Consider the following 72089-nt stretch of genomic DNA (forward strand, 5'->3'; position numbering starts at 1 on the left):
TGTTAGTCAAAGGTGGATTGATGAGATAGAAGAAACTTTTATGTTATGTGAATGTCCCGAGCACTTAAAGGTAATTTACGCGGTTCATCAAATGAAAGGAAGTGGTTATGAATGGTGGAATTTCATAGTTAAGTCACATGGGCGAGATGTGGCAACAAGTTTTTCGTGGGATAAGTTTCGTGAAATGTTTATGACTCAATTTGCTCCACCCGCCGAAGTTAGTAGGTTGAAATCCGAATTCATGAATATTGAGCATGGAAGTAAATCGGTGACCTAGTTTAATGCCGAGTTTAATGATAAGTCCCAGTTTTGCCCGGACTTTGTTTCAAGTCCTAAGTTGATGATGGATCACTATCACGAGAAGTTAAACCCCGAAATAAGTGAGTTTATCGATAAGAGCACGTATAAGACCTTAGCCGAAATGATGAATAGGGCTCTTGTGAGGGAACATGAACTTAGGAAGAAAGCCGCGTTTAAGCGAAAGTTAGATCAAGATTCAAAGTCAACGCAAAGTATGAGCCCGAAGAAGGGCAAGTTTAGTTCCGAATCTCCTCACAAATCAAAAGGGGGTTTCATGTCGGGAGAGAGTGGTAGTAAAGAAGTGAAGTCATGTAATAGATGTGGTAAGTGTAGTGACCCAAAATTTTCTGAACCTTTCTATGATTATATGTTTAATGAAAACTATATTTGCATGATTAAATGTTTCCAACATGTTAAGCAATCAAACTTGTTAAGACTTGGTTAACTGAAACGAAAATTATGTAAATGTCTGATCACCCAGTTTGACCGATGATTCACGAACGCTATAAGTTGTATATGACATGATGATACATAAATGAATAAATATATATATGTTTAACATGATATAAGGATAATCAAGTATCTCAGTAAAAATAGTAACAATGAGTTATATACTTGAAAAGGAGACTATTGACGTAAGAAACTCGAAACGATACATATAACGATTATCGTTATAACCACGTCTTACTAAACATATATGAATCATATTAAGGTATTGTTACACTATATCTAACATGATAAAATGATAATTAAATATATCATTAAGTGTAACAACAATGAACTACATAAGTAAAAACAACACTACTAACTTAAGGATTCCGAAACGGGACATATACGTAACGATTATCGTTGTAACGATATTTTAAAGTATATATATCATATTAAGATATATTCATATATCATGTTAACATGATAATATAACAATTTAACATCTCATTTGATATAAGAAACAATGGATTAATAACATTAAATGAGATCGTTAACTTAAAGGTTTCAAAACAAAACTTACATGTAACGACTATCGATGGATAAACGAATTAATTAAAATGTATATACATGTAATGTATTTAAATGTATTTGATCACTTTTGAAAGACTTCAAGACATATATCAAAGTACTTCCAGTTAACAAAAATACTTACAATTACATTCTAATTCATTTTCATCAATAATTCTACTCGTATGCACTCGTATTCGTACTCGTAGAATACGTAGCTTCTAGATGTATTTACTATTGGTATATACACTCCAATAATCAGCTCTTAGCAGCCCTTGTGAGTCACCTAACACATGTGGGAACTATCATTTGGCAACTAGCATGAAATATCTCATAAAATTACAAAAGTATGGTAAATCATTCATGACTTTTTACAAGTAAACAAAATTACATATCCTTTATATCTAATCCATATACCAATGACCAAAAACACCTACAAACACTTTCATTCTTCAGTTTTCTTCATCTAATTAATCTCTCTCAAGTTCTATCTTCAAGTTCTAAGTGTTCTTCATAAATTCCAAAAGTTCTAGTTTCATAAAATCAAGAATACTTCCAAGATTGCAAGTTTACTTCCAAGTTTTCTAAATCTATTCCAAGTAATCATCCAAGATCAAGAAACCTTTGTTACTTACAGTAGGTTATCTTTTTAATTCAAGGTAATACTCATATTCAAACTTTGATTAAATTTCTATAACTATAACAATCTTATTTCGAGTAGAAATCTTGCTTGAAATCTTACTTAAAACAAAATTGGTAAAAACTACTCATTTTAGCTACGTGAAAATTTGTAACAAATCTATTCCAACCATAGCTTAATCAACTTATATTGTATATTATGTAATCTTGAGATACCATAGACACGTATACAATGTTCCGACCTATCATGTCGACACATCTATATATATATTTCGGAACAACCATAGACACTCTATATATGAATGTTGGAGTTAGCTATACAGGATTGAGGTTGATTTTAAAATATGTATATAGTTTGAGTTGTGATCAATACTGAAATATGTATATACTGGGTCGTGGATTGATTCAAGATTTATATTAAATTATTCATGTACGATCAATTGTGGACTTCTAACATCGGACCGCTAACTGGACAATTTAAATCATCAACACGTAATAAAGAAAATATTGTGAATATATTTCGATCATATTTTGATATATGTATATATTGTTATAGGTTCGTGAATCAACCCGTGGCCAAGTCAAATTCTCAACGAAGTGTTAATTCGTGAAAGTGAGTTATAGTCCCACTTTTAAATATCTAATATTTTGGGATGAGAATACATGCAGTTTTATAAATGCTTTTCGAAATAGACACAAGTAATTGAAACAACATTCTATGTTGAATTTATCGAACCAAATATTCCCCTTTTTAGCTTAGTAACCTATGAATTGGTGTTCTGACACCAATTGACGCGAATCCTAAAGATAGATCTATTTGGCTCAACGAGCCTCACTCGATACGGGGTGCTTTAGTACTTCGATTTATCATTCCGATGAGAGTTCTGGAATGATGGGGATATTCTTATATGCATCTAGTTAATGTCGGTTACCAGGTGTTCAACATATGAATGATTTTTATCTCTATGCAAGATGCGAAATGCCTGCTATGAGTTGGTTGTTATAAAAAATGAAATCTTGTGGTCTATTATTATTATGATTTGATAAATGTAGAAATTAAACCTATAACTCACCAACATTTTTTGTTGACGTTTAAAACATGTTTATTCTCAGGTGATTATTAAGAGCTTCCGCTATCGCATACTAAAATAAGGACAAGATTTGGAGTCCATGCTTGTATGATATTGTGTAAAAACTGCATTCAAGAAACTTGTTTCGATGTAACATATTTGTATTGTAAACCATTATGTAATGGTCGTGTGTAAACAGGATATTTTAGATTATCAATATTTGGTAATCTACGTAAAGTTTTTTTTTACCTTTATTGATAAATTAAAGGTTATGGTTTGTTTTAAAAATGAATGCAGTCTTTGAAAAACGTCTCATATAGAGGTCAATACCTCGCAACGAAATCAATTAATATGGAACGTTTTTAATCAATAAGAACGGGACATTTCAGTTGGTATCCTAGCGTTGGTCTTAGAGAACCAGAAATTTGCATTAGTGTGTGTCTAACCGAGTTTGTTAGAATGCATTAGTGAGTCTGGACTTCGACCGTGTTTACTTGAAAAATGATTGCTTAACAAAATTTGTTGGAAACTATATATTTTTAAACATGTGAATATTATGTGATATATTAATCTCTTAACGTGTTTAATATTATGTGATAGATGTCTACCTCTAATGCAAGTCACATTGACTCACCTAATAATAATGAAGAGTCAAATGTAATTTGGAATGATTCGTGGACTGATTCACAAGTTCCCGAAGAGGAACCGGAAGAAGAGTCGGAACCGGAAGAAGAATCGGAACCGGAAGAAGAGGAACCGGAGGAGGAGGAACCGGAAGAAGAAATAGAACCGGTGGGGGAAATAATAAAACGGTTAAGTAAAAGAAAATCCTCAACCAATCGGCCAAAGTTAATTATGGTCAATGGTGTTTCCGCCAAGGAAGCAAAGTATTGGGAGGATTACCAATTCTCCGATGAATCGGATCCCGATGAGGATTCCGATGATGTTATAGAAATTACCCTAACACAATTTAAAAAGGCAAAAGAGAACAATAAGGGAAAGGGCATAAAAATAGAGAAATCTGATTCCAAACCCGATAAACTTTATATGTATCGTCAACACTCGTATTTCTTAAGTTGTGACAATAACCCGGGAACCTCTAAACCACCAGGTTTTTCTAAACCAATGTGAAAATCGACGGCTCGTATTAGAGGAACATCATATATCCCTAGAAACTTAGCAAAACGAACCAAAACCGAAGGAGAAGAAACGAGCAAGTCGGAATAAGATAATTGTATTCATGCGGTGTAATATATGTAATATAGTGTGCTTATGCTTTACGATATTTGTAAAAATTGCTTGTATTAATAAGTATCTTTTATGAATTTAACTCTTGTCTATTTTATAGTATAAAAACACAAAATGGATAGACAACCTAATATTTTAGAAGACTTACCCGTAGACATGATTGATGAAATCCTGTCTAGAGTCGGTCAGAATTCCTCGGCACAACTATTTATGGCAAAATCAGTTTGTAAGACATTCGAAGAACGTTCCAAGAATGCCTTGTTTTATAAAAGGCTTTCGTTTGAAAGATGGGGGATATCACATTGGGAAATCCATAAGTTACGATGTGTTTACTTTGACGCATATATTGCGGGGAACCCAAATGCTATTTTACGCAACGGGTTAAGAAATTATTTTGACTCAATATATCCGAATATAGGACTTCGTGATTTAGAAAGAGCGGCTAACATGTAACATAAAGAAGCATGTTATGCTTACGGGTTAGTAATGTTCGCTTCTCACCAAAGTGAGAAAAAGAACATCGGGCTACAAATATTAAACAAAACATTCCCACAAGTGACGGAGTCGGTAATTGGGGTAAGAAATGAGGTTTTTAGGTTATTACGAGACTGTTGGTCATTACGTAACCTTCATCCTTTTGACGACATTACAACATGTTGTCTTACTATCGGTCACAACGGTTATGTTCCACAAAACCAAGGATGGGAAGTGGTATTAGTAAAACCAGAATGCATGACTTGTTTCTGGACGTATGAACTACGTGTCTTTATTGCCTTTGCTAAACGCCTTATATATTAACTAGAATTATCTTCGCAACTACTTTGTATCAAAGTTTTTATGTGCTATATTTCATGCTATATGTAAAATAGCGGTATTGTAAGTTTGCAAGTTATTGTATAAAAGTTTGAATATGAAATATATTTTTTTTTGTTTATGATTAGTTTTTCATATAGAATTGTAGTAGTTGAAATGGTATGTTAGCTACTAAGTATGAACTTAACGGGTAGGTACTACCCGAATTAAAGAGTATAAAATGCTAATAAAGAGCTTTTATAAATAAGTTCATATTATGCTATGAAATACTATTGACTACTCTTGATATTCTATATGATTAACTCGTTTCTTTTGGCTATTTTTGAAGGAAATGGCACCAACTACTCGACATACCGTGAGTATGAACGAAGAGGAGTTTCGTACCTTCCTTGCTGCAAACATAGCCGCAGTACAGGCTGCGATGCATAACAACAACAATAACACTGAAACTAGCAACGGAACAAACGCCACAAGAACTCGTGTCGGATGTTCCTACAAAGAATTCACTGCCTGCAAACCGCTGGAATTCGATGGAACCGAGGGTCCAATCGGATTAAAACGATGGACTGAAAAGGTCGAATCGGTATTTGCTATAAGTAAGTGTGCTGAAGATGACAAAGTGAAATACGCTACGCATACATTCACAGGTGCTGCGTTAACATGGTGGAACACCTACCTCGAGCAGGTGGGACAAGATGCTGCGAACGCACTACCGTGGTCAGCATTCAAGCACTTAGTAAACGAGAAGTACCGTCCCAGGAACGAGGTCAATAAACTCAAAGCGGAGCTTAGAGGGTTACAAACGCAAGGTTTCGACATTACCTCATACGAACAAAGATTTACAGAATTGTGCTTATTGTGTCCAAGAGCGTTCGAGGATGAAGAAGAAAAGATCGACGCATTTGTGAAAGGGTTACCAGAAAGAATCCAAGAAGATGTGAGTTCAAACGAACCTGCCTCCATACAAAAGGCAAGTCGAATGGCTCACAAGCTCGTAAACCAGATTGAAGGGAGAATGAAAAAGCAAGCGACCGAAGAGGTCAAAACGAAATAACTCAAGAGAAAGTGGGAAGAAACCAGTGACAAGGGTCACGAATACAACAACAACAACAATAACTATCGTATCAATAACCAACCCCAAAGTCACAACAACAAACGCACCTTTTTTCGCAAAAATAACCACAACAAAAACCATCTCAACACCAACAACTACAACAATCGTCCCAACAACAATATCAACCACAATCAAAATCAGAAAGTTCCATGCTATAGGTGTGAAAGATATCACCCGAGTAATTACTGCGACATAGTATGCACCAAGTGTAATAAGAAGGGTCATATCGCGAAGAATTGTAAAGGTTACGGACCAGCGCCTATAGGAATTGATACCGCCGACATTACTTGTTTTAGATGCGGGAAGAAGGGCTACTACAAAACTACGTGCCCAAATCGGGAAAATAATAGTGGGCAAAACCGTAGTAGAGTTTTCAACATCAACGCGACAGAAGCGCTGGAAGACCCGGAGCTTGTTACGGGTACGTTTCTTATTGACGATAAACCTGCTTATGTTTCATTTGATTCGGGTGCGGATAAAAGCTATATGAGTAGAGAATTTTGTGCCAAATTAGGTGGTCTATTAACGCCCTTAGATAATAAATTTTTACTCAAATTAGCAAACGGTAAATTAATGTCAGCAGATAAAATATGTCAGAATCGTGAAATTAAACTGGTTGGTGAAACGTTTAAGATTAATTTGATACCAGTAGTGTTAGGGAGTGTTGATGTAATAATTGGCATGGATTGGATGTAAAAGGAGAGAGCAGAGGTTGTATGTTACAAGAATGCGATTCGCATTGTACGAGAAAAAGGAAAACCCTTAATGGTGTACGGAGAAAAGGGCAACGCGAAGTTAAATCTTATTAGTAACCTGAAGGCAGAAAAACTAATAAGAAAAGGTTGCTATTCCATTTTGGCACATGTCAAGAAGGTGCAAACCGAAGAAAAGAACATCAATGATGTTCCCGTCGTAAAAGAATTTCCCGACGTATTTCCGAAAGAATTACCGGGACTACCTCCACATTGATCCGTTGAATTTCAAATAGATCTTGTACCAGGAGCTGCACCGATAGCTCGTGCTCCATACAGACTCGCACCCAGCGAAATGAAGGAACTTTAAAGCCAACTACAAGAACTTTTGGAGAGTGGTTTCATTCGACCAAGCACATCACCATGGGGAGCACCGGTGTTATTTGTCAAGAAGAAGGATGGTTCGTTCAGATTGTGTATTGACTACATAGAGTTGAACAAACTCACCATCAAGAACCGTTATCCACTACAGAGAATCGACGACTTATTTGATCAACTACAAGGCTCGTCGGTTTATTCAAAGATTGATTTACATTTCGGGTATCATCAAATGCGGGTGAAGGAAGACGATATTCCGAAGACTGCTTTCAGAACACGTTACGGTCATTACGAGTTTATGGTTATGCCGTTTAGGTTGACTAACGCACCAGCTGTGTTCATGGACCTCATGAACCGAGTGTGTGGACCATACCTTGACAAGTTTGTCATTGTTTTCATTGATGACATACTTATTTACTCAAAGAATGACCAAGAACACGGTGAACATTTGAGAAAGGTGTTAGAAGTATTGAGGAAAGAAGAATTGTACGCTAAGTTTTCAAAGTGTGCATTTTGGTTGGAAGAAGTTCAATTCCTCGGTCACATAGTGAACAAAGAAGGTATTAAGGTGGATCCGGAAAAGATTGAAACTGTTGAAAAGTAGGAAACCCCGAAAACTCCGAAGCATATACGCCAATTTTTAGGATTGGCCGGTTACTACAGAAGATTCATCCAAGATTTTTCCAAAATAGCAAAACCCTTGACTGCATTAACGCATAAAGGGAAGAAATTTGAATGGAAGGATGAACAAGAGAAAGCGTTTCAATTGTTGAAGAAAAAGCTAACTACGGCACCTATATTGTCATTGCCAGAAGGGAATGATGAATATGTGGTTTATTGTGACGCTTCAAAGCAAGGTCTTGGTTGTGTATTGATGCAACGAACGAAGGTAATTGCTTATGCATCTAGACAGTTGAAGATTCACGAGCAAAATTATACGACGCATGACTTGGAATTGGGCGCGATTATTTTTGCATTAAAGACTTGGAGGCACTACTTATATGGGGTCAAAAGTATTATATATACCGATCACAAGAGTCTCCAACATATATTTAATCAAAAGCAACTGAATATGAGACAGCGCAGGTGGATTGAATTGTTGAATGATTACGATTTTGAACTTCGATATCACCAGGGAAAGGCGAATGTGGTAGCTGACGCTCTAAGTAGAAAGGACAGAGAACCTATACGGGTAAAAGCTATGAATATAATTATTCGTACTAACCTTACTACTCAAATAAAAGAGGCACAACAGGGAGTTGTAAAGGAAGGGAACTTGAAAAGTGAAATACCCAAAGGATCGGAGAAACATCTTAATATTCATGAAGACGGAACTCGGTATAGGGCTGAAAGAATTTGGGTACCAAAGTTTGGAGATGTTAGAGAAATGGTACTTAAGGAGGCACATAAAACCAGATATTCAATACATCCCGGAGCGGGAAAGATGTATAAGGATCTCAAGAAACAATTCTGGTGGCCGGGTATGAAAGCCGATATTGCAAGATACGTGGGAGAATGTTTGACGTGTTCCAAGGTCAAAGCTAAACATCAGAAACCATCGGGTCTACTTCAGCAACCTGAAATCCCAGAATGGAAATGGGAAAATATTACCATGGATTTCATTACTAAATTGCCAAGGACTGCAAGTGGTTATGATACTATTTGGGTAATAGTCAATCGTCTCACCAAGTCAGCACATTTTCTGCCAATGAGAGAAGATGACAAAATGGAGAAGTTGGCGCGATTATATTTGAAAGAAGTCGTTTCCAGACATGGAATACCCGTCTCTATTATCTCGGATAGGGATGGCAGATTTGTTTCAAGGTTCTGGCAAACGTTGCAACAAGCATTAGGGACTCGTCTAGACATGAGTACCGCCTGTCATCCACAAACTGATGGGCAAAGTGAAAGGACGATACAGACCTTGGAAGACATGCTACGAGCATGTGTTATTGATTTTGGAAACAGTTGGGATCGACATCTACCGTTAGCAGAGTTTTCCTACAATAACAGTTACCATTCGAGTATTGAGATGGCGCCGTTTGAAGCACTTCAGGGTAGAAAGTGCAGGTCTCCGATTTGTTGGAATGAAGTGGGGGTTAGACAGATTACGGGTCCAGGAATTATTCAAGAAACTACCGAGAAAATCATTCAAATTCAGCAACGATTGAAAACCGCCCAAAGTCCACAAAAGAGCTACGCGGATCTTAAAAGAAAAGATATAGAATTTGAAATTGGAGAAATGGTCATGCTTAAAGTTGCACCTTGGAAAGGCGTTGTTCGATTTGGTAAACGCGGGAAACTAAATCCAAGGTACATTGGGCCATTCAAGATTATTGATCGTGTCGGACCAGTAGCTTATCGACTTGAGCTACCCCAACAACTCGCGACTGTACATAACACTTTCCACATCTCGAATTTGAAGAAATTTTTTGCTAAAGAAGATCTCACTATTCCGTTAGACGAAATCAAAATCAACGAAAAACTTCAATTCATTGAAGAACCCGTCGAAATAATGGATAGTGAGGTTAAAAGACTCAAGCAAAATAAAATAAAAATCGTTAAGGTTCGATGGAATGCTCATAGAGGACCCGAGTTCACCTGGGAACGTGAAGATCAGATGAGAAAGAAATACCCGCACTTATTTCCAGAAGATGAGCCAACACCTTCAATCGCTTAAAATTTCGGGACAAAATTTATTTAACGGGTAGGTACTGTAGTGACCCGAAATTTTCCGAACCTTTCTATGATTATATGTTTAATGAAAACTATATTTGCATGATTAAATGTTTCCAACATTTTAAGCAATCAAACTTGTTAAGACTTGGTTAACTGAAACGGAAATTAGGTAAATGTCTGATCACCCAGTTTGACCGATGATTCACGAACGCTATAAGTTGTATATGATATGATGATACATAAATGAATAAATATATATGTTTAACATGATATAAGGATAATCAAGTATCTCAGTAAAATTAGTAACAATGAGTTATATACTTGAAAAGGAGACTATTGACGTAAGAAACTCGAAACGATACATATAACGATTATCGTTATAACCACGTCTTACTAAACATATATGAATCATATTAAGGTATTGTTACACTATATCTAACATGATAAAATGATAATTAAATATATCATTAAGTGTAATAACAATGAACTACATAAGTAAAAACAACACTACTAACTTAAGGATTCCGAAACGAGACATATACGTAACGATTATCGTTGTAACGATATTTTAAAGTATATATATCATATTAAGATATATTCATATATCATGTTAACATGATAATATAACAATTTAATATCTCATTTGATATAAGAAACAATGGATTAATAACATTAAATGAGATCGTTAACTTAAAGGTTTCAAAACAAAACTTACATGTAACGACTATCGATGGCTAAACGAATTAATTAAAATGTATATACATGTAATGTATTTAAATGTATTTGATCACTTTTGAAAGACTTCAAGACATATATCAAAGTACTTCCAGTTAACAAAAATACTTACAATTACATTCTAATTCATTTTCATCAACAATTCTACTCGTATGCACCCGTATTCGTACTCGTAGAATACGTAGCTTCTAGATGTATTTACTATTGGTATATACACTCCAATAATCAGCTCTTAGCAGCCCTTGTGAGTCACCTAAAACATGTGGGAACCATCATTTGTCAACTAGCATGAAATATCTCATAAAATTACAAAAGTATGGTAAATCATTCATGACTTTTTACAAGTAAACAAAATTACATATCCTTTATATCTAATCCATATACCAATGACCAAAAACACCTACAAACACTTTCATTCTTCAGTTTTCTTCATCTAATTAATCTCTCTCAAGTTCTATCTTCAAGTTCTAAGTGTTCTTCATAAATTCCAAAAGTTCTAGTTTCATAAAATCTAGAATACTTCCAAGATTGCAAGTTTACTTCCAAGTTTTCTAAATCCATTACAAGTAATCATCCAAGATCAAGAAACCTTTGTTACTTATAGTAGGTTATCTTTTTAATTCAAGTAATACTCATATTCAAACTTTGATTAAATTTCTATAACTATAACAATCTTATTTCGAGTAGAAATCTTACTTGAACTTGTTTTCGTGCCATGATTCTGCTTCAAGAACTTCAAGCCATCCAAGGATCCTTGAAGCTAGATCCATTTTTCTCTTTTCTAGTAGATTTATCCAAGGAACTTGAGGTAGTAATGATGTTCTTAACATCATTCAATTCATACATAAAAAGCTGTCTTATTCAACGTTATAAACTTGTAATCACTAGAACATAGTTTAGTTAATTCTAAACTTGTTCGCAAATAAAGTTAATCCTTCTAAATCAACTTTTAAAATCAACTAAACACATGTTCTATATCTATATGATATGCTAACTTAATGATTTGAAACTTGGAAACACGATAAACACCATAAAACCGGATATACGCCGTCGTAGTTACAACCGGGGGCTGTTTTGGTTTGGATAATTAAAAACTATGGAAAACTTTGATTTAAAAGCTATACTTCTGGAAAAATTATTTTTATTATGAACATGAAACTATATCCAAAAATCATGGTTAAACTCAAAGTGAAAGTATGTTTTTCAAAATGGTCATCAAGATGTCGTTCTTTCGACGGAAATGACTACCTCTTTCAAAAACGACTTGTAATTTGTATTTCTGACTATAAACTCATACTTTTTATGTTTAGTTTCATAAATTTAAGTTCAATACGAAACCGTGGCCGCTTGAATCACTCAAAACGGATTAGAAATGAAGAAATGACGCATAAAACAAAATTGGTAAAAACTACTCATTTTAGCTACGTGAAAATTTGTAACAAATCTATTCCAACCATAGCTTAATCAACTTATATTGTATATTATGTAATCTTGATATACCATAGACACGTATACAATGTTTCAACCTATCATGTCGACACATCTATATATATATATATATATTTCGGAACAACCATAGACACTCTATATGTGAATGTTGGAGTTAGCTATACAGGGTTGAGGTTGATTCCAAAATATATATATAGTTTGAGTTGTGATCAATACTGAGATATGTATACACTGAGTCGTGGATTGATTCAAGATTTATATTAAATTATTCATGTACGATCAATTGTGGACTTCTAACATCGGACCGCTAACTGGACAACTTAAATCATCAACACGTAATAAAGAAAATATTGTGGATATATTTCGATCATATTTTGATATATGTATATATTGTTATAGGTTCGTGAATCAACCCGTGGCCAAGTCAAATTCTCAACCAAGTGTTAATTGGTGAAAGTGAGTTATAGTCCCACTTTTAAAAATCTAATATTTTGGGATGAGAATACATGCAGTTTTATAAATGCTTTTCGAAATAGACACAAGTAATCGAAACTACATTCTATGTTGAATTTATCAAACCGAATATTCCCCTTTTTACCTTGGTAACCTATGAATTGGTGTTCTGACACCAATTGACGTGAATCCTAAAGATAGATCTATTTGGCTCAGCGAGCCTCACTCAATACGGGGTGCTTTAGTACTTCGATTTATCATTCCGATGAGAGTTCCGGAATGATGGGGATATTCTTATATGCATCTAGTTAATGTCGGTTACCAGGTGTTCGACATATGAATGATTTTTATCTCTATGCAAGATGCGAAATGCCTGCTATGAGTTGGTTGTTATAAAAAATAAAATCTTGTGGTCTATTGTTATTATGATTTGATAAATGTAGAAATTAAACCTATAACTCACCAACATTTTTTGTTGACGTTTAAAGCATGTTTATTCTCAGGTGATTATTAAGAGCTTCCGCTATCGCATACTAAAATAAGGACAAGATTTGGAGTCCATGCTTGTATGATATTGTGTAAAAACTGCATTCAAGAAACTTGTTTCGATGTAATATATTTGTATTGTAAACCATTATGTAATGGTCATGTGTAAACAGGATATTTTAGATTATCAATATTTGGTAATCTATGTAAAGTTTTTTTTTTTTTTTTTACCTTTATTGATAAATTAAAGGTTATGGTTTGTTTTAAAAATGAATGCAGTCTTTGAAAAACGTCTCATATAGAGGTCAATACCTCGCAACGAAATCAATTAATATGGAACGTTTTTAATCAATAAAAATGGGACATTTCAGTAAGAATCATGCGGGTGAGTGTAAAGCGGGTACTACCGATTGTTATTCATGTGGAAAGCCGGGTCATAGAGCCGCCGAGTGTCCTAAGAAGGGAAAACAATGTTACTATTGTTTTGAAAAGGGCCATTTTCAAGCCGAGTGTCCGGAGTATAAGAAAGATTTGGCAAGTGGTAGTGTTAAGAAAGAGATTAAAACGGAACCAAAGACTAGTGATAGCCGACCAAGAGCCCGAGCTCATCATATTACCGCACTCGAAGCGAAGGAGTCCCAAAATGTGGTGTCAGGTACCTTTATTGTAAATTCTTTACCTGCGCATATTTTGTTTGATTCCGGTGCTACGCGGTCGTTTGTTTCTTATTCTTTTTGTAAATATTTTGACATGACCCCAAGTATGTTAGAGCATCCTTTAGAGGTTGAGATAGCGGATAATAAAACCGTTATGGTGTATAGTATCATTAAGGGATGTGAAATTATTTTGGATGATGAGAAATTTGTTATAGATTTAATACCCATGCATATGGGAGAATTTCAAGTAATTGTGGGTATGGATTGGTTAGATGACAATGAAGGGATAATTTTGTGTCGTAAGAAAATTGTGTTAGTTCAATCACCAAGTGGGAAAGTTATATGGATTTATGGGGAACGGGCTAGGCGTGCTATTCCTATATGCACGTATGCTAGAGCTAAAAGATTTTTGTCCCATGGGTGTTGTGCGTTTTTGGCACATGTGGTTGATAATTCGAAGGAGGTTGTTGAAATAAGTGATGTACCGATAGTTAATGAGTTTCCATATGTGTTTCCGAATGAGTTGCCCCGGTGTACCTCCCGAACGAGAGGTAGAGTTTAGAATAGATTTGATTCCCGGAGCCACGCCAATTGCCAAAGCTCCTTATCGATTAGCCCCGTCAGAAATGAGAGAAATGATGACTCAACTACAAGATTTGATAGATAAAGGTTTTATACGTCCTAGTAGTTCACCTTGGGGAGCTCCGGTTTTGTTTGTGAAAAAGAAGGATGGGACAATGAGAATGTGTATAGATTATCGGGAATTGAACAAGGTCACTATTAAGAGTAAATATCCATTACCGAGAATAGATGATTTGTTTGATCAATTACAAGGTGCATGTTTCTTTTCAAAGATAGATCTAAGGTCGGGTTATCATCAATTAAAGGTGAGGGAAGAAGATATCCCTAAAACGGCTTTTCGTACGAGGTATGGTCATTATGAATTCGTGGTTATGCCTTTTGGGTTAACTAATGCTCCGGCTGCATTTATGGATTTGATGAATAGGGTTTGTCGGCCGATGCTCGATAGGTTTGTTATTGTATTTATTGATGATATTTTGGTGTATTCTAAAAGGGAAGAGGAGCATGCGGTACATTTACGACTAGTATTAGAAACTTTAAGAAGAGAAAGGTTGTTTGCTAAGTTCTCTAAATGCGAGTTTTGGCTTCGCGAAGTTCAATTTTTGGGACATGTCATTAATAAGAAGGTTATTTGTGTCGATCCGACGAAGATTGAGGCGATAATGAGATGGGAACCACCTACGAATCCCACCGAGGTTAGAAGTTTTCTAGGTTTAGTGGTGTATTATCGACGGTTTATACAAGATTTTTCTAGCATAGCCACCCCACTCACAAAGTTGACCCGTAAAGATGTGCCATGGAGATGGGAAGAAAAGCAAGAACAAGCGTTTCAACTCCTTAAGGAGAAACTTGTTCAAGCTCCTATACTAGTTTTACCGGAAGGGAATGAGAATATGAAGGTTTATTGCGATGCTTCTAAGAAAGGTTTAGGGTGTGTGCTAATGCAAAATGGGAAAGTCATAGCTTATGCTTCCCGACAATTGAAGGTACATGAAAAACGTTATCCCACCCATGATTTAGAATTAACGGCCGTGGTTTTTGCTTTGAAAATTTGGCGTCATTATCTATATGGGGTTAAGTTCTCTATTTATACCGATCATAAGAACTTAAAGTATTTATTCGATCAAAGAGATTTAAATGATAGGCAAAGGAGAGGGCTCGACTTGGTGAAAGATTATGATTGTGAAATTTTGTATCACCCCAGGAAGACTAATGTGGTGGCGGATGCTCTTAGTAGGAAGTCGAGTCACCAACCGATTAAGATAACGAGTTTGGCTATGGTAATATCACCACAAATATTTGATAGTATCCGAGTAGCACAAGGTGAAGCATTATCCCCCGAAAACGTGAGAAAAGAAAGGATCAAGGGGCAAGTTAATGATTTTACGATAGATTCTCGTGGTCTAAGGCTTAGATATGGAAGAATTTGGGTACCTTTACAAAGTGATGTTAGAAGTGAGCTCCTTGACTTAGCTCACAAATCTAAGTATTCGATTCACCCCGGTGCTACGAAAATGTATAGAGATCTAAGGAAAGACTATTGGTGGCCGGGAATGAAGAGGGATATAGTTAAGTATGTGCATAAATGTCTTACTTGTCTTCAAGTGAAAGCCGATCATCAAATGCCTTACGGTAAGTTGCAACCATTAGAAGTACCGGTTTGGAAATGGGAACATATTACAATGGATTTAGTGACTAAGTTGCCTAAGACCCCTCGACAACACGACGCCATTTGGGTTATTGTTGATAGATTAACTAAGAGTGCGTTATTTTTGGCAATAAGAGAAGCTTCATCGTCGGAAGCAATGTCTAAATTGTATATGAAAGAGGTTGTTGCAAGGCATGGAGTGCCGGTTTCCATTGTTTCGCACTGTGACACTCGATTCACCTCACGATATTGGAGAAAGTTTCAAGAAGAGATGGGCACAAAATTGCATGTGAGTACCGCGTTTCACCCGCAAACGGATGGTCAAAGTGAGCGAACTATACAAACTCTTGAGGATATGTTAAGGGCGTGCGTCATTGATTTTGGTGGTAGTTGGGATACTCACCTACCTTTAGTTGAATTTTTGTACAATAATAGTTATCATTCTACAATCGGAATGGCGCCTTATGAGATGTTGTATGGAAGGAGGTGTAGAACCCCGATATGTTGGGGTGAAGTGGGTCAAAGGGAATTAGGAAGCACGGAAATAGTACAACAAACCACCGAAATGATAGATCAAATTCGTGAACGAATGAAAGCGGCACAAGATCGACAAAAGTCCTATGTAGATAAAAGGAGGAAGCCGATAGAATTTCAAGTAGGTGATAAGGTAATGCTAAAAGTTTCCCCATGGAAGGGTATTATACGTTTTAGAAAAAGGGTAAATTTGGGTCCAAGGTTTGTGGGACCATTTGAGATAGTGGCAAAAGTCGGGAAGGTAGCCTATCGTTTGGCCTTGCCCGATGAATTGAGTAATATCCACGACACGTTTCACATATCACAATTGAGGAAGTGTTTAGCGGATGAATCCACTTATGTTCCATTGAGTGAAATTGAGGTTGATGATAAGTTAAGATATGCGGAAAAGCCAATAAAGATTTTGGATCAAAAGGTTAAGCAATTGAGAAATAAGTCGGTAATGTTATTGAAAGTATTATGGCAATTTAGAAAGGGTTCCGAATGTACGTGGGAACCCGAAGAATGGCTTATGAAGTATTATCCATCATTGCATCAAGAATGGTTCGCGAGGGCGCGAACAATCCAAGGGGGGAGAGTTGTAACACCCCAATTATTTAAGGTATTATTTTATGTAAATTGTTTATTTTATTTATAAATGGTATGATTTAGTAAAATAAATGGTTAATAGTTAATGGTTGTTAGTTAAGTTGGAAGGGTAAAGATGAAAAGTTAGAATTAAGGACCTCCCTCATTATAGTTTTGGTGGGGAGGGTAGAAAGTGCAATTTGAGCATAGTTGATTTAATAAAAGAAGAAAAGAAATGCTGGAAACTCACATTCAGTTACAAAAAAATAAAATACAGTGTGTGTGTGTGTGTGCTAGTGTCGACCCAAACAAGGAGGAAGAAAAAAAAGCTTCAAGTGAAGAAATTGTGTACATGCAAGTGAAATTTTGTGAAATCTAAGGCACTCTAATCATTCTAGCAAGTTTTATTTCTTCAATTTCATCTTCTTTGTGCACAATTAGGGTTCTTGAATCCCTAAAGGCAAGGTATGAATGTTTATGACTATGTACTACTAAAATTTGGTGTTTTTGATGAATCTCTAGCTTAAATGTTGTTGTTTGTTGAAATTGTGCACACTTGAATGATCTAGAACGGATTTGTTAGTGATTTTGGAAGTAAGTTCATGTATGAACTTGCATTTTGTGTGTGTGATATGAATATGGTGAATTTGATGATGTTCTAGCCTAGAATCAAGTTATGCACACTAGGTGTTTGATGAAATGTCTCAATGAAATGTTTATGTGTCTTAGTTGAAATTTGTGAAGAAGAAAGTTTATACATGAATTGATGATTTAGGGTTGGTAGTAATAGAAATGGATTTATGCACATTTGATGTTTAATGGAATATTTGAAAGAATTGCATGTTATGATTATAAGAGATGAACTAGAGATTTGTATGATTAAGGAAATGATGTTGGCTTGATGATGTTGTTATATTGGAAAAGGTAAGTTAAAATGCTATGTATGTAAGTGTTTATGTGTATATTGTAGTAAATAGGGGGTTAAGTCAATGTATAAGAGTATAAAGGTGTGAAAGTTTATGAAAGTTGTAATTTTGTTGAATTATGATATTGATGAGATTAGCTCATGTATAGGTGCTAATCAAAGCAAGGGAGTTTCAAGTGATCAAGGAACTTCATTAAATCAAGGTGAGTTTATAGGGGATAAAATGGGCGGGTCAAGAGTGGCTTAGTGTTCTCGGATTGCATCCGTGCAAGAGAGCAACGACTAAGTGCACTAGTTGAATAGCTTAAATAGAATTATTAGGTTCACCTAATAATTGTATATATGGTTGATGCTTAGCTTAGGCAAGATTATTACATTGCTAGTAATCTTGTCTATGGATGGTTTAGCTTAGACACTTTGGGTGTCTATGTGCATATGTATTATTGAAATGAGATTAAAGTAGCTTAGGCATAAGAGTATGCCTATGGTTAGCTTAGACATGATTACTAGGGTCGGCCTAGTAAGTTATGTCTATGGTAAGTAAGAGTCGGATCCGAAAGTAAATAAGCAACCGTTAGGTTGAAAGACAAGTAATGTGATTGTTATGCCCAATGTTTTATGCTACATTATTCGCCTATAACTCACTAAGTGTAAAAGCTTACCCCCGTGTTGTTTTATGTTTTTAGGAACTAAAAGTCATCGAGAAGGTAAAGAACCCATTTGAGGGTAGCGGAGCATTGGTATTAGAGTAAGTGGTAATGCAAGTCTCTTTTTGAATCAAGCTCTATTGGTACCGCTTATCAACACCAAGTTTTATGTATTTGATATTTATGCTTCCGTCAAATTTTGGGACCTAATGATGTAATTGAAATGTGTAAACGCGTTTTCTTGACTTAAAGGATGTTCGCAGTGTCGAATGATGTTAGAAACTGGTTTCATCAAGTTTAAATATGCTTTATGATGATTTGGTGTGTTTTGAGTTAATGACTTGGTAAAAATGTGGTTTTAGTTATTAAGTTGCAGGATAGTCCCAGCTCCCGTGTAACGTCGCGCCGCGACAAATGGTGCCGCGCCGCGGCATTGGTCTTGTTTTGGTAACAGAATGAAGGTTAAGAAGTGTCAGAATTTCCTTTATGAGTCGCGCCGCGACAAAAGGAGCCGCGCTACGGCATATGCCTTTGTCTGGGCAGGCACTTAACTTTAAAAAAAAAAAAAAAAAAAAAAATTCTATCGTTTTAATGGCGTTAAATTTAGTTCTCTTTGAGTTACTCTTGGGTGGTCTACTCCGTATAACTTAATTCTCAATGTATAATTCAAAGTTCATGAATAAATACTAATACAAAATTAAAATAAGAAAACAATATTAAAAAGAAATATTTAATTTTAGAATTAATTCATCTAAGTTTGCAAATTTATATATCGTAAGCTTAAACATATTCTAAATCGCAATATAAAAATGTTGATAAGTAGTTTATCATGTATTATATACATATCCATCTATATATTCTAATAAATCTCTAAAATGATGACATTATCATTAAGCTAAATTACCTTTTATGATGATGTCATAATTATATATTAATTTAATTAAAAAAAATAATACAAAATCTTTTATAAAAGGAAATATTAATCTCTCCTAAATTGTATTTTTATTTCCCTAAAAAAATTTAAAATACATTTATTATTAATAATAATAATAATTATTATTAAAAATATAAATATAAATATTCAACTTTGAGCGAACTTTATGTTTGTAAAATCAACGACAAGTTTCTTAGTCGAAATCCGTGGTTCCACGGGGCAATAAATTAAATGACTTTAACATTTACATTCACTTAATACCTAAAACATATCATTAAACTGTTTTGTTTAAACAAACTCGCGTTTTCACGGGTCATTTCACTAGTATACATATACATATATAAATGTTGTTATATTAACCTAATCAATAATCTAATGTTGATAAAAAGTTTCTAAATTTAGAAGAACTTGAAGGTATGCAAATTGAGGATCGAATGGTTATGACTTAATAAGTTGCGCATTACTTGGAACTCCTCTCTCATCCCTTAAATTTCTGAATTGAATTCGAATGTTGTTGCATCATCAGGGGTGTTAACGTAGGAATCAAGTAGCAATTAAAACTGAAATTGAATTGAATTTTAATGCGTGGTGCATGAATGTAGCAGAATTTGAAAGATAGAAAGAAAAATGCCGCCCCAAAATGTGTCCCAAGATACGATTATTTGCTATGCTCCATTGATGATCACAACTCAAGGGATATGGCAAGGAGACAATCCATTAAATTACTCACTCCCTCTTTTCCTTTTACAACTAATTCTCGTCGTTGTTACAACACGTATCCTCGTTTTCCTCTTGAAACCCTTTCGCCAGCCTCGAGTTATTTCTGAAATTCTTGTAAGTTGTTATGTATTACATTGCATATTGTTCAATTATTATTATAATATTCAATGTAATGTAAATGTAATGTATGTGATAAGATTTACATGATTTATGAATTAACATACGTACAGGGAGGCGTGATATTAGGTCCATCAGTGATGGGAAGAAGTAGAGTGTTTGCAAATGTAGTTTTTCCTTTAAGAAGCGTAACTGTTCTTGAAACTATGGCAAATCTCGGCCTTCTCTACTTTCTGTTTCTAGTTGGAGTTGAAATGGACATCGCAGTGATTCGTCGTACTGGCAGAAAAGCAATCTTTATTGCAGTTGCTGGAATGATCCTCCCTTTTCTTATTGGCATCTCTTTCTCCTTCCTCTTACATCAAAGAACACAATTTGTTAAACAAGGCACTTTTATTTTGTTCCTTGGAGTTGCTCTCTCTGTAACTGCATTTCCGGTGCTTGCCCGAGTCCTCGCTGAACTCAAACTAATTAATACCGAGATTGGTAGGATCGCCATGTCATCAGCCCTCGTGAACGATATGTGTGCTTGGATTCTATTAGCCCTTGCTATTGCCTTAGCTGAAAATGAGAAGGTTAATCTGGCTACTCTATGGGTTGTTTTATCAAGTGCTGGGTTTATTGTTTTCTGTGTTTTTGTTGTTCGTCCAATGATTTCTTGGGTCATTAGAAAGACCCCGGAAGGTGAAACTGTTAGTGATTTCTACATTGGTATGATATTGACTGGAGTTATGATCTCAGGGTTCATAACAGACGCGATTGGGACCCACTCTGTGTTTGGTGCCTTCATTTTTGGGTTGGTCATTCCAAATGGACCTTTAGGGGTTACGCTTATTGAAAAGTTGGAAGATTTTGTATCCGGGATTTTGTTGCCTCTATTTTTTGCAATCAGCGGGCTTAAAACGTCAATTGGAGCGATCGATGGTGTTGACACATGGGGTATTTTGGCGCTTGTGATAATACTTGCGTGTGCCGGGAAAGTGGCAGGAACGTTGCTGGTGGCTCTACTATATCAGATCCCATTCTATGATGGAGTTGCACTTGGATTACTTATGAACACCAAAGGCCTTGTTGAGATGATTGTCCTCAATGTTGGCAAGGATTCCAAGGTATTTAATTAACTACTCCGTAATTAATTCATTCATTTTTCTCTCCATTAATTAATTTTCGTTTTAAGTATTATTAAGGGTTCTTTCTTTCAACACAAACAAACAAATGTATACTTAATTGTGTATCTATGTTATGTAGGTGCTAGATGACAAATCTTTTGCAATTATGGTGGTGGTGGCATTAGTTATGACTGCTATAATCACTCCCGCCGTGACAGCATTTTACAAACCGGCAAGAAGATTTGCACCATACAAACGGAGAAGTATTCTTAAAACAAAATCGGATAGCGATTTGAGAACTTTAGTTTGCATCCACACACCGAGAAATGTGACGACTATTATTAATCTTCTTGAAGCTTCCAATCCAACCAACAAGTCTCCACTCAGTGTTTATGCGTTACACCTAGTGGAGCTCACGGGTAGGGCCTCCGCCATGCTCATTGTGCACAACAGTCGAAAATCAGGCCGACCGGCAGCCAACAGAACACAAGCCCAATCTGATCACATCATCAATGCTTTTGAAAACTTTGAGCAACAAACAGAGTACGTTTCGGTTCAACCAGTAACCGCAATCTCTCCTTACTCGACGATGCATGAGGATATTTGTAGCGTTGCAGAGGACAAACGTGTAGCTTTTATTATCCTTCCTTTTCATAAGCAACAGACGGTGGACGGCGGGATGGAAGCTACTAACCCTGCTTATCGAGTAATCAATCAAAATGTTTTAGCCAACTCACCTTGTTCGGTTGGTATTTTGGTGGACCGAGGGTTTGGTGGGACCACCAGAGTAGCTGGGAATCAGATTGCCCACCACATTGCGGTTGTATTCATTGGTGGGCCAGATGACCGTGAAGCTTTAGCATTTGCTTGGCGAATGTCGAGTCATCCAGGGAACACTTTAACTGTCATGCGTTTCATTGCTGGACAACAACAACAGAGCGGCTCTTCCTCTGCGCAAAATGACCCGGGGGTTTTAACGGTTGTAACAGACAGTGATAGAGAGAAACAAAAAGATGACGAGTTTATCAACAAGTTTAAGACAATGATTGCGAATGAAAAATCGATTGTTTACAATGAAACATTCGTCAACAATGGGGAGGAAACGATGGCAGCGATTCGATCGGTTGATGAGGTACATGATTTATTTATAGTAGGAAGAGGTCAAGGGATGTCACCGTTGACTGCAGGGTTGACTGACTGGAGTGAATGCCCCGAGTTGGGAGCAATCGGTGATTTGTTAGCGTCATCTGACTTTGCATCAAGTGTGTCCGTATTGGTGATTCAACATTATGTTGGTTCTGATTTAGACGATGATGATGATGATGATTTCGTTGCTGCATCACCCGACAGTCCAAGAAACCACAATCAACCTCGTACCCCAAAGACAAACCAACGGCCACCACCATCGCCCAGAGGGTCTCATATGTATGATTCATAACCTTAAATTATTTACGTTACTACTACTTATATATACTACGAGTATATTATATATACGGAGTATTATTATTGTTGTAAATTACTGTAGTAACTAGTTGTCTGAATAACTTTTTTCCCTGCTCCCAGAGGTTGTTGATATTGCTATAGTTAAATAATTAGTGTAGTGACTTCTAAATTACCAAAACAAATACGAAGAGGAAACCCTACAAAATTAAGAAGGTTGGAATGATAATTACAGTACAATTCTTTAGTCTAGCCGTACCCTACAAAATTTTAAAGGAAGGATTCTTTCACACAAAAAAAAAGGCTCTCAAAACCTTAAATTTCATATTTGATCACATGCCATACAAAACTCAGAGAGAATGATCAAAAGCAAAAGCAGATTATTTTTAACATCATGTGTCGCGAGTTTAGCTTTATGTACAAACAATTGTAGCGTGTTTGAAACTTGATGAAACAGAGTACCCCAGACAAGGAATGAAGGCTACAGCCTAGAGGTCTCCAAATGTGTTCTCTTTACTAAAGGAAGCCATCTTCGTCTTTCTTTTCTTTATATATGGCAGACATGATTGCCCCTGCAACCAAATAAAACACCAAGTACAATTTAATAATCTAATACAGAGTGTAAAGACATAGTAATAATTTTGGTTTCCAAGAACCAGTTGTAGAGTAGATAATTTTGGTGGTAGCGCGTTGTCATCAAATATGAAAATAGCCTTTTCTGCACTAACCTTAATCCTTTTGCGAATTACAAATATAAATTGGCCTACTGTCAAGTCAGCTGGAACAAGGTACCTACAAGCAATTATACAAACTAGTGTAGAGGTCCGCATGTCACGGCGGATATTTGTAGGCGTTTGTACATAATTCCGACGTGTCGAAACGATAACTACAAACCACACATCAATAAGACAAATGAAAGGCGTAAAAATTTGTACTCAAGGGCAACGGAAGGGACAATCTCGGACAACTTGAAATCGGTAAACTGATAAAACATATAACAGCAGCAGATAGATATGCAGTGAGTTAAACACAAACATGCAATAAAAATTTCTTAAATTATCGCAAAATAAAAACCTTGAGCAACCAACTACAGATTCAAAAGTATAAATGGAGAAAATCATGGTCAAAAAATGGTGTCGCGAAAACACAATCTTAAAAACCTTATATCAACCTTTCAATTTCTTTTAGAAATATACACAAACTCAGATAATGTTAACTTCTAGTACGACGATCATGGTGTTAGAAACTTATGATTCTACCCAAGTATACAGCTTCATGCCCTAAAAGATTTGTCATCTGAACAATAATCAGAAGACCACAAAGACACAGAAACTAAAGTTTAGTCCTCACAACTTATTTCAAAATACATTCCAAATAACATAAAATACATTATGTCATGCTTAAAGATTACTTATACAGTTGAGAACTTCCGCAGACAGCTGCTACATTCCAAACATTTCAAAAAAAACAACATGATAATATATTAACAATGCATACTCCCCATATAAACATGATTTCATACATACTTATCAGCCATATGATAAAAAATAAAAAAAAAAAAAAAAAAAAAAAAAAAAAAATAATAAACAAAAACAGTTTCAGAAGGTAAACAAACATTTGCCTACTTGCTATTTGCTCAGCAGCACGATATCAAACCCAAATAATCACTACCCGTTTGTTGACCAACCGCATGCATCACCAATATTGTTACCTCTTCTACTATGTCTTTTTCTAGTAGATGAAAACTGAAAAAATTACATTACATAAAACCGACAAAACAAACAACATCGTAACACCAATGGGAACCAAATGCATTAACATAGCTGTTAACAAACTAACGCCTACAAAACAGGATACCAAATTATTTTGCATTCATGAGCATAGATTGACACAAAACTTATGTTCGACTGATGTTCGTCTCTCAAATTATTTTTTGACACAAAACAGGATACCAAATTTGACACAAAATAGGATACCAAAACACTACAACAAATGCGTTAATTGTTCACGCATTTTTCTTCACACTTCAAGCAAGCGTGTTAATAAAATTAGGATTGCTCACAGTTTTGAGTGTGAATAATTATACACACATCTACAGGTGTGAAAATACATTTTCTTATAAAAGAGTATCATATATCATATTTATAAATGTGAATAAAAAATTTCACGCGTATAAGCGTGAACCAACTTTTTTCACAATTACAAGTGTTGAATGATCAATATTTTGTTCACTTTTTTAAATGTGTAGACGTGTATATTTAACTCACATTCTGAAACATGAGGAATGATATACAAATCTTTACACTTTTAGTTGTGAAGTAAGAATCTATAAGTCCTCACACTTGCAAGTGTGAGGTAATATGGAGTAATAATGTGTACAAGCTTTAAAACTTCACACGCTTTCAGAATATAAACAGCTCAATTACAATTATTTTTCATCAAGCCGATCAATTACGTTTATCCAAATATAATTGGCCCCCCAAATCTCAAGGGTTTATACGAATATAAATTCCACTGCTTTACAAATTGTATTTTTGCAGCTTATATCGCTATAGATCACAAGTTACAATGAGATTATCTTGTATCAAAGCCTAACTTGCATTGATTTCCTTTATCAAACATTCGATTGATGAACTGCTAAAGAGTTCGCGTCACAGGTAAATCAATCAATTTGTTCGTCGTTTTTATGATTAAAATATACAAACTTATAACATCGATCATGAAACTTGTTGAGTAATATTAGTGTCAAGCATCTGGAGGTCAGACTCCTTGCTAATCGCCTTGCTGAAGTAAGAAATTCAAGCATTTATATTTATCATGATTGTGATAGTTTGTGTCTTTAGTAGTTTTATAATTGACTTCATTAATACATTTTGGTTCGCTTAGTGACTCTAATTGAACACCAATGTAGCAGTTACATAATTGAGAGACTTAGAGCAGTATTTTTTTTTTTTTTTTTTGTTTTTTTTTTTTTGGTTTATTTTTATAGATGCTAATTAAGAATATATGTGTTGCCCCGGTAAATTCTCCATGTTAGAGTTAGTTTGTGCATTTTTTTTAATATAACACACTTTGATATACCATGGTTTCACTCCTTATGATTTTTTCCTAGTCACAGTCCATTCCAGTTTTCACTTCCATTTAAGTGACATATTACCATTATGATGTGTGTGTTGAGAAAGCACGTACGTTCTATAGTTTGTGTCATTGCATTTCCTTCTCATAACCCACTTACTAAAAATTCCAGAAAACGTCTACCTAAAAGCAAACTATCGATAATTAACGTAACGCTAGGGCTCTCCACTCTTTATCTCTACGTTTAACCCGCAACCCAATGCCCCAATTTTCTAAAAAGATAAGCAGTATATTTATATCGACATGTTAGAATTGAGGAGTAACGTACACCTATTCCCTGAAACAAAAATACTAACCCGAATCCTATCAGGGTACTTCTCTCTAATTCTAGCAGCCTCTGTACACCTATTCCCTGAAACAAAAATCAACGTTTCTCTTGTAGATCAATTGTTCCTTAACTTAAACTCAAACCCGCATATAAATTTAATTACAATCATAACTGGAAATTCATAAACAACAAAAGAAATAGATACCAAAATCATGTTCTTGCTTGAATAAACTCTTTGCCATCTCACTGTACTTAATACAAACCTAAAATTTAATTTAAAAAATAAGCACCCAATGAATATGTAATTATCAAAAATATATGCATCAACTTGATTATCAGGTCTCACCCACATTCACACATACGATCAACAATGAGTTCAAAGTTCTGTTATGTGTTGTTATTTTCACATAACAACCAAACGAAAGATAAACATAACAACTTTAAAAAAAAAAAATCAGAAGTTGAGCCGTTTAATATAAACTACACACACAAACTAATCAAAAACCTAAACCGAAAAATATTTTCCTCAAAATCACCGAGCAACAAAAGTAACTACGAGATCACAATTAATTCAAATAAATAAAAGTGAAGAATTTAGTTAAAACCCTGACCTTTTCAAGAATCCGCAACGGAAATTCGATCAATTTTGGAGGATATGTGTTTTGATGATCAACTCTCCGGTGTGTTACTGTTTATGTTTTCTACGGGGTATATCAAAATGGAATGTACAGGGGATCTTTTTAGTCATAATTAGACCTTGCTTTATATTATTTTGACATAGTAGTCCTTGAAGATTCCCCGTATGGTAAATAATCAATCAAGGTTTTGATTATTTTGACATAATAGTCCCCATTAGAAACGTGATTGGTTGCTCTTGTTTAAACAAAATTGCATATCCAATCCCTATTGCTTTATTTTTCCATCACCGGTCTAAAATCACAAAATTCGTTACGCGTTTAATCCATTCTTAGGAGGTGTTTGTATTTGCGATTTGAAAATTGATTATGCGTTTTAAATAATCATAATCACATAATCAGCTGTATGAAAACGTGATTTGATTTATTAGTGTTTGAGTTTGATTATGTTGTTTGATATCGCACTAATCAGATAATCAATTTATGAGTGTTTGGTAAAATCATATTATCAAGTAAAATTACGAAGAGGGGCATTGCTAAAAATATAAATATATAATTAGATAATAAATAATATTATAATAATACATAATATAATACATGAACTAATACATAATCATAGTCAAAACTAATAATAATAATAATAATAATAATAATAATAATAATAATAATAATAATAATAATAAGGGAAGAGCTAATAAATGCCCTAAGGGCAATTGATAAAGCTTTTAAGATTCCTATCCCAACCATATTACCAAATTACGTGGATGTTGTTTTTCATGCTCTTCCATTTATACCCTTCTTTAATATTAACAAATAAAATTAATTCATTTTTATGATTAGTCTGTAACAGAAAAGTGGCGGTCCCTATTTTTATGGACGACCTCAATTAACATCATATTTTAAATTTTTGACTATCTTAATTAATTTGGAACAATCGCCAATTTTTCCCTCCTTTTCTAAAACAGTGATTAAAAAATACATATATCCAATGAGTCCCATTGCTTACTACTGCATCTCGTTAATATTTGAGGACATCATCATCGATTAACCAATAATAGGTAATATTAATATTTAATTCGTTTAATTGTTTTTACATATTAACTATATACTTCGTCTTATAAAAGATTAATGATTATTAATTTATTTTGCTTTTTACATAAACACATTAGATATGATTGATTTGAACGAAATACCTTTGGAGGAAAGCCCACTGGATATCGAAAAGGATGGATGCAATATTGAAGAAGAGGGTGAATGCAAAAGTCTAGATTTAGATGAGCCATTCGTCGGTCAATGTTTTTTAAGTGAAGAAGAGGCTTTTGTTTTTTACCAAAACTATGCTAAAAGGAATGGATTTGCTATTCGTAAAGGGAGGTTTGTGAACAAGAATGGAGAAAAATCAAGAAGAGATTTCTTTTGTCATCGTGAAGGAAAACCGAAAGTTAAAATGGTAGATTACTCAAAACAACAAAGAAATCGTGGTAGTACGGTTTGTGAATGCAAAGCCCATATGCGCATATCATTGAGAAGAAATAATGATATTTTTCCAAAAGAGTGGCAAGTCACTAAATTCGTTTTGGAGCATAATCATGATTTATTGTCTCCTCAAGAGGTTCGATTTCTTTCTTCTTATCGTAGTATTACATCGGATGATGAGAAACGTATACTCCTGTTAAAGGAAGGAGGGTTGTCTATTAGATAAATTATGCGAGTGATGGAGCTTGAAAAAAGTGTAAGGCACGGAGAACTTGATTTTCTAACGAAAGATGTTAGTAATTTAATAATCAAAAATCATAAGCTACACTCAAATAATGATGCAAGAGAGCTTTTGGAGTATTGTAAAAATGCAAAAACTGAAAATTCTAACTTTCAACATGCATTTAAACTAGATGCTGATAATAGACTAGAGCACATTTTTTGGTCTCATGCTCATTGTTTTGATATGTATCAAGAATACGGAGACGTTGTAGTATTCGATACTACATACAAAGTCAATTCGTATGACATGCCTTTTGGCATATTTGTGGGTGTTGACAATCATGGAAGAACCATCTTATTTGGTTGTGCACTTCTACGAGACGAGACGACCACTACATTTGAATGGTTGTTCAAGGTACAATCCCTTACAACTATTTTTTAAAAGTAACATTGTTTTTTGTTATTATATGATGATTATTTCAGCATGATCAGATGACTCAAATGGCCATGAGAGTACATACTGAAAATTTTGTATCCTTTCTAGCAACACATTATCATAAGTTTAGAAATATTTAATTTTTACATTACGTACTTTTTATATAGTATCATAGGTTTTGAATGTTCTTTTATTATATAAATGAATTCCTCCTAATAGCTTATTTATAATTTTCAGAACTTCTGTATACTTATGAGAAGGTCACCACAAACAATTTTGACTGATCAAGATCAATGGATGACGAATGCAATTGCAAAAGAAATACCTTCGGCTAAGCATGCATTTTGTATATGGCATATCACTACAAAATTTAGTAGTTGGTTTATGTCGGTGTTAAGAAGTGAGTATTCAAGTTGGTGTTCAGAATTTTATACTTTATATAAGTTAGACACGGTCGAAGAATTCGAGCAACACTGGCCACTGGTTATTGAAAAATATAATCTTTCCAACAATAAGCATGTTGTCGGCTTGTATAAGATAAAGTCATTTTGGGTACCCGCTTATCTTCGATAATTCTTTTTTGGTGGTATGACAACTACTGGGAGATCCGAAAGTATTAATGCGTTTATAAAAAAATTTATATCATCGCGTACATGTCTAAGTGACTTTATTAAACAAGTAAGTATTCACCTTTACTTGAATATTTTCCTTTTAACTTATTTTTTTACTCATGATTGGTTCTTGTTATACATATTTTTTAGGTTGATCTTGCAGTTGAAGATGTTCACCAAAAACAAATACATGATACTATGCTGCAAAAATATAGGGGGTCGTATTTAAGATCACTTTCACAATTGGAAGAACAAGGTTACCGTTTTTTAACTCCATTTTCTTTTAAAAAGTTTCAAGAACAGTTTGGACTCGTAATGAAATATTCAGTTGAAAGAAATCAATATTCAAGTCATGAAGAAAACACGGTAAACTTTATTGTCAAACACCACACAGCGACAAAATTGCATAATGTGATTTGGGATGGTCAGGTGGCTAAGTGCACATGCAAAAACTTTGAATTTGTTGGCATACTTTGTCGTCACATTTTAAGTGTCTTTATCCACGAGGGTTGCTTTGAAGTTCTTTCTAATTATTGGCATCCACGCTGGAGACGAAAAGATACTCAAGGTGATGAAATATGTTCATTACCTCAAGAAGTTGTTGTTGATTCAAACACTACTTGCAATGATGAAGCTCTAGTTGATGTGATTGACTTGGTTCAATGCCCAATTAAATCAAAAACCAAAGGACGACCCAAACAAAAAAGGATGAAAAGTGGAAAGGAATTGGCAAAGCAAAGACGTTGTGGGTTTTGTAGGGGTTTTGGTCACAATATTAACACATGCAAGGAAAGACAAGTTGATGATTTGAACAATGCAAGTTCACAACATTCTAACAAGAAAAAGAGAATTGATTCAAATTGTGAAGATGTAAACCCAATATTATCTAAGAAATGTTAGGAGTGTAATTGCATCGTTGAGATTCATATTTTGCTTGGATTTTATGATTGTGTCATTTATATTTCTTTCCACTTGTTATTGCTATGGTTTGAAATAATGGATTTAAGTCTTCAAGTTTTTTAGTGTGCAAGTGTTACTTTTTGAAATTCTAATTTTTTTTTTCTAATGGTTGCTGTACAGAAGGTAAGCCGTGAGGCAATCAACTTGGCTACCATGTTTAGTGCATTATGACTCAAGTGTTGTACAAAGCTGATCATCTACTTCATCATAATAAATGCATGGATATAAACAAGTACTACTAGACATCATTAATAGCCTGCAATATCAATTGAGATAGAAAATTAAAATTTGATGTTAATTGAGGTCGTCCATAAAAATAGGGACCGCCACTTTTCGGTTACGACTAATCGTAAAAATGAAATAATTTTATTTGTTAATAGTAATGAAGGGTATAAATGGAAGAGCATGAAAAACAACATCCACGTAATTTGGTAATATGGTTGGGATAGGAATCTTAAAGGCTTTATCAATTGCCCTTAGGGCATTTATTAGCTTTTCCCTAATAATAATAATAATAATAATAATAATAATAATAATAATAATAATAATAATACAAATATAATAATACAAATATAATAATATTACATGAATAATATTAACCATATCATATAATTTCAATCAAAATTATTAACCTATGGTCTATTTTTTGTTGTAAATATAAACAACCAAAAAAAATAAAAAGTAAAAAACAAAAATAAAGCAAAGATGCTGACAAAATCATATTGTATTAATTTTTACACCGCATTAGCTAATAAACATATATTATTAAGGTTGATACACAAGATGCAGGACACTTGAATTGTCGCCATCTTACGTAGGTTGGAACTAAAAGACGTTAGATTATTTGTAGGAGTATAATGTTATAATGAAGCGATGGCAATTTCAATTAATATCACGTTTTGGCTGCAGTATGTCTTCCTTTACTTTTTGATTTCCACGTTTTGGCTCCAACAAAACGTAGAAAATCAAGTTTTGCTATTAGTTACCTAGGGATGAGATCGGTTCCGGAACCGTACCGAAATCGGTTAGTATCGGAACCGAAATTGGGTAAATGGGGAACCGAAACCGTACCGAAATTTCAATACGGTACCGGTTTCAGTACCGGTGCGGGACCGGTATTTTTCGGTTTTTTACCCACTTAGTACCGCATTTTTTTTACAATGGTTTAGTTAATACGAGTGACATGGTATGATGTATGTACATATACATTACTTTCGCATTACATATAGTAACATGGGATGACAAGTGGCAAACCCGAGTTTTAAACTCCGGTTTTACTAGTTTTGTAAAAAAAATTGAAATTCCTAATTTTGTAAACACCTTTCCAAAAACTACCATTTAAAAAAAAAAAAAAATCTAGTGTAGAGTATTCGTTAAAAAACAATGATATATATATATATATATTGTTATATACTGTTTTGATTATCGCAGCAAACCTTTATTTTATTAATCAATATACAGAGGTATACAATTGTTCAACAATATGTTCCTAGTAGCTATTGTCAAAAGTTCAGCACATATTACAGTGAATAAACAGAATCACGAACTATTAATAGAGACTCGACAATAGGAACTCGAGATTAATATCAATCAACTCATTAGCCAATTCCTGTTCTCAAATGCAATTTTTCGAAATACCTTTTACGTTCTGCATATAATAAAAGAAATGGTTCATAGATATTTTCGGTATTGACATTCGGTTTCCCGTTAAAATACCGGTACCGTACCGTACCGTACCGTACCGGAACCGAAATAAGCAAAAACCAAGAACCGGAACCGATACCGAATCTGATCGTTCCTTATTTGTCACGATTATTTATGTTTAACTACGCAAAATTAACTATGTGTGAGTGAAAAAGGAGATACTTTGATGTGGTTTTATGTTTTACAGGTAAGAAAGATGTTGGTGCGAAATATGGTACAAAACAGCGGTTTAAAGTGGACTATGGACAAGATTTGAGAGCTTAAAAAGTGAGCAGAAAATTTGTACTAGCGTAAAATACGCCAGGTCTCAGGTCCACGCAGATCAGAAGTCCATTTCAGGCGTAAAAATACGCCCAGAAGAATTTGTATTGGCGTAAAATACGCCAGATATGGCGTAAAATACGCCAGGCCAGAAAAGTTGGTGCCGGGAAATACGAAAATTAGCTTTGTGATTAAGTTTTCTAACCCCTATTTAAGGAGAGCTCTAGGGTTACGAAACTAACCTTTTTCCCATCAGTTTTTGCAGCAGAGAACATTCCCAAACACTCAAAAACACCATCTAATCACCATTATTCAAGGATTCAAGTCAAGATCGAGGTGCTGTTCATCATGCAATCATCAAGAAACTCATTGATCATCATCACCAACATGCTTGGCTAGTTTTCTAATCTTTATCCTTTCTATGAACAATTGAATCATGTATGATTTCATTCAAGATTATGTGATTTGTGATGCTTAATACTTTTGGATTATGATGTTATGAATCAAGTTGATTGTTGATTAATGCAAGTTCTATATTTTGTTATTGCAAGTTAAAATATTGTGATTTAACATTGTGTTCTTGATCCAACTTAGTGTTAATTAGATTAGGGATAAAGACACTTTGTCTAGATTGCATAGTTTAATTCCAAGATAATAGAATTAATGAACTCAAGAAGTCTTGTCTATGAGATTTGATCAACAATTGATAAACATAATGCTTGTTTGAATGAATGCATGCTAAATTGGGATTGTGAAAGGATAAAGGCTTTACTCTCATTGTTTACACTTCAATCTTTTCAACTGCACTTTAGCTTAAGTTTAAGTTTTAAGTAGTAATTAATCTAAGTAGTCTTTAGTTAAATCAACAACTCAATCTGGAAATTGCTTGCTTGTTAACCATAACTTTCCGTGGAACGAGTCCTGCTTACCCTAGCTAAGTTAGAGTGATTAGGCTATTTTTGGTCGACCCGTCGACATCGATCAAATTTTGGCGCCGCTGCCGGGGAAGTGTGCGCTTGATTTGCAAGCTCTTATTTTATTGCTTTTGTGTTAATTAGAAAAACCATAAAAATTATAAAACCAATAAAAATCCAAAAATAGTGTTTTGTTTATTTTTGTTTTTGTCAGTTTTACGCTCGGTGTTCTTGTTTTTGTTGAAGTGCAGGTTAGTGTATGCAAACTCGGAGTTCGGGAGATCAAAATCTTAAGCCTTTAGACCCGGAAATCGAGAAATCCGTAAAAGCTAATCGAAAAGCTACAAGAATCTTAAAGGGCTCGACAGTGGCTTCTGTAGTGACCCGAACTTTTTCATGTTTATATATATATATATTAAATGAAATTGTTATTTACATGATTAAGTGTTTCCAACATGTTAAGCAATCAAACTTGTTAAGACTTGATTAATTGAAATAGGTTTCATATAGACATTTGACCACCCAAGTGACCGGTGATTCACGAACGTTAAAACTTGTAAAAACTATATGATGACATATATATGATTATATATATAGTTAACATGATATTATGATAAGTAAGTATCTCATTAGGTATTTTAACAATGAGTTATATACATAAAATTGAGTTTATTGAATTAAGAAACTCGAAACGATATATATAACGATTATCGTTATAACAACTTCTTACTAAATACATATGAATCATATTAAGATATTGATACACTATATTTAATCATGATAAATGATAAGTAAACATGTCATTAAGTGTATTAACAATGAACTACATATGTAAAAACAAGACTACTAACTTAATGATTTCGAAACGAGACATATATGTAACGATTATCGTTGTATCGACATTTAAATGTATATATATCATATTAAGATATATTAATATATCATAATATCATGATAATATAATAATTTAACATCTCATTAGATATAATAAACATTGGGTTAACAACATTTAACAAGATCGTTAACTTAAAGGTTTCAAATCCACATTTACATGTAACAACTAACGATGACTTAACGACTCAGTTAAAATGTATATACATGTAGTGTTTTAATATGTATTCATACACTTTTGAAAGACTTCAAGACACTTATAAAAATACTTCTACTTAACAAAAATGCTTACAATTACATCCTCGTTCAGTTTCATCAACAATTCTACTCGTATGCACCCGTATTCGTACTCGTACAATACACAGCTTTTAGATGTATGTACTATTGGTATATACACTCCAATGATCAGCACTTAGCAGCCCATGTGAGTCACCTAACACATTTGGGAACCATCATTTGGCAACTAGCATGAAATATCTCATAAAATTACAAAAATATGAGTAATCATTCATGACTTATTTACATGTAAATAAAATTACACATCCTTTATATCTAATCCATATACCAACGACCAAAAACATCTACAAACACTTTCATTCTTCAATTTTATTCATCTAATTGATCTCTCTCAAGTTCTATCTTCAAGTTCTAAGTGTTCTTCATAAATTCTACAAGTTCTAGTTTCATAAAATCAAGAATACTTCCAAGTTTGCTAGCTTACTTCCAATCTTGTAGAGTGATCATCCAACCTTAAGAAATCTTTCTTATTTACAGTAAGATATCTTTCTAATACAAGGTAATACTCATATTCAAACTTTGATTCAATTTCTATAATTATAACAATCTTATTTCGAGTGAAAATCTTACTTGAACTTGTTTTCGTGTCATGATTCTACTTCAAGAACTTTCAAGCCATCCAAGATCCTTTGAAGCTAGATCCATTTGTCTCTTTTCCAGTAGGTTTATCCACAAAACTTGAGGTAGTAATTATGTTCATAACATCATTCGATTCATACATATAAAGCTATCTTATTTGAAGGTTTAAACTTGAAATCACTAGAACATAGTTTAGTTAATTCTAAACTTGTTCGCAAACAAAAGTTAATCCTTCTAAATTGACTTTTAAAATCAACTAAACACAAGTTCTATATCTATATGATATGCTAACTTAATGATTTAAAACCTGGAAACACGAAAATACCGTAAAACCGGACATACGCCGTCGTAGTAACACCGCGGGCTGTTTTGGGTTTGATAATTAAAAACTATGATAAACTTTGATTTAAAAGTTGTTCTTTTGGGAAAATGATTTTTCTTATGAACATGAAACTATATCCAAAAATCATGGTTAAACTCAAAGTGGAAGTATGTTTTTCAAAATGGTCATCAAGACGTCGTTCTTTCGACTGAAATGACTACCTCTTACAAAAATGACTTGTAACTTATATTTCCAACTATAAACCTATACTTATTCTATTTAGATTCATAAAATAGAGTTCAATATGAAACCATAGCAATTTGATTCACTCAAAACGGATTTAAAATGAAGAAGTTATGTGTAAAACAAGATTGGATATTTTTTTGATTTTTGTAGCTACGGGAAATATTAACAATTCTATACAAATCATATCCTAGCTAACTTATATTGTATTATACATGTATTATAATATATTATGTAATCTTGGGATACCATAGACACGTATGTAAATGTTTTGACATATCATATCGACCCATGTATATATATTATTTGGAACAACCATAGACACTCTATATGCAGTAATGTTGGAGTTAGCTATACAGGGTTGATGTCGATTCCAAAAATATATATACTTTGAGTTGTGATCTAGCCTGAGACGTGTATACACTAGGTCATGGATTGATTCAAGATAATATATATTGATTTATTTCTGTACATCTAACTGTGGACAACTAGTTGTAGGTTACAAACGAGGACAGCTGACTTAATAAATTTAAAACATCAAAATGTATTAAAAGTGTTGTAATTATATTTTGAACATACGTTGTTATAGGTTCGTGAATCGACCAGTGGCCAAGTCTTACTTCCCGACGAAGTAAAAATATGTGAAAATGAGTTATAGTCCCACTTTTAAAATCTAATATTTTGGGATGAGAATACATGCAGTTTTATAAATGTTTTATAAAATAGACACAAGTAATTGAAACTACATTATATGGGTGAATGATTGAAGCCGAATATGCCCCTTTTGCTTGGTAACCTAAGAATTGGTAAACCGATCTACTAACTGACGCGAATTCTAAAGATAGATCTATTGGGCCTAACGTATAGTGACCCGAACTTTTCCATGTTTATAATATAAATGAAATTGATATTTACATGATTAAGTGTTTCCAACATGTTAAGCAATCAAACTTGTTAAGACTTGATTAATTGGAATAGGTTTCATATAGACAAATGACCACCCAAGTTGACCGGTGATTCACGAATGTTAAAACTTGTAAAAACTATACGATGACATATATATGGTTATATATATAGTTAACATGATTTTATTATAAGTATGTATCTCATTAGGTATTTTAACAATGAGTTATATACATAAAAATGAGACTATTAAATTAAGAAACTCGAAAACGATATATATAACGATTATCATTATAACAACGTCTTACTAGGTACATATGAATCATATTAAGATATGAGTAATCATTCATGACTTATTTACATGAAAACAAAATTACACATCCTTTATATCTAATCCATATACCAACGACCAAAAACACCTACAAACACTTTCATTCTTCAATTTTATTCATCTAAGTGATCTCTCTCAAGTTCTATCTTCAAGTTCTAAGTGTTCTTCATAAATTCCATAAGTATAGTTTCATAAAAATCAAGAATACTTCCACGTTTGCAAGTCTACTTCCAAACTTTCTAATCCATTCCAAGTAATCATCTAAGATCAAGGAACCTTTATTATTTACAGTAGGTTATCTTTCTAATTCAAGGTAATATTCATATTCAAACTTTAATTCAATTTCTACAACTATAACAATCTTATTTCGAGTGAAAATCTTACTTGAACTGTTTTCGTGTCATGATTCTGCTTCAAGAACTTTCAAGCCATCCAAGGATCCTTTGAAGCTAGATCTATTTTTCACATTTCTAGTAGCTTTATCCAGGGAACTTGAGGTAGTAATGATGTTCATAACATCATTCGATTCATACATATAAAGCTATCTTATTCGAAGGTTTAAACTTGAAATCACTAGAACATAGTTTAGTTAATTCTAAACTTTTTCGCAAACAAAAGTTAATCCTTCTAACTTGACTTTTAAAATAAACTAAACACATATTCTATATCTATATGATATGCTAACTTAATGATTTAAAACCTGGAAACACGATGAACACCATAAAATCGGATATACGCCGTCGTAGTAAAACCGGGGGCTGTTTTGGTTTGGATAATTAAAAACTATGATAAACTTTGATTTAAAAGTTGTTCTTCTGAGAAAATGATTTTTCATATGAACATGAAACTATATCCAAAAATCAAGGTTAAACTCAAAGTGGAAGTATGTTTTCTAAAATGGTCATCTAGACGTCGTTCTTTCGACTGAAATGACTACCTTTACAAAAACGACTTGTAACTTATATTTCTGACTATAAACCTATACTTTTTCTGTTTAGATTCATAAAATAGAGTTCAATATGAAACATAGCAATTTGATTCACTCAAAACGGATTTAAAATGAAGAAGTTATGGGTAAAACAAGATTGGATATTTTTGATCTTTTTAGCTACGGGAAATGTTTAACAAATCTATACAAATCATATCCTAGCTAATTTATATTGTATTATACATGTATTCTAATATATTATGTAATCTTGGGATACCATAGACACGTATGCAAAATTTTTGACATATCATATCGACCCATCTATATATATTATTTGGAACAACCATAGACACTCTATATGCAGTAATGTTGGAGTTAGCTATACAGGGTTGAGGTTGATTCCAAAAATATATATAGTTTGAGTTGTGATCTAGCCTGAGACGTGTATACACTGGGTCGTGGATTGATTCAAGATAATATATATCGATTTATTTCTGTACATCTAACTGTGGACAACTAGTTGTAGGTTACTAACGAGGACAGCTGACTTAATACACTCAAATCTTTAAAACATAATAAAAATAGTTGTAATTATAGTTTGATCATACTTTGATATATATGTACATATTTGTTATAGGTTCATGAATCGACCAGTAGCCAAGTGTTACTTCCTGACGAAGTAAAAATCTGTGAAAGTGAGTTATAGTCCCACTTTTAAAATCTAATATTTTTGGGATGAAAATAAATGCAGGTTTTATAAATGATTTACAAAATAGACACAAGTACGTGAAACTACATTCTATTGATTGAATTATCAAAATCGAATATGCCCCTTTTTATTAAGTCTGGTAATATAAGAATTAGGGAACAGACACCCTAATTGACGCGAATCCTAAAGATAGATCTATTGGGCCTAACAAACCCCATCCAAAGTACCGGATGCTTTAGTACTTCGAAATTTATATCATATCCGAAGGGTGTCCCGGAATGATGGGGATATTCTTATATATGCATCTTGTTAATGTCGGTTACCAGGTGTTTACCATATGAATGATTTTTATCTCTATGTATGGGATGTGTATTGAAATATGAAATCTTGTGGTCTATTGTTACGATTTGATATATATAGGTTAAACCTATAACTCACCAACATTTTTGTTGACGTTTAAAGCATGTTTATTCTCAGGTGAATACTAAGAGCTTCCTCTGTTGCATAATAAAATAAGGACAAGATTTGGAGTCCATGTTTGTATGATATTGTGTAAAAACTGCATTCAAGAAACCTATGTCGATGTAATATATTTCTATTGTAAACCATTATGTAATGGTCGTGTGTAAACAGTATATTTTAGATTATCATTATTTGATAATCTACATAATGTTTTTAAAACCTTTATTATTAAAATAAAGGTTATGGTTATTTTAAAAATGAATGCAGTCTTTGAAAAACGTCTCATATAGAGGTCAAAACCCCGCAAAGAAATCAATTAATATGGAACATTTATAATCAATATGAACGGGACATTTCAGTTGGTATCTGAGCGTTGGTCTTAAAGAACCAAAAAATTGCATTAGTGTATCTTACCGAGTTTGTTAGGATGCATTAGTGAGTCTGGACTTCGACCGTGTTTTCTTTAAAAACGATTGCTTAACATTTTTTTTGTTGGAAATTATATATTATTAACATGTAAATATTATGTGATATATTAATCTCTTAACGTGTTTGATATTGTGTGATAGATGTCTACCTCTAGTACAAATCCCATTGATTCACCTAATAATAATGAAGAGTCGAATATATTTTGGGAAGATTAACAAATTCCCGAAGAGGAACCGGAAGAAGAAGAACGGGAAGAGGAGGAACCGGAAGAAGATGAACCAGAAGAGGAGGAATCGGAAGAGGAGGAACCAGAAGAAGAGGTTCCGAAGGAAGAAATATTGATACCTATAGTAAATCGATTAAATAAAAGAAAATCCTCAACCAACAGACCAAAGTTAATAATGGTCAATGGTGTTTCTGCCAAGGAAGCAAAATATTGGGAAGATTACCATTTTTCCGATGAATCGGATCCCGATGAGGATTCCGATGATATTATAGAAATTACCTCGACCCAATTTAATAAAGCGAAGGAAAATAATAAGGGAAAAGGTATAAAAATAGAGAAACCCGATTCCAACCCCGATGAACTTTATATGTATCGACAACATCCGTATTTCCTAAAACGTAACAATGACCCGGGAACCTCTAAACCACCAGGTTTTTCTAAACCAATGTGGAAAACGACGACTTGTATTAGAGGAACACCATATATTCCTAGAAAATTAGGAAAACGAACCAAGTCAGAAGAAGAAGAAGAAACCAGTGATTCAGATTAGAGGGTTGTAATCATGTTGTGTATTATATGTATTGTAGTATGCTTGTACTTTTATGTTCTATGTAAAAATTGCTTGTATTGTTTGTTAATTATGTTTTACGAATCTAATCATTGTCTATTTTACAGTATAAAAACAAAATGGACGTTAAGGGTAGACAACCGAATATTTTAGAAGACTTACCAGAGGATATGATTGAGGAAATCTTGTCTAGAGTCGGTCAGAATTCATCAGCATATTTAGTTATGGTAAAATTAACTTGTCGAACATTTGACAGACTTTCCAGAAATGCTTTAATTTATAAAAGGCTTTCCTTTGATAGGTGGGGTATATCACATTGGGGAGACCGTAAGTTACGCCGTGTTTTCTTTAAAGCGTTAAATGCGGGGAACCCAAATGCAATTTTACGCTACGGGTTAAGAACCTATTTTGACTCAACATATCCCAACATAGGATTTCATGAATTAGAAAGAGCTTCTAACATGAAACATAAAGAAGCATGTTATGCTTACGGGTTAGTGATGTTCGCTTCTTACCAAAGTGAGAAAAAGAACATCGGATTGCAACTTTTAAATAAAACCTTCCCACAAGTGACGGATTCAGTAGTTGGGGTGAGAAACAAGGCTTTTAGATTATTACAAGGCTGTTGGACATTATGAAACCCTCGTCCTTTTGACGACATTACAACATGCTACCTAGCTAATGGTCATAAAGGTTATTTTCCACAAGACCAAGGATGAGAAGTCATCTTAGTAAAACCAGAATGCATGACTTGTTTCTGGACTTACGAATTACGTGTCTTTATTTCCTTTGCTGAACAACTTGCGTATTAACTAGATTTATCTTCAAAACTGTCCTGTATCATAGTGTACTATATTTCATGTTATATGTAATATAGCGAAGTTGTAAGTTTGAAGAATATTTGTATGTGATATATTATTATAATCAGTTTTTCATATGGAATTGTAGTAGTTGAATTATATATTAGCTACTAAGTATGAACTTAACGGGTAGGTACTACCCGAATTTAAACTTATAAAACGCTAATATGAAGAAAAAGCTTTTATAAATGAGTTCATATTATGCTACAAAATACTATTGACTACTCTTAATATGCTGTATGATTAACTCGATTCAATTGTTTATTTTGAAGGAAATGGCACCGACTACTCGACAGACCATGAATATGAGCGAAGAGGAATTTCGTACCTTTCTTGCTGCAAATATAGCCACAGTACAGGCTGCGCTTCATACCAACAATAACTCTGAATCTAGCAATGCAGCTAACAACACAAGAAATCGTGTAGGATGCTCCTACAAAGAATTTACTGCCTGCAAACCTTTGGAATTTGATGAAACCGAAGGACCAATTGGATTGAAACGGTGGACCGAGAAAGTCGAATCGGTGTTTGCCATAAGTAAGTGTACTGAAGAGGACAAAGTTAAGTACGCTACGCATACCTTCACAGGTACTGCGTTAACATGGTGGAACACCTATCTTGAACAGGTAGGACACAATGCTGCTTACGCACTACCGTGGTCGGCATTCAAGCACTTGATGAACGAGAAGTACCGTCCCAGAACCGAGGTCAATAAGCTCAAGTCAGAACTTAGAGGGTTACGAACACAGGGATTCGATATTACTTCGTACGAAAGACGATTAACAGAATTGTGCCTATTGTGTCCGAGAGCGTTCGAAGATGAGGAAGAGAAGATCGACGCGTTTGTGAAAGGGTTACCGGAGAGAATCCAAGAAGATATAAGTTCACACGAGCCTGCCTCCATACAAAAGGCATGTAGAATGGCTCACAAACTAGTGAACCAGATTGAGGGAAGAATTAAAGAACAGGCGGCCGAAGAGGCCAACGTGAAGCTAGTCAAAAGAAAGAGGGAGGAAAACGGTGATAAGAGTCACTAATACAACAACAACAATCCCAACAATCGCAACATTAATCGCAACTACAACAAACGGCACAACAAAAACAACAACAACAACAACTAAAACAATCATCCCAACAACAATAACAACCACAACAACAACAACAATCAGAAGCAGCTATGCCAAAGGTGTGAAAAGTATCACTCGGGGTTCTGCACCAAATTTTGCAACAAGTGTAAAAGAAATGGTCATAGCGCGGTGAAGTGTGAGGTCTACGGACCAGGGGTTAACAGAACAAAAGGAACAAATGGTGTTGGAACGGGTAATGGCGGAGCAAGTAGTGTCGGAGCAAGTTATGCCAATGTAGTTTGTTATAAATGTGGAAAACCGGGCCACATTATTAGAAATTGCCCGAACCAGGAGAACACGAATGGACAAGGCCGCGAAAGAGTTTTCAATATTAATGCGGCAGAGGCACAGGAAAACCCGGAGCTTGTTACGGGTACGTTTCTTATTGACAATAAATCTGCTTACGTTTTATTTGATTCGGGTGCAGATAGAAGCTATATGAGTAGAGATTTTTGTGCTAAATTAAGTTGTCCATTGACGCCGTTGGATAGTAAATTTTTACTCGAATTAGCAAACGGTAAATTAATTTCAGCAGATAATATATGCCGAAATCGAGAAATTAAACGGGGTAGCGAAATATTTAAGATTGATTTGATACCAGTAGAGTTAGGGAGTTTTGATGTAATAATTGGCATGGACTGGCTGAAGAAGATGAAAGCAGAGATCGTATGTTACAAAAATGCAATTCACATTGTACGAGAAGAAGGAGAACCCTTAATGGTGTATGGAGAAAAGGGCAACACGAAGCTACATCTTATTAGTAATTTGAAGGCACAAAAACTAATAAGAAAAGGTTGCTATGCTGTTCTAGCACACGTCGAGAAAGTACAAACTGAAGAAAAGAGCATCAATGATGTTCCCGTCGCAAAAGAATTTCTCGATGTATTTCCGAAAGAATTACCGGGACTACCTCCACATCGATCTGTTGAATTTCAAATAGATCTTGTACCAGGAGCTGCACCAATAGCTCGTGCTCCTTACAGAATCGCACCCAGCGAGATTGATCATGCATATTTTAACCGTGGGGTTTAATATGCCTGCTCAATACGTAAAGAGGGGTTTAAGGATCTTAGAACGTGGCTCTCCGGTCCGGCTACCGTGAATAACCCTGGCCGACATGATGATGTCGGCGGGGTGGCCAAGTGATTAAGTCCACCTCCGATAACGGTCGTCGATCAAGAGGCCCCAAATAAGGTCGTATGTACTAGCTTACAAAAGACTAACCTGTTAACCTTGAAAAGATGCTGAATGATGCTGTTTTACGTAATGTGTATCGTATGTGATGGTTACGTAATGTGCTGTGTCCGGTAAATGATGATTAGGGTTTGTATTTATAGGCAAACCCTAATTCTAGAACCGTCCCAGATCACGTTAATCTTATCCATAACTGACTCCCCCAAATCACGGATATAATTATGGAAAAGATATTTACTTGACAGCTAAGCAACCACCGTACCGGGAACAAAGGCATTCGCACGCCGCATACCGCACACAAGAACACGCATACGTACAATAGTGATTGTCCGCATATATTTGCGGTGCGCCTGTGGGTTACGGTATCATTATGTCCCCCCAGTTTGATGTTATATAGCGCGAGGTATATGATATCAAACTATTAAGCAAAAGAAAAAACAAGAAAACGGCTAGCATTTAATATTCCGCGTGCGCCTCGATGCCATTAAATGCCTGTCACAATCGCAGAAGCCCATTCGGCGGACATGACATAAAGTGGCAGTGTGTCAGGCGCGTGCCAACCACACGCGTACATGTAATCATACCCAACTGGCATCCACGCGCATAAATAAAGTGCTGGCCGTCGATTGTGTAACATGTGTACAGCCACGATCACACCACTCCATCCAATCTTCCCTATAAATACCCCATTTTGTAGCTCATTTCCACTTTCCTGCTTCAAGCTTCCTCGTTACGCTGCCAATTTGAATTCCGATCAAAAATCGAACATTCCGGCCACCATTTAAAGGTTAGTATTCATCCGATTACTCCTAGAAAATGACTAAAGCTAACGAGACGTATGTAGATAGCGTAGAGTCTGTTATAGAGCAGAAGCACATAGATTACTTAGTGAAACAGTATCCTCCCTTAGCCAAGTACAATCCGGTGCCACCCCTACCCCATCAGCGTGCTCACGAGCCACCGGAGAAGAAAGTGGCCATCTATGAACATGCGTTCAAGAATGGTAACTTTAGGGTTCCTCCCTCTGACTTCTTCTTAGGCGTATTAGATCACTTCAGAGTTGGATTAGGGCAACTACACCCGTACGCCATAGGCAAAATAGTTCTGTTTGAAATGTGGTGCGCCGCAATCGACAGGGTACCGTTGGTTAAAGTTTTCTGTCATCTATACCGCCTAGCCAATCACCACAAATCCTGGTTCACCTTCTTCGCCCGACAAAATTTCACCAAAACCCCAAAGTCGAATGCGGGTAACTGGAAAGAAACTTTCTTTTTCATTGACCAAACTGTAGTTGGTACCGCTTTTCCGCAAACGCTTATATGGTGCGAGAAGGTGGAAAAGTGTAACGACCCGTCCTAATCCATCTGGACGAAGTCATCAACATTTGGTCCCATTGCGATGATCGACTCCAAGTAATGTCCTTAAAATGAGCAAATGCACAGCGGAAGACTTAATTTGTACCTGAGAATAAACATGCTTAAAAGTGTCAACCAAAAGGTTGGTGAGTTCATAGGTTTATCGTATCAATTATTTCAATATATTAATAGACCACAAGATTTCATAATCATAAACATAATACACTCGCAAGTGTATGTAAAGCATTCTAAGTGGTTGAGCACTTGGTAACCATACTTAACATTTAATCACGTAGCATATTCCCTTTATTATGAAATCTCACTACACCGTACCAAGTGTAGTCACCGAAACGAAGTACTGTGCAACCGTTGAATACTGGTCGTCCAGTCCGGTTGGGGTTGTCAGGCCCGATAGATCTATCAACAGGATTCGCGTTTACAATACCCATGTAAATATTAGTTACCAAGCTACAGGAAAATATGCCAGTGGTACAACTCAACGTAGAATGTATTTTTAAGTACTTGTGTCTATTTCGTAAATATTTATAAAAGCAGCGCATGTATTCTCAGCCCAAAAATATATATTGCAAAAGCAATTAAAAAGGGAGCAAATGAAACTCACCATAATGTATTTTGTAGTAAAAATACATATAACATCATTGAACAAATATAGGGTTGGCCTCAGATTCACGAACCTATATCAAGTATATATATATTAAAACATATAACCGTAATTGAACAAGTTTATATATTGTTATTAGTGATATAAATAATATTATATTTGTTAATATATTAAAAATTCTTTTATTAGTATACATGATATACGTAATAGATATATATATATCTTTATATAATTATCTTTTGTTTGTAAAAATAAAATAATAATGATAATAATGATAATAAAAATAATACAAAGATAATAATAATGTTTAGATTTGAAAATAATAATAATGATAATACTAACAATAATAATAATAATAATAATAATAATAATAATAATAATAATAATAATAATAATAATAATAATAATAATAATTATAATTATAATAAATATAATAATACTACCTTTAATTTAAAGAAAAAAAATGTGTCGATAGTGAACACACAAAAACAAACAGAAAATGAACAACTTCATTCAATCATCATCATCGTACATCATCATCATCATCATATCATCATGAACATTATCATCTTCCATTTATCAATTATCATCATTATCCTATCATCATAACCATCACCCTTATAACCTCGACATCATTGTAATTTAGTTCACGTCATCACCAATCACCATATTCATCATCATATTCATATTATCATCATCACGATGATCATCATCATCATCATCGTGATTTACACATCGTCATTTTCACATCTGTTTTATCATCATCAATATCGCGTCCTCATCATCTTTATTCAACATCATCACCTTCGTGAATCATTAGCATATCATCTCTCATCATTTCACAGAATCATCATCACTGTTCATCATAATATCTTTCATTGTTTATCGTCTTCTTCAACGTATCATCTCTTTCTTCATTTCACCATCATCATCGTGGTTTAACCGAAACATTTACAACAGCCGCTGCAATTGCAACTGTACTTCCAAAATAGAAATGATCATAGCAGTAGCAGCGATTCACGGTGGTGGTGGTTGTCATGGTGGGGTTTAGGATGGTGGCCGATGATGATAATAATTTTAATGGTTGGTAAGGGTGGCGGTTTTATGATGAGAGAGGGGGGAGAGAGAGCGAGTGGGAGAGAGTGAGAAAACAACGGTGGAGGTAACGGCGGAAGAGGATGGCTCCGGTGGTGTTGACTGCACAAACACATGTGAATCGAATTAAGGAGGTGTCGGTTTGGAGAGGAGAAGGGTTGAGGTGGTGGATAAATGATAGAGTTTTGCTCACAGTGAAAGGGATGCCTGTGGTGGTTGTTATGGCCGCCGGTGATGGATGTGTAGAGGTGGTCGCATGGTGGTGGCTTCTCTTTGATGGTGTCGATGGTATTCACCATCTACTGCTAGTTTTCTATATCTATCTATAATCTAATCCTAATAATACATATATATATATAATAGAATGATATATTATTTATAATTAATAATTAATATTAATAATGAGGTAGTGGAATGAATCATTGAGGAGAGTAGTTAAATTAAAAGTCGTGAACTTTAATTGTCATGATGTTAGGTTTACACGGTGTGTGTCCATTGCTAAACAGTTACAGATAAAAGTGTTCCTAAAAATCCCAAACTTTTAGATTAAATATATTTAATTATTTCACTCATTAACTGTTTGAAACCTGCTCAAAAAGGTTCGATAATCATTTATTTTCTGTACCAATTTATATGTACGGAGTACTAGTATTTAATCTTAAAAAGGTAAAAATATTTTCATGAAACCTAAAATCTTCGTAATCGATTTACAGTTCATCTTTCATTTTAAATCTTCATACATAGGTGCTATAACATTATGAACACTAAAGAAATGTCAACCGAGTGTTACAGATATGCTCTTTATATATATAAGAATTTTTTTTTTACTAAGTAAATACATTTATTAATTATATATTTTAAACAATTAAATTTAATATAACAAAATATATATACACAAGTAATATTTCTATATATACCTACACATATTTATATATATACATATTTACAAACACTAGTTCGTGAATCATCGGGATCAGTCAAGGTCAAATGTATACATGAACATAGTTCAAAGTTTCCGAGACCCTATATTATAGACTTTGCTTATCGTGTCGGAAACATATAAAGATCAAGCTTAAATTTGGTCGAAAATTTCCGGGTCGTCACAGTACCTACCTGTTAAAGAAATTTCGTCCCGAAATTTGAGTGAGGTGGTCATGGCTAACAATAAAAATATTTTTACGACGAATATGAGTCGATAAATAGAGTTTTATCATCGTTGACTAATTCAGATAAAATAATTCGATTACGTGAAGCGTACGAGTGAAGCTATCACAAAAGAGTGGAATGAGAAATAAAGATGCATCTTGACTTTTGATGTAGTCACTGTTGAATTCCAGAATTCAAGGGATTAAAGAAAATCTTCGAAATCTAAAAGATTTGATTCTTCGGTGAATAAGAAAATTAAGATTCTCTAATTAAATGCAGAGATCTGTCTCGATTGCTTGGTCTGATATCTCCACTATAAATGAACTTCTTCCGTTCCATTATTTTTCACCATTCCTATACTAAATTCTCAAATTCAAAAGATTTTGGAAATGCTTAATCCAGTTCTGATCCTTGTCCTTATCCTGACTGTTGCCGTAATCATTCTCCTTTTCCAACTTCCGCCGGAGGAATCTGTTTTCTTCTATTTCGCCCTTGGGGTTATTATGTTTTTAATTTTTCCATGTCTTTATGTTGCGATAAACATTGATATACACGGTTTGTAATTTCGGTGTTGTTATTGAGCTTAATATTTTCTTTTATATTTCGGAGCTCTTTGCCTTTTTATTCTCCTCTCGACCTATAGTAAAGCGAGTAATAGTCCACAATTCGTAAGTATGGAGTTTCAAATGAACTTAATGTTCTAAACAAGAAGAAACGTAATGGCACGATTTGATTTGTCAAATTACCAGAATCACTGAGATTAGAACTATCAAGAATATATTTTCTTGATATGTTCAGAAGTTAATCGGAATGAAAGAGTTATGTAACATGACACATGATGATGTTATAATCTGGGAATCATCATGTTCCATTTAGAAACTCAGCATGACTTACTGTAATATAATCACGTTGATCAAGTGTCATTATATTATACTAACTCATGCATCAGTTCCCAACATTACTCCAATAACATTCATATTTTAAGCTCAAAAGTCTACAGAATATAGAAACTAACAGTTTCTATATGATGTAACACTGATAGCACTACGAGGTTAATGATTTCAGATAAGAATAGTTATGAGAATATCTTCAGAAATATGGAGGATATTTATAATGAAAGATACTATGATATCTTGGAATTTTTAATATCGAAGAATGGTGAAGAAAATTTGTCCGCAAGAGTTTGGAGTCAGAAGCAAGGTATTCGCTAAAGATTTCATCAGAAACAGAATCATCAGGATTCTTAATGTACAAGTTTAGTCCTTGTGATTTGTTCAGTGACTCCTTCGTAGTTTGTTCAATCAGTTTTTTTTTTTCAGTTTCAAACTTTTTCTGAGCTTTGCCAAAATACAATTCTTTATCATCAACTTTTGGCTATTGAGGTCGTTTACAGTTTTTGTTGCTTCATTCAACTTTTTCAAAATTCAGAGTATTAATTCACAGACTGGTGCTTTTCAAAATTTCAGAATGGGAGATCTTAGTTCTAAGAGATAAATGTTATATGGATACATGTAACTATTGCTATAGACATGCTGCGAGATTCAAAATACTGATTTGCCAATTCTCGGTAATTGGTATGGCAATTCTTGTTACAAGATGCGGATGAGTAAATGATAGAGTTTCAATGAATAAATATAATGATTTATTAGAGAAATTTAAGTCAAGAAGTAACGAGGTTGCTGGTACGTCTGCTGGTAATATGGTGGAATATAAATGGTTCCCTGGTAACAATAAAAGAGCACACATATATATCAAGGTTATAATAGAGTTATTTCGAATGAAACATCGAAGTTGACTTGCTGGAGCTGTGACAAAATTGGCTACTTTGAAGAGGGATTGTAAAGTTATTTTTGGTAATAACAACGCCAAAGGAGCTAGCACAGATACGTGTTAAACGTTTACTCAGGTTCTGAGTGTTTTCAAGTGCATAACTATATGCCTCAACCTTTTCTTTTGTAGATGAAGTGCGGTTGGTTCATCCTCTCGATTGAGGTGTTTTCAAGAATCACGAAAGGTTTGAACGCATATTGTAATCGCCAAGATACAAATAAAGTTTAAAATGAAATCAAGTGGCAAACTTGAAGAAATGTTTAGTTTCATTTATAATTAATATTTTAATTCATTTTAATTGTCCAATATTATTAGTCCACAGTCGATAGTCCACAGTTAACAGTCCAATAATTCATATATATATAATATTCGAATTAATTAATACGTTTCGTGACCCGTATACGTCTCAGACTCGATCACAACTCAAACTATATATTATTGTAGAATCAACCTCAACCCTGTATAGCTAACTCCCGCATTACTGCATATAGAGTGTCTATGGTTATTCCAAATAATATATATAGATGCGTCGATATGATATGTCAAAACCTTGTATACGTGTCCCGATATTTAAAGTGCGTAAAAATAAATAACAGAAATTAAATGACGATAAATAAAGTGCGTAAAGTAAATAACAGAAATTAAATGACGATAAATAAAATTACGAGAATATAAATTGCGATAATTAAATTGCGATAAATAAAATGTAATCAGTTAGCTAGGAACAATTAGCTAGGAACAGTTAGCGTGGATTCTTAACAATATTTCAATTAGTTAATTCGTTTGTTTTTAACAAATTTTACTTTGTCCGATGTTTTCTTCATTATGCCACTTGTTGGATTTTGATAGATCAAAATCCAAATATGAAATTGAACGAAAATGGATTCTGTGGTGAACGGATACGTATATCTATAGATACAAGTAGGATAGTGACTGACTGTTGAATCATAGTCGAAGAATGTACCGTGTAACTGATTAATGTGAAATCTAAATATTCCTCGGGTATCACCTACCCGTTAAAATATTTTCACCATTAACAGTTTGTACAAAAGAATTTTAATTACAATCTTTATGAAAATATACTTGCATATATATTTTCTTTAGATGTAATCATGGATTTAATGAGTCAATAAGATATTAAACTCATTTGATTTACCGTTAATACTAGATTACATAATCTCTAAAACTTTAGAAATTACATAATCGCCATGTCGTGCGAAGATAATCGATGTAGAACGATTCGTAGAACGATGATTATACTCGAGGTACAGAATGAGGTAGTGAGGCATGGATTGTTGAAACTTGGGTTATTGGTGGTACTGGTACCGTTGGTGCTGAAGCTGGTGATGTTACTGGTGTTGGTGATACTGCTGGTGCTTGCAAATTGTGTACCGTGCTCTCTAAAGTTAACACTCGAGCTCGGAGTTCTTTAACTTCTTCTATTAACCCTGGTTGGTTATCAGTGTGAGGTAAAGGTCGGATATCTTCTCTAGTTCCGTTAATGGTAGCCTCAAGACGAAAAATTCTTGCAAAAAGGGTATAAACAGTGTTGCGAACAGGTTCACCGATGAGCGGGTCGAGCACTCCGACGTTAGGTGGTAAGTTCGGCTCGTGATATGGAGTACCTTCTTCATTTCTCCGTAGGGTAAGTATTTCGCGAACCCATCCCCACTTTCTAAAGAAATCACGGTAGTTGATCGGTTGGTGCGCTCCCGTCACGCTATCTTCGGAGTCAGAAGAACTTGGTCGATTCGTAGAGGTCATCGTACGTGATCACAGAAAAGATTTTTGGTATAAAAAGCTTAGTGACAGCAAATGATAGTTGGATGGTATTCTCAATGAATAATATGCCTAGATATATATAGTACCAGGATCCCTTAAATTACGGAGAAATTTACGGAAGATATCAAGCAAAGTCTATCGTAATAGATGCGCTAAGATATGATTTAGTAGATACGCTAAGATATGAGTTTTGTCTATACACTAATCATGCAGTCAATGCAGTAAGATGTGTCTAGACTAAGAATAATGAGCAGGTAATTTCCTAAAGATGATAAGCAGATGATTTTCGACAAAAATGATAAGCCAAAACTTTTGACATGCAGACACGGTCGAAGTCCAGATCCACTAATGCATCTAAACAACTATCAGTTAGACACATTAATGTAAGACCTGTTTCGCTAAGACCACCGCTCTGATACCACCTGTAACGACCCGTCCTAATCCATCTGGACGAAGTCATCAACATTTGGTCCCATTGCGATGATCGACTCCAAGTAATGTCCTTAAAATGAGCAAATGCACAGCGGAAGACTTAATTTGTACCTGAGAATAAACATGCTTAAAAGTGTCAACCAAAAGGTTGGTGAGTTCATAGGTTTATCGTATCAATTATTTCAATATATTAATAGACCACAAGATTTCATAATCATAAACATAATACACTCGCAAGTGTATGTAAAGCATTCTAAGTGGTTGAGCACTTGGTAACCATACTTAACATTTAATCACGTAGCATATTCCCTTTATTATGAAATCTCACTACACCGTACCAAGTGTAGTCACCGAAACGAAGTACTGTGCAACCGTTGAATACTGGTCGTCCAGTCCGGTTGGGGTTGTCAGGCCCGATAGATCTATCAACAGGATTCGCGTTTACAATACCCATGTAAATATTAGTTACCAAGCTACAGGAAAATATGCCAGTGGTACAACTCAACGTAGAATGTATTTTTAAGTACTTGTGTCTATTTCGTAAATATTTATAAAAGCAGCGCATGTATTCTCAGCCCAAAAATATATATTGCAAAAGCAATTAAAAAGGGAGCAAATGAAACTCACCATAATGTATTTTGTAGTAAAAATACATATAACATCATTGAACAAATATAGGGTTGGCCTCAGATTCACGAACCTATATCAAGTATATATATATTAAAACATATAACCGTAATTGAACAAGTTTATATATTGTTATTAGTGATATAAATAATATTATATTTGTTAATATATTAAAAATTCTTTTATTAGTATACATGATATACGTAATAGATATATATATCTTTATATAATTATCTTTTGTTTGTAAAAATAAAATAATAATGATAATAATTATAATAAAAATAATATAAAGATAATAATAATGTTTAGATTTGAAAATAATAATAATGATAATACTAACAATAATAATAATAATAATAATAATAATAATAATAATAATAATAATAATAATTATAATTATAATAAATATAATAATACTACCTTTAATTTAAAGAAAAAAAATGTGTCGATAGTGAACACACAAAAACAAACAGAAAATGAACAACTTCATTCAATCATCATCATCGTACATCATCATCATCATCATATCATCATGAACATTATCATCTTCCATTTATCAATTATCATCATTATCCTATCATCATAACCATCACCCTTATAACCTCGACATCATTGTAATTTAGTTCACGTCATCACCAATCACCATATTCATCATCATATTCATATTATCATCATCACGATGATCATCATCATCATCATCGTGATTTACACATCATCATTTTCACATCTGTTTTATCATCATCAATATCGCGTCCTCATCATCTTTATTCAACATCATCACCTTCGTGAATCATTAGCATATCATCTCTCATCATTTCACAGAATCATCATCACTGTTCATCATAATATCTTTCATTGTTTATCGTCTTCTTCAACGTATCATCTCTTTCTTCATTTCACCATCATCATCGTGGTTTAACCGAAACATTTACAACAGCCGCTGCAATTGCAACTGTACTTCCAAAATAGAAATGATCATAGCAGTAGCAGCGATTCACGGTGGTGGTGGTTGTTATGGTGGGGTTTAGGATGGTGGCCGGTGATGATAATAATTTTAATGGTTGGTAAGGGTGGCGGTTTTATGATGAGAGAGGGGGGAGAGAGAGCGAGTGGGAGAGAGTGAGAAAACAACGGTGGAGGTAACGGCGGAAGAGGATGGCTCCGGTGGTGTTGACTGCACAAACACATGTGAATCGAATTAAGGAGGTGTCGGTTTGGAGAGGAGAAGGGTTGAGGTGGTGGATAAATGATAGAGTTTTGCTCACAGTGAAAGGGATGCCTGTGGTGGTTGTTATGGCCGCCGGTGATGGATGTGTAGAGGTGGTCGCATGGTGGTGGCTTCTCTTTGATGGTGTCGATGGTATTCACCATCTACTGCTAGTTTTCTATATCTATCTATAATCTAATCCTAATAATACATATATATATATAATAGAATGATATATTATTTATAATTAATAATTAATATTAATAATGAGGTAGTGGAATGAATCATTGAGGAGAGTAGTTAAATTAAAAGTCGTGAACTTTAATTGTCATGATGTTAGGTTTACACGGTGTGTGTCCATTGCTAAACAGTTACAGATAAAAGTGTTCCTAAAAATCCCAAACTTTTAGATTAAATATATTTAATTATTTCACTCATTAACTGTTTGAAACCTGCTCAAAAAGGTTCGATAATCATTTATTTTCTGTACCAATTTATATGTACGGAGTACTAGTATTTAATCTTAAAAAGGTAAAAATATTTTCATGAAACCTAAAATCTTCGTAATCGATTTACAGTTCATCTTTCATTTTAAATCTTCATACATAGGTGCTATAACATTATGAACACTAAAGAAATGTCAACCGAGTGTTACAGATATGCTCTTTATATATATAAGAATTTTTTTTTTACTAAGTAAATACATTTATTAATTATATATTTTAAACAATTAAATTTAATATAACAAAATATATATACACAAGTAATATTTCTATATATACCTACACATATTTATATATATACATATTTACAAACACTGGTTCGTGAATCATCGGGATCAGTCAAGGTCAAATGTATACATGAACATAGTTCAAAGTTTTCGAGACCCTATATTATAGACTTTGCTTATCGTGTCGGAAACATATAAAGATCAAGCTTAAATTTGGTCGAAAATTTCCGGGTCGTCACAAAAAGGATGTGAACAAAACCCCGGTCCTTGATGATAAGGAAACAAAGCTGTTAGCGGAGTGCGCTAACGCACAGCTGGTGCACCGGTCATACGGGAACGTGATGTTGCGGCTAGGGAAGATATCCGCACACTGGCCATGGGAGGATGTGCGTCCAGCCATAGTCGGACCGGATGGAAAGGGTAGGAATAGTATAATCACGTACTAACAGTTTGCTATTTATGTGTTCTAACGCATGCGTGCATGTTTGCAGAGATGAAGATGAAGAGAGTACTGACTGCGGAGGAGATTGCGGGCATCGCCTTCCGCAAACAGAATGTGAACCAGCCGTTAGAGCAGGAGAAGACTGGCGAGAATGCACCTGCCACCTCCGGCAATAAGCGCAAGGCCACCGAAGCCTCCCAATCCCAACAGAAGAAGAAGAAACTCACTCCCAAACAGAGGGAGGACAAGCGGAATGACAACTTCGTTCCCATCGAACCCCGTTCTATGGATCTACCTCCCTCATCATCTGGTAAGAGTTCTGCTTGCGCGCATACCGCACATTTAAGTTTGCATTTATTTAACCATTTATGAATACGTAGGGCATGCTGAAGAGACTCATCACACCCCACCGCGGGTCAATCCGGACCTCGAAGCTACCGCCGAGTCAAAGGACAAGACGATACACCTGGACTCCGAGTCTACACCAACCCCGCCACACGGTAGCTTTCGATTGGCAAACCTGGCGCAGCTCACCCAGTCATCTGCAGAAAATGCCGCAGAGCAATCCGCCTTCCTCCAACAAATCTTCCCTGCTGAGTTCCGCAACCAACTAGCCGCACTGCCTTTTAATCAGGCGCTCAACGCCTTCGTCCAAAATGGCCTCGTCTTTTTTGGCATGGTTGCGGATCAAGCCCGCCGTTCCACTAACTTGTATCAAGTGGCCGTGTGGAAAGAAACAGAGCTAGGGCTGCTGCAAGCGGGGGTTGATCAGGTGAAGAAAGACAGGGACGCCACAGAAGAAGCGCGCAAGGCGGTGGATTTAACCGCGACGGAAACCAAAACTGCACTGATTGAAGAGAGAAAGAAAAACCGCGAGCTGGTTGGTGCGATTGACCAGTCCAAGGGGGAGGCGGAGCGTCTGCGGGTGGAGCTGGAAAGGGTGACGAGGGAAAAGGATGACGCAGTTACAGGTCGCGAGCTAGCGGAGGCGGACTTGACAAAACTCCGCACCGCTCTTCCCACCATTGCGCAGAAAGTAATGGATTCCGAGCCTGTGTCCGACAAGTTTAACGCCTATGTTGACGCGGTTAAAGACCACGAAATCAACAAGGCAGTGCTAAAGGTGATCCAAGCCTGCGGAATCACACCGCCGTACCCCGACGTCGTGCAGAAAAAATTGAAGGAGGGTACGGCTGCTGTGCTCATGGAAGCGGAAGAAGCCATCACTGCCATCCCGATCCCCCTAATTAATGCGTTTTCCACGGACCCTAATATGTCGATTGATGGGTTCCTCAAGGAGGAGTTTTAGTTTGTTGTAATAGTTTGCGCCGTCAGTCCTATGCTTAGGCAGGCAATTGTAAATACAATTTTTGAGCCATAGGTCCCGTGATGGGCAGGTGTTTAAAACAATTACCATTTGTGTAACAAAATTTGATGTACACATATTTCTGTTATGCATGCGTAGTGTGTTTATTTGTTTATATATCGCGAATCAAAACAAAAGGTGAACCGCATGCCCATGCGCATAGTTAACCAAAACTAATGCGTATGCGGATGGTACTGCGTAAAATAAACCAATACTTTAACAATTTACCTTTAACAATTTAGACTCAGAAGCTACTGCGTTTTTGCTTTGTCATGTAATAGAGGTGCACGGTAGCTGTATGGTAAGCAACGCAACTAAAAACAAGCCAATGTCTTTATGCTTAAGAGTTCCTCAAGCAAACCAATGCGAGAGTAATTACACACAAGCAAACCAATGCTTGTAATTTTTTAAGTCGACTTTGCAGCCATCTAGTCTGCGTGGCGCTTGGCTAGGGGAAAACCAATTCCCTTTGCCTGCCGTTAGCGTCTAGCCTTGTAACCAAACAGGCTTCTGCCGCACGGGGGCTAGAGGACACCCCTTAAGTAGGCAGGAACCGCATACAAAAAAGATTTAAACAACAAAAGTATGCGCGAGTAAATATTTAATTGGCATTAATCACAATTACAACCGCGACACATCCAAACGGACGGAAATTACATAGAAAAAATAATGTGCTACAATAAACTGGAGTGATCAGGTCCACCTAGCTACATATAACATTTTTTCAATAACGTCGCATGCCAAGTGCGTTTCACAGGTTTTCCATCTAATGTCTCGAGATTGTACACCCCGATATTGTTTGCCTTCGCTACCCTGTATGGACCTTCCCAACGGGGGCCCAGTTTCCCAGTATCCTCCGCATGACTTGCGTCGTTCTGACGCTAAACCAAGTCACCGCACTTGTAAGAGCGCGAACGCACAAGCTGATTATAGTACTTTGCAATTTTTTGCTTGTTATTTGCTTCGTTGACAGCCGCAGAGAGTCTGCGCTCTTCCAGCAAATTAAGATTTTCTCGCAAAGCTTCAGAGTTATTTTGCTCATCAAAATTTTGTATGCGGAACGTTGGTACCCCAATTTCTGCGGGTACAACAGCTTCTGATCCATAGACCAAACTGAACGGGGTCTCACCAGTGCTTGCTTTGGGTGTTGTTCTATGCGCCCATAAAACCTTCGGTAGTTCATCCACCCAACCAACGCGACCATGACCCAACCTAGCTTTGATTCAAGCTACTATATCCCGGTTGGTCACTTCACACTGGCCATTCACCTGCGGATGCGCAACAGATGTAAAAGTTTGCTTAATATTAAGCTCTGCGCACCAGCTGCGAAAAGGGTCACCCGCGAACTGCGTGCCGTTATCACTAACAATTTCGTTTGGTATACCAAATCGACAGACGATGTCTTCCCATACAAAATTTCGCACCATTTTCCTGAGATTGCTGCCAGCGGTCTCGCTTCGACCCACTTTGTGAAATAGTCGATTGCAACAATCAAGAATTTGATGTTTCCTGCGTGTGCAGATTGTGCGTAAGGTACTGATGTGAGTAACATGTTTAGAAAATAAATGATAAAATTACCTCGGCCTTTTGGGAATGGTCCGACTATGTCGATTGCCCATTTGCAGAATGGCCACGGTGAGGAGACTGGTATCATCGGATGCGCAGGTGCTCTGCTAATAGGTGCATGTATTTGGCATGATTCATATTGCTTAACTATGCGCGCAGTATCTGCGTACATGGTGGGCCAATAATATCCTAGCCGCATTATTTTTGACACAATGAACCTGTGCCCTGAATGGAGTGCGCATGCACCTTCATGCACCTCGCGTACAACTTCCTCTGCCTCTTTCGGGCCAATGCACCTTAAGTGCGGTCCCAAATAATTCTTTCGATATAGGACGTCACCCTCAAGGGCATACAGCGGTGCCTTAACGCGGACTTTCTTTGCATCAGCGGAATCCGCAGGAGATGTGCCATCCCACAGAAAAGCCACAATGGGCGTCATCCATGTTGAGCTTGATTCCTCAACTGGTGCCACTAAAGGCATCATAACAATGGATTTCGCATTGAGTTCTTCTATTAGAACTTTCTTCCCCATATGATCAAAAGCCAAGGCAACCAGTTTGCTTAGCGCATCCGCCTTCTTATTTTGCCCACGCATTACGTGGGAGATTTGAAAAGCTTCAAATTGGTCAGCGAGGTTGTGAACAAGCGATAGATATTGCTGCATGGTTATGTGATGCGCTTCGAAATCTCCGCTGACCTGACTGCATACTAGCTTTGAATCCACATATGCGTGCAAAATTTTAACATTTAACCTATGCGCAATGCGCATACCTACTGACAGAGCCTCATACTCTGCTTCATTGTTCGTAACAGCAAAATTAAACCGCAGTACGTATGTATGCTCTTCGCCATCTGGGCCTGTTAAAATTATACCCGCACCTGCACCAGATGCGCTGCACGCACCATCGGTGTACAATTCCCATGGTGACAATGCGGTAACCCCGATCATTGCCGCAAAGTAGGTGTTTACCAACCTGTTTGATTGTTTGATCAGTTAGAACCACAATTGGATGTGCTTGAAAATATCGGCGCAAACGCCGCGCCGTATGGACCAGCGCATATACAAGCTTTTCTATTGGTGAGTAGTTTACTTCGCTTGATGTCAGCGTCTTGCTTACGAAGTAGACCGGCATTTGCGTCTGAGAAAAACCTCAGTCGTTAAATTTCTGCGATATAAATAAAGCATGTAAATTAATGGATTACCTTTCCGCGATCCGCAATGAGGACTGAGCTGACAGCTTCCTTCGATGCCGCGAGGTACAGCGTTAGCGTTTCTCCTGATACTGGTGCAGTAAGTGTTGGTAATTCTGCAAGCACCTTTTTCATCTCCTGAAAGGCTAATTCCGCTTCCTGAGTCCATACGAAGTCTTTTTTCTTCGAACAATTTTTCAAAGTATTGAAGAATGGCAACTGTCGTTCTGCAGCTTTCGACAGAAACCGTGTGATAGCCGCAAGCTTCCCCGTTAGACTCTGCACATCTTTCTTTGTCTTCGGAGATGGAAAATTATCAATGGCTTCAATCTTTTTGGGATTGGCCTTGATACCCCGCGCTGTCACCACATGACCTAAAAACTTGCCTTCCTCTTCCCCAAAACTACATTTTAGCGGGTTAAGCTTCATGTTGATCCTGCGCAGAGATGCAAATGTTTCCAGGATGTCCGCGAGCATGTCTTCCTCGGTGTTACTTTTAATTACCAAGTCGTCGACGTACGCTTCAAGATTTCTACCGATTTGGTGCTTGAATGCTGCGTCAATTACACGCTGATAGGTTGCGCCAGCATTCTTTAAACCGAAAGGCATCTTCGTGTAACAATAAATACCCTGCGGCGTATGAAAATCAGTCTTGTCCTCATCTTCCGCAGCCATTAAGATTTGGTGATAACCCTTGTATGCTTCCAGAAAACACTTGTACCAAAATCCCGATAGTGATTCTACCTTCCAGTCTATCTCCGGGAGAGGGTAGTTGTCCTTAGGACATGCCTTATTAATGTCCTTGAAATCAACGCACATTCGCCAGTTACCGTCAGCCTTTTTTACCAACACAGGATTTGCAACCCACGCCTGATAACGCACTTCCCGCAGAATGTTTGCTTTGACAAGGTTGTCCACCTCTGCACACAACCAATCACTGCGGTTTAGGGCCATATGCCGCTTCTTTTGCCTAACGGGTGTCAATGATGGATTAACGTTTAACTTATGTTCCGCAATATCCTGCGGAACCCCTGTCATGTCTGACTCGCGCCATGCGAAAATATCTGCGTTAGCTGACAGTATTCCATGCAACTTGCCCTTCATTTCGGCTGACAAGCCTGCACCGATTTTAATTCGTTTATCCGGATGCAAGCGGTTTGCTATTACTGCACAGTTTGCAAGTTGCTCGTCTATGCTAGGAGCGCTTACAGACGCGACAGAGCCACACAGCTCGGTTGCTTGATGTGACGCAACTGTGGCAACGCCTCCTACTTTGGGAAACTTAATCAAACCATGCACTACCGATGGGATGATGTTGAAACGCCGTATGAAGTTTCTCCCTAGCAGTGCGTTATATCGTGAAGTTGAACGAACCACATAAAAATCGACCAATTCACGCCTGATCATCTGCGGGTTCCTGTCATCCGCAAGCTCTATCATTAATTCTATTCGGCCTAGCGACCACGAGTTTTCTCCAGAAAACCCTGATAGCGTAATATCAGGCTGGCGTAACTGTGCTTTGACTTCTGCCAGAAGGAAATGATAACAATGCTCATACATAATATCGACACCGCTGCCAGTGTCAACATGCATGCGCTTAACCTGGATTCCGCAATCGGGGATGCGACACTTGATGATAATGGGCTCATTAATAGAATCAATTGACATTACAGGAGGGAAAGTGATCGGGAGAAGCTCCCAATCCTCGTGATCGTTGTACTTTCTCCGCTGGCTGATTTTCTCTGCGTCAACCATGTTAATGGTTAAGTCGGCATTTTTCGCTTTGTCAACTTTCTGCCACGCGAAAGTCTTAGACTTCGAAGCCTCTTCTGCGGCCTTTCCCTTATCCTTTTTAGGTGGTTTTAGATGATCCAATTTGCCCGCGAAAAGCGCTTCCAGAACCCGTTCCATCAAGTTTTTACACCGATTGGTGTCGTGACCATAATCGTCATGAAATTCACAATACTTTGTTTTGTCCCGCTTGCCAAATTCTGTAAGCGGAGTTGGAACCACGAAGGTCGCGCATACTGGCTCCGTTGCCAAAATTTCCTTGGGCGTTTTGGACAAACTTTTGAGCAGCGCATAGTTCTGATTATTGATGTCGCGCTGATTATTGTTTCAATAATTGCCACTTGATTTCCCTTTATCATTCCTGATAGGACCACCGCTAGGATACCTTCCGCGAGAGTTGTTACCACGATTTTGATCGCGCGAACGATCATCATCGTCCTTCCTCTCGTTGCGTGAGCTAGCTGTTTGGGTAGTCATTATCTTCGCCACTCCGCATATAGTCGTGGCATTCATTAAGCGCCTCCGCATAAGTTGTTGGGACTGTATGGCGCAGACGCCTTACCAGCGTTGGATGACGTTCTGAGTTTATACCATGTATGAGTCCGGAAATCTGTTGCTCTGGTTTGAGATCTGGTATACGCAGGCACTCATTAGTATACCTTGTGAGAAATTCGCCCAAAGATTCCTTGGACTTCTGCACGATGTCATGGCATTCAATGTGAGTGTGCTTGCGTGGTCTCTGATTCTGATATTGTAGCAAAAACTTTGTCCGCAGATCCATAAACCCGGCAATACTACCCGTCGGCAACTTATTAAACCACTCACGAGCAATACCCTGTAGTGTCATAGGAAATATCTGCAACGCAACCGGATCCACCCAGCCTTGAGTGCGCATTGCGCCTTCGAAACGCTGTAAAAAATCATCTGGATCGGTCAGGCCATTGTAAGTACCCAACGTGCTAGGTATCTTTGGTGCTGATGGAAACGGGTATGCGGAGGAAACTTGTCAAAGGTAGTCGGTAGCTCGAAGGGTGGTTTAACAGGATCCCCTTTCAAGTTTGCAAAGAAATGCTTCATCATGTCCTGAACAAAGTCAGGTTGTGAAAATAAGTGAACCATATCAGGAGGTGCGGCCTGCATGAATTGACTTGCAAGATTTGCCTGCCCTTGAACATTTTGCCAAGGTTAACCCTGCGTCTGCGGATATAACCAAGGCTGCTGCGTTGGAAAAGAGGGATAACTTGAAGACGCAGAGTACACAGGTGGCTGTAAAGGAAGCGAAACCTGTGGCGCAGATATCTGCGAAACTTGAGGATACACACTTAAAAGCCTAATTGTATGCGCTGTGCTTTGCTGCTGCGCTGTTATCGGCGCCCAATGAGAGTTTGCATCTGGGATGACACCAAATCCCCAACTATTAAGTAACGCCTGCGCATCCGCAGGAGTTAAAAATTGTAAAACTGGGCGCGGTGGTTGCCAAGGTTGCAACGGTGTATATGACGAATTCTGCTGAATGCTCTGCGTATGCAGAGGTATTGAAACAGTGGTACTGTATATAGGTACCTGGTCGCAGTAAACCATATGCGGCCCCGTTGTTCCACCTCTAGTGCCTGCAAAGATGACCCTTGGATCCACTGACGAAAAGTCCAGCCGCGTGGTTGTGACTGGTGAGTTTGCTCTTGGCGGTGTAACTCCGTCTGAATATATCGGCTTGTACCTCTGAAAGGGTTCGTCGGATATAGGTGGAGGGTACATCGTGTACCCCGCCTGAATAGCGGCCCCCATAGTCATAACCGGTGTCTGTTGACTACCAGACGGTGCGTTCTGAACATCTGTTTGGGTATGTTCCAATGATTCCTCGGAAGTCATGATACTGTTGAAGAAAAAATTCAAAAATTTTGTAAATAACGAGTCATACAATTCAAAACCTTAAAAGAAAAAGCAATTAAACAGTCTTGAATTAATTCGACTCTCAATGAAAGCACCACTTGATCATGCATATTTTAACCGTGGGATTTAATATTCCTGCTCAATACGTATAGAGGGGTTTAAGGATCTTAGAACGTGGCTCTCCGGTCCGGCTACCGTGAATAACCCTAGCCGACATGATGATGTCGGCGGGGTGGCCAAGTGATTAAGTCCACCACCGATAATGGTCGTCGATCAAGAGGCCCCAAATAAGGTCGTAGGTACTAGCTTACAAAAGACTAACCTGTTAACCTTGAAAAGATGCTGAATGATGCTGTTTTACGTAATGTGTATCGTATGTGATGGTTACGTAATGTGCTGTGTCCGGTAAATAATGATTAGGGTTTGTATTTATAGGAAAACCCTAATTCTAGAACCGTCCCAGATCACGTTAATCTTATCCATAACTGACTCCCCCAAATCACGGATATAATTATGGAAAAGATATTTACTTGACAGCTAAGCAACCGCCGTACCGGGAACAAAGGCATTCGCACGCCGCATACCGCACACAAGAACACGCATACGCACAATAGTGATTGTCCGCATACATTTGCGGTGCGCTTGCGGGTTGCGGTATCATTAGAGATGGAAGAACTGCAAAGCCAACTGCAAGAACTATTAGAACGTGGTTTCATTCGACCAAGCACATCACCATGGGGAGCTCCTGTTTTTTTTGTCAAGAAGAAGGATGGTACATTTAGATTGTGTATTGACTACAGAGAGTTGAATAAACTTACCATCAAAAACCGTTATCCACTGCCGAGAATTGACGACTTATTTGATCAACTACAAGGCTTGTCGGTTTATTCGAAAATCGATTTAGGTTCTGGATATCATCAAATGTGAGTAAAGGAGGATGATATTCCAAAAACTGCTTTTAGGACGCGTTATGGTCATTACGAGTTTATGGTTATGCTGTTTGGATTGACTAACGCACCAGCTATGTTCATGGACCTTATGAACCGAGTGTGTGGGCCATATCTTGACAAGTTTGTCATTATTTTCATCGATGACATACTTATTTACTCAAAGAATGATCAAGAGCACGAAGAACATTTGAGAAAAGTGCTAGAAGTATTGAGGAAAGAAAAATTGTACGCTAAGTTTTCAAAGTGTGCATTTTGGTTGGAAGAAGTTCAATTTCTCGGTCACATAGTGAACAAAGAAGGTATCCAGGTGGACCCGGCAAAGATCTAAACCATTGAAAAGTGGGAAACCCCAAAAACTCCGAAGCATATACGTCAATTTTTAGGATTGGCTGGTTACTACAGAAGATTCATCCAAGATTTCTCCAAAATAGCAAAACCCTTAACTGCATTAACGCATAAAGGGAAGAAATTTGAATGGAAGGATGAACAAGAGAAGGCGTTTTAGTTATTGAAGAAAAAGCTAACTACGGCACCTATATTGTCATTGCCTGAAGGGAATGATGATTTTGTGATTTATTGTAACGCATCAAAGCAAGGTCTCGGTTGTGTATTAATGCAACGAACATAGGTGATTGCTTATGCGTCTAGACAATTGAAGATTCACGAGCAAAATTATACGACGCATGATTTAGAATTAGGCGCGGTTGTTTTTGCATTAAAGACTTGGAGGCACTACTTATATGGGGTCAAAAGTATTATATATACCGACCACAAAAGTCTTCAACACATATTTAATCAGAAACAACTGAATATGAGGCAGCGTAGGTGGATTGAATTGTTGAATGATTACGACTTTGAGATTCGTTACCACCCGGGGAAGGCAAATGTGGTAGCCGACGCCTTGAGCAGAAAGGACAGAGAACCCATTCGAGTAAAATCTATGAATATAATGATTTACACTAACCTTACTACTCAAATAAAGGAGGCGCAACAAGGAGTTTTAAAAGAGGGAAATTTAAAGGATGAAATACCCAAAGGATCGGAGAAGCATCTTAATATTCAGGAAGACGGAACCCGGTATAGGGCTGAAAGAATTTAGGTACCAAAATTTGGAGATATGAGAGAAATGGTACTTAGAGAAGCTCATAAAACCAGATACTCAATACATCCTGGAATGGGAAAGATGTACAAGGATCTTAAGAAACATTTTTGGTGTCCAGGTATGAAAGCCGATATTGCTAAATATGTAGGAGAATGTTTGACGTGTTCTAAGGTCAAAGCTGAACATCAGAAACCATCAGGTCTACTACAACAACCTGAAATCCCGGAATGGAAATGGGAAAACATTACCATGGATTTCATTACTAAATTGCCAAGGACTGCAAGTGGTTATGATACTATTTGGGTAATAGTTGATCGTCTCACCAAATCAGCACACTTCCTGCCAATAAGAGAAGATGACAAGATGGAGAAGTTAGCACGACTGTATTTGAAGGAAGTCGTCTCCTGACATGGAATACCAATCTCTATTATCTCTGATAGGGATGGCAGATTTATTTCAAGATTCCGGCAGACATTACAGCAAGCATTAGGAACTCGTCTAGACATGAGTACTGCCTATCATCCACAAACTGATGGGCAGAGCGAAAGGACGATACAAACGCTTGAAGACATGCTACGAGCATGTGTTATTGATTTCGGAAACAGTTGGGATCGACATCTACCGTTAGCAGAATTTTCCTACAACAATAGCTACCATTCAAGCATTGAGATAGCGCTGTTTGAGGCACTTAATGGTAGAAAGTATAGGTCTCCGATTTGTTAGAATTAAGTGGGGGATAGACAGATTACGGGTCCGGAGATAATACAAGAAACTACCGAGAAAATCATCCAAATTCAACAAAGATTGAAAACCGCCCAGAGTCGACAAAAGAGCTACGCGGACAGTAAAAGAAAAGATATAGAGTTTGAAATTGGAGAAATGGTCATGCTTAAGGTTTCACCTTGGAAAGGCGTTGTTCGATATGATAAACGGGGGAAATTAAATCCAAGGTACATTGGACCATTCAAGATTATAGATCGTGTCGGACCAGTAGCTTACCAACTGGAGCTACCTCAACAACTCGCAGCTGTACATAACACTTTCCACGTCTCAAATTTGAAGAAATGTTTTGCTAAAGAAGATCTCACTATTCCATTGGACGAAATCCAAATCAATGAAAAACTTCAATTCATTGAAGAACCCGTCGAAATAATGGATCGTGAGGTTAAGAGACTTAAACAAAACAAGATACCGATTGTTAAGGATCGATGGAATGCTCGTAGAGGACTCAAGTTCACCTGGGAGCATGAAGATCAGATGAAGAAGAAATACCCGCATCTATTTCCAGAAGATTCGTCAACACTTTCAACAGCTTAAAATTTCGGGATGAAATTTATTTAACGGGTAGGTACTGTAGTGACCCGAACTTTTCCATGTATATATATATTAAATGAAATTGATATTTACATGATTAAGTGTTTCCAACATGTTAAGCAATCAAACTTGTTAAGACTTGATTAATTGGAATACGTTTCATATAGACAAATGACCACCCAAGTTGATCGGTGATTCACGAACGTTAAAACTTGTAAAAACTATACGATGACATATATATGGTTATATATATAGTTAACATGATTTTATTATAAGTATGTATCTCATTAGGTATTTTAACAATGAGTTATATACATAAAAATGAGACTATTAAATTAAGAAACTCGAAAACGATATATATAACGATTATCGTTATAACAACGTCTTACTAGGTACATATGAATCATATTAAGATATTGATACACTTGGTTAATTATGTTAAATGATAAGTAAATATATCATTAAGTGTATTAACAATGAACTACATATGTAAAAATAAGACTACTAACTTAATGATTTCGAAACGAGACATATATGTAACGATTATCGTTGTAACGACATTTAACTGTATATATATCATACTAAGATATACTACCTCCGTCTCATTCCAATAGGGCAGTATTCCATTTTGGGCTGCCCATTCTGATAGTCCACTTCCATAAATAGAAAGGAAAGATGATATTTGATTGGTGGATCTGGAGAGAGAAGATATTTCCTTGGTGGAGAAATGAAGTTAGTGGGATTTCCTAAAACTGCGTGTTTTTTGTCTGTGGACTATTGGAATGAGATGGAGGGAGTATTATATATCATAATATCATGATAATATAACAATTTAACATCTCATATGATATAATAAACAATGGGTTAACAACATTTAACAAGATGGTTAACCTAAAGGTTTCAAAACAACATTTATATGTAACGACTAACGATGACTTAACGACTCAGTTAAAATGTATATACATGTAGTGTTTTAATATGTATTCATACACTTTTGAAAGACTTCAAGACACTTATCAAAATACTTCTACTTAACAAAAATGCTTACAATTACATCCTCGTTCAGTTTCATCAATAATTCTACTCGTATGCACCCGTATTAGTACTCGTACAATACACAGCTTTTAGATGTATGTACTATTGGTATATACACTCCAATGATCAGCTCTTAGCAGCCCATGTGAGTCACCTAACACATGTGGGAACCATCATTTGGCAACTAGCATGAAATATCTCATAAAATTACAAAAATATGAGTAATCATTCATGACTTATTTACATGAAAACAGAATTACTCATCCTTTATATCTAATCCATATACCAACGACCAAAAACACCTACAAACACTTTCATTCTTCAATTTTATTCATCTAAGTGATCTCTCTCAAGTTCTATCTTCAAGTTCTAAGTGTTCTTCATAAATTCCATAAGTATAGTTTCATAAAAATCAAGAATACTTCCAAGTTTGCAAGTCTACTTCCAAGCTTTCTAATCCATTCCAAGTAATCATCTAAGATCAAGAAACCTTTGTTTTTTACAGTAGGTTATCTTTCTAATTCAAGGTAATATTCATATTCAAACTTTGATTCAATTTCTACAACTATAACAATCTTATTTCGAGTGAAAATCTTACTTGAACTGTTTTCGTGTCATGATTCTGCTTCAAGAACTTTCAAGCCATCCATGGATCCTTTGAAGCTAGATCCATTTTTCTCATTTCTAGTAGCTTTATCCAGAAAACTTGAGGTAGTAATGATGTTCATAACATCATTCGATTCATACATATAAAGCTATCTTATTCGAAGGTTTAAACTTGAAATCACTAGAACATAGTTTAGTTAATTCTAAACTTGTTCGCAAACAAAAGTTAATCCTTCTAACTTAACTTTTAAAATCAACTAAACACATATTCTATATCTATATGATATGCTAACTTAATGATTTAAAACCTGAAAACACGATGAACACCATAAAATCGGATATACGCCGTCGTAGTGAAACCGGGGGCGGTTTTGGTTTGGATAATTAAAAACTATGATAAACTTTGATTTAAAAGTTGTTCTTCTGAGAAAATTATTTTTCATATGAACATGAAACTATATCCAAAAATCAAGGTTAAACTCAAAGTGGAAGTATGTTTTCTAAAATGGTCATCTAGACGTCGTTCTTTCGACTGAAATGACTACCTTTATAAAAACAACTTGTAACTTATATTTCCGACTATAAACCTATACTTTTTCTGTTTAGATTCATAAAATAGAGTTCAATATGAAACCATAGCAATTTGATTCACTCAAAACGGATTTAAAATGAAGAAGTTATGGGTAAAACAAGATTGGATATTTTTGATCTTTTTAGCTACGGGAAATGTTTAACAAATCTATACAAATTATACCTAGATAACTTATATTGTATTATACATGTATTCTAATATATTATGTAATCTTGGGATATCATAGACACGTATGCAAATGTTTTGACATATCATATCTACCCATCTATATATATTATTTGGAACAACCATAGACACTTTATATGCAGTAATGTTGGAGTTAGCTATACAGGGTTGAGGTTGATTCAAAAAATATATATAGTTTGAGTTGTGATCTAGCCTGAGACGTGTATGCACTGGGTCGTGGATTGATTCAAGATAATATATATCGATTTATTTCTGTACATCTAACTGTGGACAATTAGTTGTAGGTTTACTAACGAGGACAGCTGACTTAATACACTCAAATCTTTAAAACATAATAAAAATGGTTGTAATTATATTTTGATCATACTTTGATATATATTTACATATTTGTTATAGGTTCGTGAATCGACCAGTGGCCAAGTCTTACTTCCCGACGAAGTAAAAATCTGTGAAAGTGAGTTATAGTCCCACTTTTAAAATCTAATATTTTTGGGATGAGAATACATGCAGGTTTTATAAATGATTTACAAAATAGACACAAGTACGTGAAACTACATTCTATGGTTGAATTATCGAAATCGAATATGCCCCTTTTTATTAAGTTTGGTAATCTAAGAATTAGGGAACAGACACCCTAATTGACGCGAATCCTAAAGATAGATCTATTGGGCCTAATAAACCCCATCCAAAGTACCGGATGCTTTAGTACTTCGAAATTTATATCATATCTGAAGGGTGTTCCGGAATGATGGGGATATTCTTATATATGCATCTTGTTAATGTCGGTTACCAGGTGTTCACCATATGAATGATTTTTATCTCTATGTATGGGATGTGTATTGAAATATGAAATCTTGTGGTCTATTGTTACGATTTGATATATATAGGTTAAACCTATAACTCACCAACATTTTTGTTGACGTTTAAAGCATGTTTATTCTCAGGTGAATACTAAGAGCTTCCGCTGTTGCATACTAAAATAAGGACAAGATTTGGAGTCCATGTTTGTATGATATTGTGTAAAAACTGTATTCAAGAAACCTATGTCGATGTAATATATTTCTATTTTAAACCATTATGTAATGGTCGTGTGTAAACAGTATATTTTAGATTATCATTATTTGATAATCTACGTAATGTTTTTAAAACCTTTATTGATAAAATAAAGGTTATGGTTGTTTTAAAAATGAATGAAGTCTTTGAAAAACGTCTCATATAGAGGTCAAAACCTCGCAAAGAAATCAATTAATATGGAACGTTTATAATCAATATGAACGGGACATTTCATAACGAACCCCATCCAAAGTACCGGATGCTTTAGTACTTCGAATTCGTTTTTATCTTATCCGAAGGATTTCCCGAAATGATAAGGGATATTCTTATATGCATCTTGTTAATGTCAGTTACCAGGTGTTTAGCATATGAATGAATTTTATCTCTATGTATGGGATGTATATTGAAATATGAAATCTTGGGGTCTATTATTATGATTTGATAATATATAGGATAAACCTATAACTCACCAACATTTTTGTTGACGTTTTAAGCATGTTTATTCTCAGGTGATTATTAAGAGCTTTCACTGTTGCATACTAAAATAAGGACAAGATTTGGAGTCCATGCTTGTATGATATTATGTAAAAACTGCATTCAAGAAACTTATTTTTGATGTAATATGTCTTATTGTAAATCATTATATAATGGTCGTGTGTAAACGATATATTTTAGATTATCATTATTTGATAATCTACGTAATGCTTTTTAAACCTTTATCGATAAAATAAAGGTTATGGTTGTTTTAAAAATGAATGCAGTCTTTGAAAAACGTCTCATATAGAGGTCAAAACCTCGCGACGAAATCAATTAATATGGAACGTTTATGATCAATATGAACGGGACATTTCAGTTGGTATCCGAGCGTTGGTCTTAGAGAACCAGAAAATTGCATTAGTGTGTCTTACCGAGTTTGTTAGGATGCATTAGTGAGTCTGGACTTCGACCGTGTTTTTCTTTATAAAAAAAAACGATTGCTTAACATTTTTTTTGTTGGAAGCTATATATTATTAACATGTAAATACTATGTGATATATTAATCTCTTAACGTGTTTGATATTGTGTGATAGATGTCTACCTCTAGTACAAATCTCATTGATTCACTTAATAATAATGAAGAGTCGAATATATTTTGGGAAGATTCACAAATTCCCGAAGAAGAACCGGAAGAAGAGGAACCGGAAGAGGAGGAACCGGAAGAAGAGGAACCAGAAGAGGAGGAATCGGATGAGGAGGAACCAGAAGAAGAAGAGGTTCCGGAGGAAGAAATATTGATACCTATAGTAAATCGATTAAATAAAAGAAAATCCTCAACCAACGGACCAAAGTTAATAATGGTCAATGGTGTTTTCACCGAGGAAGCAAAATATTGGGAAGATTACCAATTTTCTGATGAATCGGATCCCGATGAGGATTCCGATGATGTTATAGAAATTACCTCGACCCAATTTAATAAAGCGAAAGAAAATAATAAGGGAAAAGGTATAAAAATAGAGAAACCCGATTCCAACCCCGATGAACTTTATATGTATCGACAACATCCGTATTTCCTAAAATGTAACAATGACCCGGGAACCTCTAAACCACCAGGTTTTTCTAAACCATTATATAAAACGATGGCTCGTATTAGAGGAACACCATATATTCCAAGAAAATTAGGAAAACGAACAAGTCCGAAGAAGAAGAAACCAGTGATTCATATTAGAGGGTTGTAATCATGTTGTGTATTATATGTATTGTAGTGTGCTTGTATTTTTTTTTGTTCTATGTAAAAATTGCTTGTATTGTTTGTTATTTATCTTTTACGAATCTAATTCTTGTCTATTTTAAAGTATAAAAACAAAATGGACGTTAAGGGTAGACAACCGAATATTTTAGAAGACCTACCAGAGGATATGATTGAGGAAATCTTGTCTAGAGTCGGTCAGAATTCATCAGCACATTTAGTTATGGTGAAATTAACTTATCAAACATTTGAAACACTTTCCAGAAATGCCTTAGTTTATAAAAGGCTTTCCTTTGATAGGTGGGGTATATCACATTGGGGAGACCGTATGTTACGCCGTGTTTTCTTTAAAGCGTTAAATGCGGGGAACCCAAATGCAATTTTACGCTACGGGTTAAGAACCTATTTTGACTCAACATATCCCAACATAGGATTTCGTAAATTAGAAAGAGCTTCTAACATACAACATAAAGAAGCATGTTATGCTTACGGGTTAGTGATGTTCGCTTCTTACAAAAGTGAGAAAAAGAATATCGGATTGCAACTTTTAAATAAAACCTTCCCACAAGTGACGAATTCAGTAGTTGGGGTGAGAAACAAGGTTTTTAGATTATTACGGGGCTGTTGGACATTACGAAACCCTCGTCCTTTTGACGACGTTACAACATGCTGCCTAGCCAATGGTCATAACGGTTATTTTCCACACGACCAAGGATGGGAAGTCGTCTTAGTAAAACCAGAATGCATGACTTGTTTCTGGACTTATGAATTACGTGTCTTTATTTCCTTTGCTGAACAACTTGCGTATTAACTAGATTTATCTTCAAAACT

General features: G+C 35.7%; 2 protein-coding genes and 1 long non-coding RNA gene across 3 annotated transcripts; 2 read left to right on the forward strand and 1 right to left on the reverse strand.

Annotated features, from left to right (window-relative positions):
• The first annotated feature begins 20172 nt into the window (after window positions 1-20172).
• LOC139850228 (cation/H(+) antiporter 15) lies at window positions 20173-22929 on the forward strand. The gene is made up of 3 exons (XM_071839813.1): window positions 20173-20379; window positions 20496-21491; window positions 21631-22929. Exons 1-3 carry the CDS (start codon window positions 20173-20175, stop codon window positions 22927-22929), a joined length of 2502 nt encoding a protein of 833 aa, XP_071695914.1.
• A 1593-nt stretch (window positions 22930-24522) lies between these two features.
• Window positions 24523-27003, reverse strand: LOC139847772 (uncharacterized). The gene is made up of 4 exons (XR_011759672.1): window positions 26946-27003; window positions 26540-26597; window positions 26363-26418; window positions 24523-24662 (listed from the first exon to the last, which is right to left on the reverse strand). It is a non-coding gene; the product is annotated as an uncharacterized lncRNA (long non-coding RNA).
• Window positions 27004-28674: 1671 nt separating this feature from the next.
• Window positions 28675-30845, forward strand: LOC139850229 (protein FAR1-RELATED SEQUENCE 11-like). The gene is made up of 4 exons (XM_071839814.1): window positions 28675-29082; window positions 29151-29180; window positions 29865-30584; window positions 30795-30845. Exons 1-4 carry the CDS (start codon window positions 28675-28677, stop codon window positions 30843-30845), a joined length of 1209 nt encoding a protein of 402 aa, XP_071695915.1.
• The last annotated feature ends 41244 nt before the right edge of the window (window positions 30846-72089 follow it).

The sequence above is a fragment of the Rutidosis leptorrhynchoides genome, chromosome 5 (assembly GCF_046630445.1).
Source record: "Rutidosis leptorrhynchoides isolate AG116_Rl617_1_P2 chromosome 5, CSIRO_AGI_Rlap_v1, whole genome shotgun sequence".
NCBI lineage: Eukaryota > Viridiplantae > Streptophyta > Magnoliopsida > Asterales > Asteraceae > Rutidosis > Rutidosis leptorrhynchoides.

What these genes read in the sequence shown, in the direction of transcription:
- LOC139850228 (XM_071839813.1), top strand. Translation starts at nt 20,173, where the DNA reads ATGCCGCCCCAAAATGTGTCCCAAGATACGATTATTTGCTATGCTCCA. An exon ending in GAGTTATTTCTGAAATTCTT is followed by an intron (nt 20,380 to 20,495) that starts GTAAGTTGTTAT and finishes ACATACGTACAG; the next exon opens with GGAGGCGTGATATTAGGTCC. An exon ending in ATGTTGGCAAGGATTCCAAG is followed by an intron (nt 21,492 to 21,630) that starts GTATTTAATTAA and finishes TATGTTATGTAG; the next exon opens with GTGCTAGATGACAAATCTTT.
- LOC139850229 (XM_071839814.1), top strand. Translation starts at nt 28,675, where the DNA reads ATGCGAGTGATGGAGCTTGAAAAAAGTGTAAGGCACGGAGAACTTGAT. An exon ending in TGACTCAAATGGCCATGAGA is followed by an intron (nt 29,181 to 29,864) that starts GTACATACTGAA and finishes CATATTTTTTAG; the next exon opens with GTTGATCTTGCAGTTGAAGA. An exon ending in TTGATTCAAATTGTGAAGAT is followed by an intron (nt 30,585 to 30,794) that starts GTAAACCCAATA and finishes GTTGCTGTACAG; the next exon opens with AAGGTAAGCCGTGAGGCAAT.